This window comes from Canis lupus, chromosome X, assembly GCF_003254725.2.
Source record: "Canis lupus dingo isolate Sandy chromosome X, ASM325472v2, whole genome shotgun sequence".
NCBI lineage: Eukaryota > Metazoa > Chordata > Mammalia > Carnivora > Canidae > Canis > Canis lupus.
This window is the reverse complement of record NC_064281.1, coordinates 102,642,036-102,714,124: the sequence shown is the minus strand read 5'-3', so window position 1 is coordinate 102,714,124 and position 72,089 is coordinate 102,642,036. Positions and strand designations below refer to the sequence as shown.

Below are 72,089 nucleotides of genomic sequence, written 5' to 3'. Positions count from 1 at the left end.
AAACCAGGCTCAAAAATTTTTGAAGTTTGAAATCTTACAATGTGTCTTCTCTGGAAACAAGTTAATAAAGCTAGAAATCAATAACAGATGAATGACTAGAAAATTCACAAATTCATGGAAATGAAATAAAACACTCTTAGCCAGTTGGTCAAAGGACTAATCAAAACAGGAATTAGAAAACATTTTGAGATATATGAATATAGCATACCATATACCGTACAAAACATACCAAAACTTCTAGTAAGCAATCTTAGAAGAGAATGTTTAACTGCAAATGCCATTTAAAAGAAGTAGCTTATCGAAAGATAAATGGATAAAGAAGATGTGGTCTATGTATACAATGGAATATTACTCAGCCATTAGAAACGACAAATATCCACCATTTGCTTCGACGTGGATGGAACTGGAGGGTATCATGCTGAGTGAAATAAATCAATCAGAGAAGGACAAACATTATATGGTCTTGTTCATTTGGGGAATATAAAAAATAGTGAAAGGGAATAAAAGGGAAAGGAGAGAAAATGAGTGGGAAATATCAGAGAAGGAGACAGAACATGAGAGACTCCTAACTCTGGGAAACGAACAAGGGGTGGTGGAAAGGGAGGTAGGCGGGGGGTGAGGGTGACTGGGTGATGGGCACTGAGGGGGGCACTTGATGGGATGGCACTGGGTGTTATGCTATATGTTGGAAAATTGAACTCCAATAAAAAAATAAAAAATAAATAAAAGAAGTAGCTTAAATAATTTAACTTTTCACTTTAAGGGACTAGAAAAATAAGTGAAAATTAAAAAGTTGGTAGGAGATAATAAACATTAAAGAAGAGATAAGTTAAATATAGAATATAAAAAGCAATATGTAACTCAACCAACACCTGGTATTTTGAAAAGATCAACAAAATTAACAAAACTTTAGCTTGACTGAGAAAAAAAGATACAGATGCAATCAGAAATGAAAGTGGGACATTACTAATCATATTATAGAAATAAAAGATTATAAGAAAATATTATGAACAACAGTAAACTAACAAATTAAATAACCTAGATAAAATGAGAAAATTTCTAGGAACACACAAACTACCAAGAGTGATTCAAGAAGATATAGAAAATCTGACCAAAGGAAACAATCAACAAAACTAAAAGGTAACCTTCGGAATGGGAAGAAGATATTTGCAAATTATATGCCTGGTAAAGTATCCAAAGTCTATAAAGAACTTATCAAACTCAACACCCAAAAAAACAAATAATCCAGTTAATAAATGGGCAGAAGACTTAAATAGACATTTTCCAAAGATATCCAGAGGACTAACAGACCATGAAAGGATGCTCAGCATTACTCATCATCAGGGAAATACAAATCAAATATCAAATCAAACGTGTGAGGTATCACCTCACATCTTTCAGAATGGCTAAATTTAACAACACAAGAAATAGGTATTGGTGAGGATGTAGAGAAAGAGGAACATTCTGGCAGTATTGGTGGGAATGCAAACTCATGCAGCCAATGTGGAAAGCAGTATGAAGTTTCCTAGAAAAGTTAAAAATAGAACTACCTTACAATACAGCAATTGCACTACTGGTATTTATCCAAAGGATACAAAAATACAGATTCAAAGGGCTGCATGAACCCTGATGTCTACAGCAGAATTATCAACAATAGCCAAAATATGAAGAGAGCCCAAATGTCCATTGACTGATGAATAGATAAAGAAGATGTTATATATGTTATTGATGTTAATGGAATATTATTTGGCCAACAAAAGAATGAAATCTTGCCATTTGCAATGACATGGGTGGAGCTAGGGTGTATTATGTTGAGCAAACTAAGTCAGATAGAAAAAGACAATTGCCATGTGATTTCAGTCATATGTGGTATTTAACAAACAAAATAGATGAACAGAAGGAAGGGGAATGGGGAAAAGAGAGAGGAAAACAAACCATAAGAGACTCTTAAAGATAGAGAACAAACTGAGGGTTGATAGAAGGAGGTGGGTAGGTGATGGGCTAGATGAATGATGGGTATAAAGGAGGGCACTTGTTGTGATGAGCACTGGGTCCTGTATGTAAGTGATGAATCACTGAATTCTACCCCAGAAACCAATATTGCTTTGTATGTTAACTAACTAGAATTTAAAGAAAACTTTAAAAAGAAAAAAAGTGGGGCACCTGGGTGGCCCAATTGATTAAATGTCTGCCTTCTTTTTTTTTTAATTTTTATTTATTTATGATAGTCACAGAGAGAGAGAGAGAGAGAGAGGCAGAGACACAGGCAGAGGGAGAAGCAGGCTCCATGCACTGGAAGCTTGACGTGGGATTCCATCCCGGATCTCCAGGATCGCGCCCTGGGCCAAAGGCAGGCGCTAAACCGCTGTGCCACCCAGGGATCCCAAATGTCTGCCTTCTGTTCAAGCAATGATCCCAGGGTCCTGGGATCAGACTCCCTCATCGTGCACCCTGCTCAGTGGGGAGTCTGTTTCTCCCTCTGCCTTTCTCCCCACTCATGCACTTTCTCTCTCTCTCCCTCTCTCTCTCCCTCTCTCACTTTCTCTCTCACAAATAAATAAAACCTTTTTGAAAAAGGAAATCTGGGGATCCCTGGGTGGCGCAGCGGTTTGGCGCCTGCCTTTGGCCCAGGGCACGATCCTGGAGACCCGGGATCGATTCCCACGTCGGGCTCCCGGTGCATGGAGCCTGCTTCTCCCTCTGCCTGTGTCTCTGCCTCTCTCTCTCTCTGTGACTATCATAAATGAATAAAAAAATTAAAAAAAAAAAAAGAAAAAGGAAATCTGAACAGACCTACAACAAGTAAAGAGATTGAGTCAATAATCAAATATTTCTCTAAAAAAAGAAAACCCAGGACCAGATGGCTTTACTGATGAACAGTATGGGGGTTCTGCAAATAAAAATAAAAAAATAAAAATATCACCCAGTAATTCCACTACTGAATATTTACCCAAAGGAAACAAAAACACCAATTCAAAAAGACATATGAACCCTTATGTTTATTGCAGCATTATTTATAATAGCCAAGATACAGAAGGAACGTAAGTGTTCACTGATAGATGAATGGATTTAAAAATATGATATATACACACAATGAGATATTACAAAGTTATATTATTTTTATTTATATTTTATTTATATTATAAAAATGCGATCTTGCCATTTGCAACAACATAGATGGATCTAGAGGGCATTATGCTAAGAAAATAAATCAGGCAAAGACAAACACTATATAATTTCACTTATATGTGGAATCTAAAAAACAAACCAAGTGAACAAACAAACTAATAGAGACAGAATCATAAATACAGAGAACAAATTGGTGGTTGCCAGAGGGGAAGGGACTGGGGAATGATCAAAACAGGTGAAGAGGATTAAGAGGTACCAATGTCCAGTTATAAGATAAATAAGTCACGGGGATTAAAAGTACAGCATAGAGAATATGGTCAATGATATTGTAATAACATTGTATGATGATAGATGGTAACAACACTTACTGTGATGAGCACAGCATAATGTATAAAATTGTCAAATCACTGTGTCACACACCTGAAACTAATATAACATTGTACATCAAGTACATTTCAATTAGAAAATAATTCATTTGAAAAAATAAAGGAGAATCATTACCAATTTTTCTCAAACTATTCCAAAATATAGAATAATAAGACACCCTCCTAACTTATTTTGTAAGACCAGCATTAGCCTGCTACCAAATGCAGACAAAGACATCACAATAAAATAAAACCACACACCAATACTCCTGATGAATAAATTTAGATGTAAAACTCCCTCAACAAAACACTGGTAAATTGAATCAGCCACATATTACAAAGATTAACACCATGACAAAGCGGGATATATCTGTAATGCAAGGGTGGTTTAACATATGAAAAACAGCCAATGTAATACACTACATTAATAGAATAAAGGAAGAAAATATATTATTTCAATTGATGCAGAAAAGCAGTTGGCAAAATCCAACATAAAGGTCAGTAGACCCTACACTTAGGATTACAATGTAAAAAAATCACAAAAGACCATTGCTCCCACTCTAAGAATGAGACCAAGCTACATGACATTAAAAAGTATGGTGTTTTCTCAATACCATCAGAAAGTTGAGGCTACAAAATAACAAAAATGAACTATTTTCCAGAAAAAGATAAGCCATTCCTGAGAGACCCATGGCCATTTCATCCCTAGAAGAATGTCATGGATAGAAGTAAGATGAAATCTGCTGAACTTCTTAAGGAAACATTAAATATCTTATATTGATTGATGTGACGTTTCAGATTCCCAAGGAGTTTCATTCAATAAGTTAATTTGTACCCATTCACCAACTACTTCCCAAAGTCTTCCTAAGTGCATGGAGGTAATAGAACAAAATCTGATAACAGGGTTAAAGCTGACAGATATCCCACCCCAAGTTGTGTTGTGCAGGAGAACTGAGCAAAACTGTTACGAGAACTGCAGGTCTTCTATGAGTACAAGTCAGAGGCTGATGAACGCTAATAATAGTTGAAAGACAACTCTCCACAACACTCCAAATCTTGAGCTAGTTAGTACAAGATAGCAGCTAAAGTAGTCCTCTAAAGACTGGGGGCAGAGCATTAATGTGATGTAACATCTTTTGAAGCACAAAGAACTAGAGGCAGGACTGGAGAGCTAAGAAGACATATCAAAGAACTGAGACGTTCTCCAAGCTCTGAAATAAAAAGAAATTCTCCATAGTTTTTAAAGTGGGCAGCACGTTGTAATGCACATAAAAAATATCTTCACAGTTCCATCTGTGCTCAGATCCTCTGCTCTGATATAGGGAAAGCCTGCACACAAATGTTTATAGCAGCTTTGTTCTTAATTGTCAAAACTTGAAAGCAACCAAAATGCCCTTCATGAGGCAAATGAATAAACACACTGTAGTATATCCTTACTATGGAATAATGTTAAACAGTGCTAAAAAGAAATGAGCTGTCAAGCCACAAAAAGACATGGAGGAAACTTAAATGCACATAACTAAGTGAAAGAAGCCAATCTAAAAAAGCTATATACGGTATGATTCCAAGTATGTGATATTCTGAAAGGCAAATTTATGGAGACAATGAAAAGACCAATAGTTGACAGGAGTTCTGTAGGAGGTAGGAAGGGATGAATAAGTGAAGCATTATAATGGGATTTTTAGGGCAATAAAACAATTATGTATGATACTATAATGATGAATACATGTCATTATATATTTGTCAAAATGCACATAATTTATAACAAAGAATAAACTATCATGAATTATGGACTTTATTTAATAATAATGTATCAATATTGGATCATCAATTGTAACAAATGTATCACAGTAATGCAAAATATTAAATATAGGGCAGTGGTGCCTGGGTGGCCCAGTCATTTGGGCCTCCCATTCTTGGTTTCAGCTGGGGTCATGATCTCGAGGTGGTGAGTTCAAGCCCTGAGTCAGGCTCCAAACTCAGCATGGAATTTGCTGAGGTTTCTCTCTCTCTCTCCCTCTGCCCCCCCACCTCATCCTGTGCACTCTCTCTCTCTCTCTCTCTCTCTCATCTATCTCTATCTCTATCTCTATCTCTATCTCCATCTCTCTCTCTCTTTCACGAATAAATAAATCTTAAAAAAAACAAATATAGAGGAAATGGGGAGTGGTTTGTGAGGTAAATGGAATGTCTATTTTTTCCTATTTTTTTTTCTTGTAAACTTAAACTGCTAAAAAGAAGTCATAAAGACTATCAATTAAAAACATTTAAAATGCACTGAAAGTAGTTCTTAGAGGGAAAATTGAGAGGTATAAAATGTACAACGAAAAGAAGAAAAATATCAAATGAACAACCTAAGCTTCCACCTTCAGACACTGAAAAAAGAGGCAAATAAAAGGAAAAGATAAAGATTGGGGCAGAAAGTAATTATTAATAGAAAAACAAAACCAAAGGGTTATATTTTTTGTAAAGATCAACAAAATTGACACACATTTAGGTAGAATGACCAAGATAAAAAGCTAGAAGACTCAAATTACTAAAGAATAAGAGATGGGATTTACTACCTACCTTACAGAAATAAAAGGGTTTATAAGAGAATACCATGAACAGTGGTATGCTAACAAACTAGATAAATAAGATGAACAAATATCTGGAAAAATACAAACTATTGAAAATGACACAATAAGAAATAGAAAATATATATAGACACATAAGAGAAAAGAGATTGAATTAGTGATCAATAACTTCTTATAAATAAAAGCCCAAGACCAAATGGTATCACTGGTGAATGCCATCCAACTACTTTAAAGTTAAAAAATATATATATTTTTAAAGAGTCAACAGCAGTCCTTTTCAAACTCTTCCAAAAAATTGAGAAGCATTTCTTTACAACTAATATTAAGACCAGTAGTATTATCATACCAAAATGATAAAAACAGAGCATAAGAAAAGAAACTACAGACCAATATCCTCTATGAATATGGGTAAAAATTCTTCAACAAAGTGCTAGCAAACTGAATCCAGAAACACATAAAAAAAACACACAACATTCGGTATAAGTTGGATTTATCCTAGAAATGCAAGCTTAGTTCAGATTCCAAAATTGAATCTCTGCAATATACCATATTTACAGAATAAAAGACAAAAACCACACAGTCACCTCAATAGATGAGCAAAAAGCATTTGACAAAATTCCACATTCATTCAATGCTAACAGCATTAAGAAAAAACTAGGAACAGAAAGGAACTTCCTCAGCCTGATAAAGGACATCAACGAAAAACGCCAACTAAAACCTCACTTAATGGTAAAAGACTCTAAGTTTCATCCTAAGATCAGGAACAACACAGAATGTCCATTCTTACACATCTATACAACATTGTACTGAGATACAATCTAGGACAATTAGATAAGGAAATGAAATCAAACTCATCCAGATTAGAAAGTAAGAAGTAAAGCTATATATACTTGTAGATGACATAATATTATACATATGAAGTCCTACAAAATACACAAAAAAACTCTTGAAATGAATAAATTAGTTGTCAGATCACAAGCAAAAGATAAAAAAAATCTATTTCAATTGCTTTTCAATTGTATTGCACACAAATAATGAAAAATCTAATAATTAAGAAATAAGTTCCATCCACAGTAGTGCCAAAAGTAAGAAAATATATAGGAATAAATTTTAACAAAATACATGCAAGACATAAGCTTTTTAAACTAGAAAACATTGCTGAAAAAAAGTAAAAGAAATCTAAATAAATGGAAAGATGCTCCATGTTCACAGATACGAATGCATAATTGTTATCAATATACAAATTCAACACAATCCCCATCAAAATTCAACTGGCTACTTTTTACAATTTTACAATCTCATCATAAAATTTAAATAGAAACGCAAGGAGTCCAATACAGCCAAAACAATTTTGACAGAATAGAATTAAGTTGGACAACCCACAATTCCCACTTTCAAAGCATACTACAAAATTACACTAATTAAAAGAATATGGTTCTTATATAAAGATAGACATATAGATCAATGGAAAAAATTAAAAGTCCAGAAATAAACTCTACACATATGGTCAATTGATTTTGATGAGGATTCCAAGACAAAGTAACAGACCTAGATAGTCTCTTCAACAAATGCTACTGAAACAACCAAATATCCATGTGTAAAAGAATGAAATTAGGGGATCCCTGGGTGGCTCAGCGGTTTAGCGCCTGCCTTCAGCCCAGGGCATGATCCTGGAGTCCCAGGATTGAGTCCCACATCAGGCTCCCTGAGTGGAGCCTGCTTCTCCCTCTGACTGGGTCTCTGCCTCTCTCTCTCTCTCTCTCTCTCTCTCTCTCTCTCTCTCTCTGTATCTAATGAATAAATAAATAAAATATTTAGAAAAAAAGAATGAAATTAGACCACTACCTTACACCATACACAAAAATTAACTCAAATAGATCACATACATAAACATAAGTTAAAACTATGAAATTATTAGAAGAAAATTTAAGATTTAATTTTTATGGTTTTGGTGTTGACAAATGGGTTTTTTTCCTGCTCTCTCATTTTATTATTTTTTCATTTTCATTCCAGTACAGTTAACATACAGTGTTATATTAGTTTCAGGTGTACAATATAGTGGTTCAACAATTCTATACATTACTCAGTGCTCATCATGATAAATGTACTCTTAATCCCCATCAACAAGTGGTTTCTTTAATATGAAAATAAAGTGCAAGTGACAGAAGATAAAACAGACTTCATCAAAAACTAAAACCTTTTGTAGTGTGAAGTACATTATCATAGAAGTGAGAAGATAATTCACAGGTTGGGAAAAGCATATGAAAATTATATTTTTGATAAATTACCTACATCTAGTATTTATAAAGAATAGTTATATGTCAATAATAAAAAGAGAAATAAAATATAAAAATATTCCATTGTATATATACAACATCTTCTTTATCCATTTACGAGTCAATGAACATTTGGGCTCTTTCTATAATTTAGTTATTGTAGATAATGCCATTATAAACATAGGGGTGCATGTATCCTTTTGAATCTCTATTTTTGTATCCTTTGGGTAAATATCTAGTAGTGCAATTGCTGGATTGTAGTGTAGTTCTAGTTTTAACTTTATGAGGAACCTTCATACTGTTTTCCACAGTGGCTGCATTAGCTTGCATTCCCACTAATAGTGCAAGAGGGTTCCCCTTTCTCTGCATCTTAGCCAACATCTGTTGTTTCTTGTGTTGTTAAATTTAGCCATTCTGACAGGTGTGAGGTAACTTACTGTAGTTTTGATTTGTATTTCCCTGATGATAGCTATGTTGAGCATCTTTTCATGGTCTGTTAGCCACATGGATGTCTTCTTTGGATTAATGTCTATTATGTCTTCTGCCCATTTCTTAACTGAACAATTGATTTTTTGAGTGTTTGGTAAGTTTTTTTAATAGATTTTGGATACTAACCCTTTATCAGGCATGTCATTTGCAAATATCTTCTCCCATTCTGAAGGTTGCTTTTTAGTTTTGTTGATTGTTTCTTTTTCTGTGCAAAAGCTTTTTACTATAACGAGGTCTCAATTGTTCATTTTTACTTTTGTTTCCCTTGCCTCTGGCAATTTGTTTAGTAAGAAGTTGCTATAGCCCCATCAAAGAGGTTGCTGCCTGTGTTCTCTAGGATTTTGACATTTTCCTGTCTCATATTTAGGTTTTTCATCCACTTTGTATTCATTTTTGTGTATGGTGGAAGGTGGTCCAGCTTCATTCTTCTACATGTAACTGTCCAGTTTTCCAACACCATTTGAAAGAAACCTTACTATTTGCAACAATGTGGATGGAGCTAGAGTGTATATTACGCTAAATGAAATAAGTCAATCAAAGAAAGACAAATATCATATGATTTCACTCATTTGTGGAATTTAAGAAACAAAACAGATGAACATAGGGAAAAAGGGAAAGAAGAAAGACAAACCATAAAATAGACTCTTAGCTATAGAGAACAAACTCAGGGTTGCCAGGGAGATAGAGAAGAAGTTGGATGGGAAGGTGGACTAAATGGGTGATGGGAATTAAAGAGGGACTTGTGATGAGCACTGGGTATTGTATGTGATGAATCCATAAATTCTACTCTTGAAACTAATATTGCACTGTATGTTGACTGGTTAGAATTTAAATAAAAACTTGAAATAAAAAATATATTTATATATAAATAGGCAGACTTTAAATAGACATTTCTTTAAAGATTATACATAAATAGCAAATGAACACATGAAAAGATGCTCAGTATTGTGAGTCATTAAGGAATCATAAGTCAAAAGCACAATCAAATGTCATTTTGTACCTACCACGATGGTTGTAATTTAAAAAGACGAAAAACTAACAATATTGGCAAAAATATGAAGAAATTGGAAACTTCATACATTGCAGGTGGAATGGGAAAATGATGCAGCTACTTTGGAAAACAGTGTGACATTTCCTCAAAGGATTAAACATAGAGTTTCTATTTGTTTTTTGTTTTTTGTTTTTTTGTTTTTTTTTTTTTTTAGATTTTCTATTTGAATCCCAAATTCCTCTCCTATGTATTTATCCCAGAGAAATAAAAACATATGTGCACGCAAAAATTTGTACTTAAATGTTCATAGTATCATTATTCATAGCAGTCAAAAGTGGAAACAACCCAAATACCTGTTGAAGGGATAGATAAAGTGTGGTATGTTCATGATATAGAATACTTTACTGCCAATAAAAATGAATCTAGTACTTACATATAATCCAATATGGGTCAACCTTGAAAACATTATGTGAAGTAAAAGAATACAGTCACCAAACGACACATATTATGTGGTTCCCTTTATAGAAAATTTTTGCAATATGTAACTTTATAGAGACAGACCTTAAGTTAGTAATTAATTGCCAAGAGCTGAAGGCTAAAGAGAATGGGGAGTGACTGCAAATGTGTATAAGTTTTCTTTGAGCAGGGAGATAAATGTTGCAAATGTGAAGTGCTTACAGATAACTCTGACAGAAAGGCAAGACTATTGAAAACTAAAAATATATCTATAATACATATAAAACTAAAAATATATATAATGCACATAAAACTATAAAATATATTATATGTATATATATATACATAATTCAGCCATAAAAAAGAAGGAAATCCTGCCATTTGCAACAACACGGTTGCACCTTGAAGGCATTAAGCTAAGTGAAATAACTCAGAGAAAGACAAAATACTGTATGATCTCACTTAGACATGGAATCTAAAAACATCAAACTCATAGAAACAGAGAGTAGAATTGTGGTTGCCAGAGCTGAGGGGTGGGAAATAGAGAAGTATTGGTCAAAGGATACAAACTTTCAATTATAAAATGAGTAATTTCCAGGGATCTAATTCACAGCATGATGATGACAGTTTATAATACTGTATTATGTACTTGAAAGTTGCTATGAGAGTAGAGCTTTAATGTTCTCACCACCACCGCCACATAACAATAAAATGGTAAGTATGTGACATACAGGATATGTGAACTAACCTTATTGCAGTAAACACTTTGCACTATATATGTATCAAATTATCACATTGTAAACCTTAAATTTACACAATGTTATATGTCAATTATATCTCAATAAAGCTGGAGGGAAAATTACAGCAATCAAGAGAGATAGTACTGGGACACCTGGGTGGCTCAGCGGTTAAGCATCTGCCTTCGGTTCAGGGCGATCCTGGAATCCAGGGATCAGATGGAGTCCCTCATCCGGCTCCCTGCATGGAGCCTGCTAATCTCTCTGTCTCTCTGTCTCTGTCTCTGTCTCTCTCTCTCCCTCATGATTAAATAAATAAATCTAAAGAGAGAGAGAGAGAGAGAGAGAGAGAGAGATGGTACTGACATAAAAGTAAACAAATAGAGCATCAGAAAGAGTAAAAAATGCAGAAATATACACAAAATGAATGATCAATTGATTTTGGACAAAGTCGTATAGGCAATTAAACAGCAAATTATAGTCTTTTCAATAAATGTTGCTAGAAAATGTGGATACATGTGGAAGAAAAAAATGAACTTCAATTCATACTTCACACTATATACAAAATCAACTCAAAATACATTGTAAACAGAAAAAGAAAAACTAAAAATATAACTTTTATTTTTATTTTCTTAATATGTATCACATTGATTAGCATCACTAGACTTTGGAGAAATGCGAATCTAAACCAGAATGAGAAACGATTCATACCACTAGCAAAGCCGTAATCAAAAAGATGTAATAAAAATGGCTGGCAAGGATGTAAAGAAATGGGAACTTTCATGCATCACTGGTAAGAATGTAAAATAGTACACTCACTTAAAAAAAAAAAAACCTGGCACTTTCTCAAAAATGTTAAAAGTGGAGTTGCCATATGACCCAGAAACTCCATTCCTAGGTACAGTACCTAAGAAATAAAACTGTATCTTCACACAAAAACTTGTACATAAGTTTTATAGCAGCATTATTTATGATAAGAAAAAGGGGAAACAACTCACGTGGCTTTCAACTGATGATTGGATGAATAAAACTAGAAAACTTCTGGAATAAACATACCAGAAAACAGTAGGGGGCCTGGGATGCAAAATTGAAGGACCTCTTTGCTCTCAGGGACCTGCACAACTTTGCAAGTGAGATCCTCCTTAAGTTTTGTGCCCAAGGCTCCTCATCTTCTCACTGTAATGTAGACTTTGGGAGAAATGCTTAGTGATTTGGGGACAGTCAAAAATTCTTACAAAGGACACTAAAAGTAAGATCCTAAGATTTTTTGACATTATGATCAGAACTTTGTTAAAAAAAAAAAAAAAAAAAACTTCTGCTCTTTGAAAGATTCTGTTAAGAGAATGAAAGACAAGTCACAGACTGGAAAAAATAATAATCCAGAATGTATAAAGAACTTTCAGCTGTCTCAAAAATCTGAGCTAAAGCGAGGCAGAAGATTTGGACAGATACATAACCAAAGGATGAGGTAAAGTATGAAAAATGCTCAGTATAATTATTGAGTAAGTACATGCAAGTTAAATATGGTACATCCATATAATAAAATGTTATTTGGTATTAAAAAGGAATGAAGTACTGATGCATGTTATCATATAGATGAAACTTGAAAATGATATGCTACATGAAAGAAGCCACTCACAATATATCACACATTCTATGACTCCATTTCCATGAAATGTCTAGAATAGAAAAACCTGCAGAGATAGAAAGTAATTTAGTGGTTGCCTAAGCTTGGGGAAGGGAAGGATAGTGACTGTTAATTGGTATATGGTTGCTTTTTGGAGTGGTGAATATAGGATTAAATTAGGCTATGGCAATGGTTGCACAACTCTGTGAATACAATTAAAAATATTGAATTGTAAACTCTAAATTATGAATTCTATAATATGGAAATTATATCTAAATAATTTTTTTTAAATATCCAGGAGACTTGTACTCAGGATAAGATCACATAGATCTTTTTTGCTCAAGCTCCTCCCTACTAAATACAACTATAAACCCTGGAAATAACTGCAGAGCAAACCAAAAGAGAATTCTGAAAGATGAAAGAGGAAGATGCACTGACTTGAAATCCCAGGACTGGAGAAACAGCACAATATCAAGACATCCTATGACCTCTCACCCAACAGAAAAAAGTGACCCAGGCCTGCCATTTCCTGAATTCCAGCTTCATTTTAGCAACACAAGGTGGTCCAGGTAGGCTCATTGTTCCTCTAGATCTAGGTGCTCAAGTCCCACCTACAACAGGTGAGCCAGACAGCAGTACAAATCAACAGCAGAAAGATAACAGAAAACTTTCAAAACTTGGAAATGAAACTAACCTTCTAAATAATCCATGGGTCAAAGAGGAAGTCTCAAGGGAAATAAAAATATATTGAGCAGAATGAAAATACAACATATCAACACTTGTGGTACCCTGTGAAAGTACTGAGGCTTACATTAGAAAAGAGAAGACAGTCATGTAAGTTCCTACCTAAAGACTCAAGAGAAGAAGAGAAAATAAAACCAGAATAAAGCAGAAGAAAGGATGTATTTGAGGTGAGTTAGACTCAAAGGGCTGTTATTTGATGGGAATGAGGTAGAAATGGAATATAAATGAGCGGAGAATTAGAGAAGGAGATGACCTGGGGCATGTGAAAGGATTGCTGAGTGGCCTGAAGAACCATCTCAGGTTGGAAATTCTACCTACTAGATACATCAATGTGTGGAGTGCTACTCCTTTCTCTCACATGAGCCATTATTTGATTGCAGAGATCAGATTTACAGAGGATCTCAAACCTGAAAATAACTAGCACAGATGTGGTATTTGGAGGGAAATAGGTTGAAGATGTGGTCAGTTCAAAATCAATATTCCTTGGCATCTGGCTGGATAAGAACAGAAATAAAGAGGAAAGGAAGGGCTTGAGCTACTGGCTATCTCAATGAAGCTAAATAGTAGATCATGTATGTCCTAGCCACTGTTAGGAGATTCCAGTCACAGTGGAGTTGAGTCTTCAGAAGTCCAGTCATTCCCAGTGGTGCCAAGTAGCTTGAAGTACTAAGAATTGAAAGGACAGGGTGGTGAAGTAAGGGTGTGTGGGATGGGTCTTCCATGCAGATATTGTTGAGGTCCACCTAGGGTAAGGAAAGCATTTGGAGTATTGGGGAAGAGTGAGGCTAATGCCCACATCTACTCACCACCTTCAGCTCAAACTTCCTGGTTAGCAGTCAGCATTGAGGAGGAACATAAGGAAAACAATAATTTGGGGGAGGGGGACCTGGTTTCAGGGAAGGCCAGGAAGTAAAAGGATTGTTTTGAAACAATCTACTTTCCTGCTTATTATCTGGCTTGTGTGTGGTTTTTTAAACTGAGTGGGGAAAGCACAGGCAAACTCTTCTGGGGACACATTTTACTATTTTGGTCCTGTAAAGTTTTGGGAATGGCAGTCAGAAGGTTTGTCTGAGTATTAATCCAGATCTCTGACCTCAAACATGTTGTTTCCCAATAGAAGCCCTTGTGTGACCACTTATATAAGGTAAGAGTTGGAATGGATGACCTCTACATTTCCCACTGGCTTTAATATCTATGGGCCCTAGATGCAACCTCTAGGGTCCACCTGAGATAGCAGGTGTCTAACACATTGTCCTATCTACACAGAAAAGACCTATGAGGAAGGAACATGAAACCCTCTTGTTGAAAGTGCAAATCCCATCCAAAAAACTTCCCAAAGATATCACCATGCATCTTCTTGTCTAGAGGAAGAATTCTAAAATGGATGGTCTAGCACGATCTAGTGGTTAAACCTCCAGCTTTGGAGACTGGCTGTTTTCCACTTACCAGATATGTCATTTGGGCAGATTATTTGACCTCTCTGTATTTCATTTTTTTCAAGGAAAAAAAATGAGGATTACAGTAACATGTATCTCATAGAGTTGTGAATATTAAAAAAAATAATGCATGTAAAGCTTCAAATCCAGTGGCAGACACTTTGGAAAAACTCAATATGTGTCAACTATCATTATAATAATGATTATAATTTTAAAAAATAAAAAATAATGATTATAATTATTATAAGAGGGACCCGATATTACATTTCTGCTCTCTGTAAAACTCGATGTGAGGAAATACCCTAAAGCAAAGTGTGCAAAAATAAATAATACACAACATTTCACCTTCTGAGGCCCTGTCCTCGATACGGGAAATTTCCAAGCATGTCATGAAGTCTTAAGGTTGGAAGTGTCATCAATCAAACAGCTACATGTTATTCTCTTACCCCTAAAAATCATAGATTTTTCAGATGCTTTCAAGTTTTCATTTTTCACTAGTTTAAGTGGGGAATTGAGACCATCTAGCGATCTCTCCTTTTATTCCCCTCCTTTCCCCATTGGAGGCCCTCCTCTTAAGCTTCATTCTTTCTTACTTCCCCTTTGTCCCTCCTCAACCATTTATTCTACTTTGTTCCATTCTCTTTATTCAATCACAGCCTTTTCCATCTTCCATTTTACTCCTTTTTACTCCCTCTTCCTCTTTATCCCATATCCCTCCTCTTTATTCCATGTCCCCAGCCCATAACCTCTGCCTCTTTATTCCCCATCAGTCTTGCTTTTTATACCCCATAAACCACCTTTTGTCCCCATCACCTCCAACCTTTCATCTCACAACACTTTCCCCTTTATATTCCATCACTTTCTCTTCCTCATTCCCCACCAACCCTCCCTTTTATCCCATATCCATCCTCCCCTATATTCCCCATTATCCTTCCCTTTTATCTCATGTCCCCCATTTATTCCATGTCCCCCACATCTCTGTTTATTACCCATCACCACCTCTTTATTCCCCATCACCCCTTTTTATTCCCCATACCCCCTTTTGTCCCCAAACATTCACCCCATTATCCCACATCACCTCCTCCCCTTTATCCCACAACACCCTACCCCTCCATACTCCATCAGCTCTGCCCCCTTATTTCCCATTATCTCTCCTTTTTATCCCATTTATTCTAACTCTTCCTTTCTCTGTATTTAATCAAGCCTCTTCCCTTGTCTTCCATTTTACTCCTTTTAACTCATCACCCTCTTCCTCTTTATCTCATGCCCCCTCTTTATTGAATGTCAACCACCCTCCCCTTTATTCCCCATCACTGCCTTATTCCCCACCACCCCTGCTTTTTATTCACCATAAACCCCCTTTTTCCCCATCACTTCCACCCCTTTATCACACATTACCCTTCCCCTTCATACCTCATCACCTCCTCTCCTTTATTTCCCACCACCCCTCCCTTTATGCCATTTATTCTACTTTAACTCTTCCATTCTCTTTATTCAACTACAGGTCTTCCCATCTTCCATTTTATTTTTACACCTCATCACCCTCTTCCTCTTTATTCCATGTCACCCACCCCTCCCACTTATTCATCACCCCTGTTTTTTATCCCCCATAACTTCCCTTTTGTCCTCATCATATCCATCCCTTTATCCCATATCACCCTTCCACTTCCCCCATCACCTCTTCCTCTATTCCCCATCACTCCTCCCCTTTTGTCCCTATTACCTCCACTTCTTTATTCCACATCATTCTTCTCCTTTATTCATTATTCCCTCCCCTTTATTCATGTCATGTCTCCCCATTATTCCCCATAACCCTTCCTCTTTATTCCACATGTCCCCTCTGCTTTTCCCCCCTCTGCTTTATTCCATTCCTTTTCATCCCTTTAATCCATGTCACCCTCTCTCCTTTATTCCTCTTCCCTCTCTTTCCCCTTCAGCTCCAATCAGTTTCCCAACTCATCAGCACAATTTTCAAATTAAAACACACACACACACACACACACACACACACACACACGGTAAGCCATGAATATGCTGTCACAATACAGATGTTTATTAATGATTAAGTGCCAGAGAAGTTTTAACAATCACAAATCTTCGAGCTCTGTGGTTGTTACCCATTGTGTGATCAATTTCTATCCCTCAATACAATACATTCTTCATTCTGTGGACCTTAGCAGTTGTTACCCATCAATATCAGCTATAATTTTGGATGTCATACATAACCCATATCTGTGTGTTACCAGAGCATGTCCCGCAAATTTGTACCGTCCTGCATAGAGGAACTACAGAGACGATAGGTAAGAACATTTTAATCAGGTGACTTTAACTACTTGGAACTATGTGTTTCTACCTAACTAGCTGTTTTGCTGACAACAGGGTGTGAAATCCAGCTGTCTGTAAAACAGATCTAGGTAATAAAATCAGATTTTTCCTCTAACTTTTGATCCCAGAAGGCTAGTTAGGCTTATATTTGAGGTTTCCCTGTTAGCATGACCTGAGCAAAACTGCACAGAATTTTGGGAGTGGCTGTTGGATGAGCCATTGGTCTAAATAATTTGGAGGGGAGAAAATCCTGAGGTGGTGGAGTTGCTGCGGGGACACGGCTATGAGTTGGTGTGACATGGTTTAGCATTAATTGTTTGTCAGCTGTCAGTAGGCTGACCTAACGTCCTAGCATGCGTCTTGAGGGCCTTTCCAATTGAGCTCTCGGGAGGAAGGAAGGAAAGTCAGGAAAAACATGCAATTCCCTTTTGGGGTGAGGGAAAGCACCTCGAGATTTGTGAGCTTCTCTGGGACAAGGTGTTACCACAAATGTCACATCAATTAATTGAAGGGCTGCAGTGTGGGAAAGCCAAGATCAGGGGTAAAAGAGAAAGGCAAGGTAGCACCAGGGAGCCTGGGCATGACACAGAAACATCTCTGCTTTTACTAGCTAAAGGAACCAAACATCCCCAGTGAAGGGGCTGGCTGTGTGTTTGGAATTCTCAGCCTGACCCGAGCATCAGGTGGAAATCCTTCTTACCCTCAGATCTTTACCTTCAACAGTCTCCTCAATGTTTCCTGTGACATCCCAGGTCTACCCCCACCCTTTTCCCCTGTCCGGCACCTTATAGAAGGAAAAACATCTAAGGAAAGAAGTAGCCGATGCCAGTTTTGGCCTCCTTCTCCCGGGGCACACGGAGCAATGGGCGGTCTTGCTCCAGAATGGGAGGGTTACCCGCTCCTTCCTCATCGTCATGGGAACGGGCAGTGCCGGGAGGCACAGCTGGCTCCTCAGAGGAACCTGGAAAATAGCAACAATGTTAACTCCTTATATTTCTAGACTTCATACTTTGCATAGCACCCAAGGGACTAAGACCTAATTTTGCCCTTCAAATGCAATATGAGGCAAGAAGCTAGGATAGGAATGACTATCCCCATTTGACATGTTAAGAAGACTGCGGCCTAACAGTAGAACATAGATCTCTAAATCTAGGCCCACTGTGGAAGGTGGTGGGGATAGGGCTGAGTTAGAGAACAGAAAGAGTGAGACAGATACCCCGTGCTCAGAGCAAAAGGACAATACCACCAGGAAGGTGGGGAAGAGGGAGGCCTCCTAATAACCACCACCACCCTACAACCAGCCTGACTAATTTCACTAAGCAAATGAGTAACAAAGCTGGAGCTGGAAGCTTACAGCACTTCATGGAGGGGAGAAAGCAGGTGTCGGTCATCAATGACTCTGGGGAGGACTTATGGTCCATGACTTGGCCAGGCCAAGATTTGTTTTTAAGGAGGGTGGTATCTACAGGAAATGTAACATCTGCATCTTCTGTATGGAACTGGATTGCCTTGGGATGCCAAGCTTCTTTAGAGTCAAGATCCTTAGGCATTGGGACAACTTCCATATTCATGATTTCTTCAAGACTGACAGCCAGGTCTGGCTGAGGGTCTGGAATTGTGTTGAGAATGGAGACCTCTTCAGGCTCTGGAGCCAAATTGGTAACTTCATCCTCTTCAAAAGTGTTGGCTTGGTCTTTTTGAGAACTGGGAATTTCACTGTGGACTTTAGCATCTCCAGGCTCTGGAACCACATTAAAAACTGAGTTGTTTTCAAGACTGGGGTTTTCTTTAGAGTCTTGGATTCCACTGACATCAGAAGCTTCTTTGTGCCCTGGGATTTCTTCAGCATCTGAGGCTTCTTCATCGTTTGGGATTCCACTCATAGCTGAAGATTCTTCTTGGTCTTGAATTTCATCAATCTCAGTCACATCTTTAGGGCTTGTTACCACATAGAGAACTGGGACCTCCTCAGGGATGGAGTCTTCTTCAGAGCCAGCAATTCCATTGATTTCTGGAGTTTCTTCCTGATCTGGAATTGCATCAGCATTTAAGGATTCATCATCATTTGGGATTTCATCAAGAGCTGGGACCTCTTCAAGATTAGGATCTTCTTCAAAACCTGGGTTTTCATCATTACCTGAAGCATCTACATGGTCTGGGATTTCATGGGTGTCTGGGGCTTCTTCATTGGTTGGGATTACATGGAGATAGGAAATTTCTGCAAGGTCAAGATTTTGGTTGTCTTCACAGTCTGGTCCTTCTTTAGGGTCAGGATTTGGGTTTTCTCCAGGATTTGGGATTTCTTGCACATTGGGGGCTCCTTCAGGGTCTGGGACCATATCAAAATATGGTATTTCTTCAAAGTCTGGGATTTCAATGAGTTCAGGAGCTTCATTATCAGGGTCTAGAATACCTTCAAGGGGAGGAAGATCATCAAAAATCAGGGTATCATCATTGTCGTCGTCATCATCTTCATCTTCTTCATCAAGCTCTGGGATGCCTTTGAAATGTGGGCCTTGAATCTCAAGGTCATTTGGGATCTCAAGACCTTGAACTTCCCCAAAGACTACTCCTTGATTGAGATACTCATATACTAGCTCTTCGTGGACTGACACATCTTCCTCAGAGGACTCAACTTCCTCAAGGGACTCATCTTCAGCAAGGACCTGGCCTTCACCAAAGGATTGACCTTCAGCAAGGGCCTGATCTCCAGCAAGGGCCTGACCTCCAGCAGGGAACTGACCTTCATCAAAGGGCTTGCTCTGACCAAGGACAGCTGCCTGGGCTTCAGCAGAATTTTCCACTGGATCAGAAAGTAAAGCATCCTCTTCCATCTTTATGCGTGCACTCCTGGATGGGAATGAATTTGAAAAAGCGAGTCAGTTTTTATCCTTAGTTTGTCTAACATGATGGTGGTCTGGGATTAGAAGGAAATTCTGCACCAGGCTAAGCTTAAACAAACCAAGAAAACACTCACTGGATCTTCCTCAAATTCCTGCGTCTGATAAAGTCCAGGGCTTCAGGACTGGATTTCCATACACGCTTAGCAACCTGCTTCTGAATATGGGGAGGCACCTGAGAGTAAAATGAGCAATGTTAGCCTTTATTACATGACATTTTTATTTTTTTATTTTTTTGCATGGCATTTTTAAATTTACACTCATCCTTATCAGGACTGAAAGCACCATGACCAGCTAATGTAGGAGGAATTTCTGGGAGATTTGGTGGCTACCTTCTTTGGCTACCCTCAGGGATATATGTACAACTCTCCCTTGCCTTGAGAGTAGGAGAGAGATAGCTGTGAAATAAATTTGCCCAGAAGTTCCATTTACCTGGAAGAGGATATCCCAGTTATCAATCATGGCACGGACCACATTGACAGAAGCAACATAATGGTCAATCCCCAGTCTTGTCTTCCTGGACTCCCTCTTGGCAAATCTCCCTTTCTTCAGGAGAGCAGATCCAAACACCAGAGCCAAATTGGTGGAAGTCATACGGTTGCCTGAAACCTATGAAAAGGAAAGCAGAAAGTGATTGCCTCTGAGGTGCTGATGGAAATAACACCAATATAAATGTTTCATTTTGTTCTTATTTCCCTCTCCCACTGTGTGTCTCTGTCTCTGTCTCTCTCTCTCTCTCATATATTCCCACAATGTCCCCTACTACTCTCTCATTGCCCTTTTCCAGAGTTGGGGTTTTTGTTGTTGTTGTTGTTGTTGTTGTTATTACCAACTGTCCATCAATGCCAATGGAGTCCTCGCAGTTCTCAGTAATTTTATGCAGGGCCTTCAGCAGACGCTCCAGGGTGTCACTATGGCAGGGTGGCATCAGGTAAACCAGCAGTTGCAGTGCAGAAAGCTGATCCTGCGGCTTTAGAGCTAGAAGAAGGAAAATAGGGGCTGGCTCAGGGGGCTAGCCTTGGCAGCAGCCAGATACCAAGAGAGATGTGATTATGCTAGAAAACTGAGGAAATCTATGGAGAAAGTACCCAGGCATCTTGTCTTTGCCTATTCCCAAAGCATTTGAACTCAGGAACTCTAAAAGTAAGAAAGTGCTCCCATCAAAACCAGACCCCTTCTATAGAACCTAGGTTCTTCTTTGCCCTAAGAGGACACGCGCAGCTTCAAGAAACTCTAGAGAAATTTCCAAACAATAGATTTATGATGGAATATTAAGAGATACAGAGAAAGTAATCTGGATATGTGTTTTCATCTTCTGATGTTTCTTCTGTTTTAGTTCCTTGGGGTCCTGCAGCCAGAGCTCTGTCCTGATACCCCTATATCCCCCCTACTACTTCCTTTCCTTGCCTAAGAAAGGAGAGCAGAACACTCACTTGCTGTCAAAAGGAAGGACATGTACAGATCATCTGGCAGCAGCGAGTCCTTCATGTCACGGAAAAACTCCTTGAGGAGTGCAGCCACATCATGCACATTCTGAGTGTCATCCAGCACTACATCCAGACCTTGATCAAATTCTTCACGGAGCTAGAAAGAAGAGAGAGAATACATGGACCCTCTGCCCTGCCCACCTCAGGCCTCCACCAGACATGAACACACCCCCACCCCCCACACACACACCCACACACCTGCTTTTCCTCACTCAAGGAACAGAAGTATAAACATAACCAATTTACCTCCCGCACTCTCTCCTCCGAGTATTCCAGAGTGAAAATCCCCACTGTGCTTAAGCCTGAAAGAAAAAAACAGGGGATGCTAAGTATATCTGGTCCCCCTCTCCCTGGCATTTCCATTCTCCCCAGCTGAATCCCAACCCCAACTGGTGGCAGGGGAAGGTTCCCATCCTCAAACCCATTTCTCTCCCCATTTCTAGAACACCATTCTTCCCCTTTAATTGCCTCCTACCTTGATTTAACCATCATTTTTTTTTCGGTCCCCTTACCATGTTTTTCAATGAAGCTGCAGCAAGCCTCAACAACCTGGGGTATTTGTTTAGCAATCGGATTGAGGCTCATTTTCCTTTTGGATCCCAGAAGTCGCTGGCCAATTGGAAAGGAAATCTTGGAAAGTTGCAGGGTCTGCAGCAGCAGGGCCCCATCCTCCAGTTCAGCCAGGCTGTCCACAGATACTGCACCCTGTAGAGAAACCCAGAGTGTCTTAAAAATGGGCGCGGGGGCTGGAGTGTCCCTTTGGACCTTCCTGAGGATTCGGTCACATTAATAATAGGAGACATTCTCTCTGTGGCAAGCCAGTTACACCCCTCCAATATGTTCCGTTCAGCTCCCCCTCCCTCTGAGGACACAGGCCTTGACCCTCCCATCCCATTCACCCACATTCCTGGATGCCTCAGGAAGGGTCACTGCCTGAACCCTGGAGTGTTTAACTCACTCGACGTCCACGGCGAGTAAACTCCCGGGGCAAGGAGGGCTCATCCCGTCTACGACTGAAAAAGCGCCTGATGCGGCCAAACATCCTTTGCACCACGTTTCCCCGACGACGGCCTGCAGCCTGACCGGTGGATTCTTCAATCTCCATCGCGGCTATTAGTTCAAGATGCTTGCGGCGGGTAAGCTCATTCACCAGCACCTCTTCCAGACGAATGCCAAATGTCTTGAGTGATACAGCTGGGGAGCCAGGGAGAGAAAGAATGAGAAACGTCAACGCTCCGCAGCGCTTAAATCAGGAGGAACTGCAGGGGCTGTGGCACACCTCTCAGCAGCCGCTGGCAGCCAACCCCACCCCTCCAGACCCGCAGCGCCCCTTCCCGGGGAGTGAGCCAAAAAAGACCCTGCAGTGGTTTGGCGAAAAGACTCCTCTCCACTCAAACTACCCCGATGGAGCTCAAGGTCCCTGCCTTAAGTCCTGCCAGGGGATGACAGCCTTGAAGCAGTGAGGGCAGTTTCTTCTGGGCGATCCGTCTGAGGTGGATGCACTGGGAAGGCTTAGGCAGATCAGTTGGGACCGCCCTGTGCCTGTAGCCAGTGGGCCATTTCCTGAAATCATCCCCTACGGTGTTGGGAGGGGGAGTGACCCCAAAATCAGTGGGCATCGCCCAGCCTCCAGTAACCAGGGACACAATGGCGGGGGGGGAGTGGGCAGCGTTCCATTTATTTCCTACCAAAAGTAATAGAGCCCCTCACCCCTCTGCTGTCCTCTCAGAATCAGGAACCACTTCTCAAAGGTGTTTGGACGGTCAATATGTAGAGCTATGGGAAGAGAAAAAAAGACACGCGCACTCACACAAATTGGATTTAATCAATGTCGAAAACATCTCAACGTATTGATCCACAGGGAGGGGTATAGCAAACAACTCAGTCCAGGATGCTGAAAGTGTTGTGTTTGCTCCCAGCCTCAGTTTCCCCGTTTGACAACGGGACCAAGCCTATCTACCACACCTGAGACTCGAAGAATTTAACCAGATCAGATGATCGGAGGCGCGGCGTGAGCACCGCACACCGTGTCAAGCAGGGTAGTAATTCCACTCAAGGCTTCAAGCATCAATTGCTGGCTCCATGGCTCCCGGACAGTGCAACAGGCTAGGGGAGGGGCTCCGCCTGCGGCGGCAAGTAGGGGTCGCCAAGTTCCTATGGATGCGCTCGCGCCTGGGCTGCCGTCCGCTCCCAGCGCCGCAGTCCGAGAAGCGGCGACTCGTACTGTCCTGGCGCTCAGACCCCCGGCAGCCAGGTCTCCACGACCCTCGCGTGGCTACCTCAGGCCACGCCCTCTGAATGCGCCTGGCGAGCCCGCCGCCCCCACACTTCTCACTGCCGCAGGGGGGCCCCTCGGCCCGTGCGCCCCCTCCTTCCCACCTCCCCCTGGGCGGCCGAGTCCGCTCGCACTCCCGGTCCCCGCACTCTCAGACCCCATCCAGGGTTCCGTACAGCCCGCTCACCCGCAGCTGGCTGAGGTGGGCAGCGCTCGCAGCGCACCTCCCGCCAACGCTCCCGCTCCCGCTCCAGAGCCCGCACCGCCCTCCCGCTCTGTGCCGGGATTGGCGTGTGTCTCTCCCAACTGTCTCGCTATCTCCCTGGACTCGCCATCTCTTGAGCATGCCGTCTCTGTGCGTCCCGGTCCTTTCTCGGAGTGTCCCTCTCGCACTGACTTGTTCGCGCACCGCACCTGGTGCGTCTGTCTCTTCACCTGCCCTCTGTCCACCTGTCTGTCCCTGCCATTCGCCTGTCTGTCTGACCGCCCCTCCAGCCCCCAGGTTTTGACCCAACTCAACTAATCTCGACCTCCCCCACATTCAGCAAATACCCTTCAACTCCCGCTTCCTCAGTTGTCCCGGCACCAAGGGACCTGAGAGGGAGCCTCTCCTACCCTCCTGGACCCCCGACTCGGCCCGTCCTGCCCGGGGTCCGCTCGCCCGAAGGAGGGGACGCCACGTTCCGGGCCAGCTCACCTCTGTTAGGTTTGAATTCAGAGAGGAAATGTCTGGCCACGAGTTCGTGGTAAGCAGTCTCTTGCAGCTTCAGACGCTCCAGCTCCGACAGACTGTGTATCGATATCATCTTCGTCCTGCGGTCCGGATTGTGTCCTGGGGCTCCTCCCAGGACGTTTACTAAAAAAATAAAGGCGGACAATAACAGCAAAGGGGGCATGATTCTGGGGCACAGTGTCCTTGCTGCCTTCAGAAAAGGAATGCAGCCACCCATTCTGGAATCGATGATTATCAAGGCTGCATCATCCAATTGTCACTGGACCTGGTGGAAGGAGCTATGGGGGGGAGGGTGGCAAAGGGGGAGGGAAAACTGGGAGGCGGCTTCACCCTCAAGCAGAGCTGCCTCTGGTTGCTTATTTAAAAAAAAAAAAAAGAACTTAAAAAAAATCAGCCCTGAACCGACAGTCCAGAAAACAGAAAGCCCAATTAGGCAAAAGGAAAAAAGGGGAATAAAAAAAAAAAAAGAAAAAAGAAGGAAAAAGGATTAAAAGAAAACCAACCAACCTTACTCATAATTTTGAAATGTACACTGAGACAAGAATAAGGTAATATTGTCCATCAATTAACTAGGACATTGATGGAGTTCATTTTTATTTTTTAATGATACTACTCTATGCTGTCCAGGTTGAATGAAATGGGCACATCCATCTAGGTTAGGAGCACTGAAAATTTGTACAGCTCTTCCAGAAAGCAAACTGGACACATAAGTATGGAGCCAAATATCATCCCCAGGCCCTTTGACCCAGTAATTCCCTTCTAGGAATCTATCCTAATGAAATCTTCCTTCAGACAGGAAAAACTATATGTACATAAGCCATAACAGGAAAGCATTTAAGGAAAAAAGCTAGCCCAGCAACAAGACTAGTTATATAAATTATGGAATGACCACAGTCTGGAAAATTATGTAATCATTAAACTGATGTTTACAAAGAGCTTTTAAATAGCAAATACAAAATATAGAATTGTATTAATCATGATTACAACCATGTGAAGGAAAATATGCACAAAAATAAAAGAAATGCACCCCAATACAAACAGCATCTGTATTAAGTGGTAGGATTTTATTTGCCTTATGCCTTTTCTCTATTTATCAAAAATTGTACAACTTGATTATATTTTTTTCATGAACAGAACATCAATTTGTACCAAAACAAACAAACATCATGTCCAGGCCATTTCTAATGAGACTCCCTACACAGGATTGGTGATCAGAGTGAAGTCTTAGTGTATTGGCAAACCTGTTCTATATGTCCCTTCTCCATGGTACCTATCTCAGGCTCCTCTGGGGCTTCATAGGATCCCCCAGTGGGGATCTCTCTGGACCCCATGCAGTATTCTTTCCTGCACATCCTGGCCTCTGTTACTCATTTGCTCTTTCATTCATTTTTTAAAAAATCGATATGAACTGCCTACTTTGTGCCAGATACTAAAGATTCAAATATGAGCAAGATAATGCTACTCTTTTCATAAAGGATCTAACAGCGAAGTGAAGGAAATACGCAAGGCAGCAACAATTTACAAAACCTTGTGATAAGTCAATGGCCAAGACATAAACAAAGTACTGTGAGAGCAGAACATCTAAGTCAGCCCTGGGGGCAAGGGGTGTGGAGAAATGGATGTCCAGAGAGAGAACAGCTTGTGCAAAGGCAGAGAGATGGGAAAGAGGTTGTTATATTCTTAAAACTGTCCAAAGGGGATGGAAGGAGATAAATCTGCATAGGCAGGGATGAGCTCAGGGATGGCCCTGTAAGCCATGTTATGGAGCTGGACCTTCTCCTGAAGGCAGTAGACAACTACTGCAGGGTTTTCAATAGAGAGTGACAGAGTCAGAGCTGCAGTTGGAAAAAGCACAGGAAGCAGTGAAAACCCGGGTTTGGGTAGAGTCTGAAGCAGGTAGATGAGCCAAGAGGCAACGAGATGCTGATACTAGCCATTGTCACTGGGGCTGGGGCAGGAAATGGATTTTATGGGTAGAACTGATGGAACTCAGAGGAATTGTGATAAAAAGGAAAGAATTTAGGACAGCTCCAAAGGTTATGGTTTGGAGTGAGTGAGTGAGTGGATGCTGGTTCTTGACAGAGAAGATAATTTGGGGAACTAAACCTTTTGATAAGAAGGGAAATGGTCACATGTCATTTTTTTTCTGAGCTCCCCTTTTCCATGGAGTTTTATGGTAACATTCTATATATTATAGTTGAGTGGGGGGAGGGAGCTTAAATCCCAAAGATCAGGTACATATATGGCTTTGACAAAGGAAAAGTAAGTAGGAGTTTATTATTCAATAATCTAATACATGAGCTCTGTCCAAAAACAAACACAAGCAAACCCACAGACCCACAAAAATCCCACCCCTCTTTTGTTTCCAAAATTTTCTTTGCCTACTTTCCTTGATGGCCAAAGTCATGCATATCAGTAATAAATTCTTGCCAGATAACTAAGGTGCAGTATGAGAAAAGACCAGGAGTCTTTCTATGGCTTCAGAACTGAGCTAGCAGGAAAATCCTTAACATGGATTTTTTTAAAGCTATTTTGACTGCAAAGCACCATCCCCTGGACCCAAGGTGAATGCCTAAGCCCAACTACTAAACTGCATCCACAAGACTGATCATTTTAACCAAAGATTATGCACAGCACCCACCTCAGTCCTAGACTAAGTCTCTAGCAAGCCCCCATTCACAATAGCAGGTCCATAACCTATTAGTCCAGGGTCTCATCCTGACACACACAGCCTAGTTCTGGCTGAATTTTTCTGACATTACTCTCCCTTTCCCCCTTTCCTCCCCTTTCCCCTTGCCCCGATCCAGACATTTATGTACCTGTTTTGGAGTTGCAGCTACTTCTTCTTCCAAGGCTTCCCAGATCTGGTCATCCAAAGAGTAGGCTGGTTCTTTTACCCAAAATCAAGATGAAAATCGATCCCTCTCTTCCCCCAAAATAAGGTAAGAACAAACAAGAAAACCTCAAAACAACACCAGCCAAAAGAGAGAGAGAGAGAGAAAGAGAGAGAGAAGCCTTTGAGAGATGAGTCAGCCTCGATGCTTACAATTACGAAGGAAATCAAAGGCCTTAGAATAAACCGTTTGTCATTGCCTCCTGCTCAAAGATAGAGGGCTAAACTTAAGAGCAATCATATGCTGCAGTTGTACCAGTAAAACTGACACTGTCTTGCTTGCCTTCAAGTCTCCCAAGGCACCAGGAGAATACAGGACAGAGCAGAGTTAGGGAGGCCAGTGTGCCCAAACAGGAAGCAGATGGAAAAGGTGTGTAGGGGGGCAAGTAAGCCAACTTCTATGCCACCACGAGACAGAGAGGCAGGTATCAGGTTTGTAAGATCTGAATACTTGTCTTTAGGCCTGGTTTTCCAAGCTCCTCATGGGGAACAAGGTGCCAAGAGACCTCTGGCCCCAAAGTGTCTTCCCCTTCCCCCTTCAGCATGGGGCTGGCCTGAAGTGACCACAACACCAAAAAATACACAAGCAGGAAGGGGAAAAGCAGGACCTATCAAGCAGTACCTATCAGTTTCAGCCTAGAATTGAAGACATTTGCAAAAATAATATCCTAAGACAAATATCTCTGGAGTTACAGCTAGGTAGAACCAAGTGCAAAGCCAAGCTTTACCATTTGTTACCTGTGTGACCTCAGGAAAATCAGTTGAATTCCCTGAGCCTCAGTGACTTCCTCCATAAAATGGGGAATTGATGCAATACCCACTTCAGCAGTTGTGTGAGAATTCAATGAATAATGTATGTGTGATATTTAGCATTGGTTTTTAATAAACACATTGATCTTGAAGGTTCTTTGCAAAGGGTCTGAGTTTACCAGAAAATATCATGTTTCAAAAGTAATTATATAAAATTAGAATTTGTATCAATGCATACAACATCTTACTCTGTTCAAGCTCTGCTAAATTTGAATTAAATTAAAACAGGTAAAGAGGGATCCCTGGGTGGCGCAGCGGTTTGGCGCCTGCCTTTGGCCCAGGGCGCGGTCCTGGAGACCTGGGATCGAATCCCACGTCGGGCTCCCGGTGCATGGAGCCTGCTTCTCCCTCTGCCTGTGTCTCTGCCTCTCTCTCTCTCACTGTGTGCCTATCATAAATAAATAAAAGTTTAAAAAAAAAAAAAAACAGGTAAAGAGGGCAGCCCCGGTGGCTCAGCAGTTTAGCGCCTGCCTTCGGCCCAGGGCGTGGTCCTGGAGACCTGGGATTGAGTCCCACGTCGTCGGGCTCCCTGCATGGAGCCTGCTTCTCCCTCTGCCTGTGTCTGTCTGTCTCTCTCTCTCTCTCTCTCTCTCTGTGTGTGTCTCTCATGAATAGATAAATAAAATCTTAAAAATAAATAAATAAATAAATAAATAAATAAATAAATAAATAAATAAATAAATCAGGTAAAGAGATCTTGGGAGACTGTTGGGAATAGATCTTTCTTCTTCAATCTCCAATGGCATCAGGTCAAGTCTTTAAAAAAATCTTACAAATTTAGGAAAACTAACTATATAGCTTAATTTTTCAAATGCTAGTATTCATGTTAGTAAAATGCCTATATGTCTCAAAATTTGTTTTTCTTTTGAACCATCCAATTTTACATTGTCACTGGCAAAAGAAAGCATAGTTATATCTAGATCAGTCAAGGGGCTAGGATATTAGCAGATGTCGAAAGAGAGAGCTTGAACAATGAGCAGAGGGACACCCAAACCAAGTCTCCAGCAATACAAAAAGGGGAAATACACATAAGTGGCGGCGTCAAGCTTGTTCCTCACGTCCTCCCGAAATGCATGGCACAGATGGAAAAACAAATTAACCAAATTAACGTCAGAAAGGTCACCCGCTTCAACATTGTGAGGACAGAAATGCTTTCATCTGGGCATAAATTCACAGTCCTCACAATTTGGAGGACTCCATTGCTCCCATCAAATAGTTTGGGATAGCAGAGTGCTTACTAGTAACCACCTATGAGAATAAAAGTAGGGGCTGCACTGATTCCATCATTTGAATCCTTATAAACTAGGCACTTTATGGCACCATCAGAATTTTGCTCCAAGCCTCTGATAGCTCCTTGGAGTTTGAGACATTGATAGTGGATGAGGGTGAGTGGCCAGCAAGCATTGTGTCTAGGTTATTCAAATGTCTACAGGCAGCGACAATGGATAAAGACATCCCCAATAATATATCACAACATGGGAAAAAGACACAGGTCTCTAGATGAAAACATTTCGACACTAGTTTGGTCTGCTGGCACAATACCTCACCTATCCCTGAGCATTACTGAGTTAGCCTCTAAGTTGTTATCCTGTAACCGGCATTTAGGCAAAGGCTGCAGTCATGTTGAACAAAATGGCTCATTTTATCCTATGCAGTAATTGTACCCCAAGATAATTAAATTTGGGGACAGTGTTCTTCGATATGTAGAGTCAGCTTATCACACCATAGCCAAAACTCACAAACTGGAGGTAGTGTTGTTAAAATATATTGAGAAAAGTTCTGGCTTCAGGAAAAAAGAATGTTTCAGGAACTGCCTAGTATATTAGAAAAGATCAGAGAGAGAAGAGACCTTAGCCATCACCTAGTCCAAAGCTTCCTTGTTCCACAGTTCAGAAAATTGAGGCTCAGAGAAGGACAGAAGTTTGCCCAAAGGCACACAGCAACTTAACAGCAGAATCTAGAAAAGAACCCAGTTCTTCTCAGTCCTAGGGCTCTTTCCACTGCCCCATACACCTTTACTCTTAATAGCTGCCAAATAACACATAGCTAACTACTGAAATCAAAAGAATGGACACATAATCAAAGTTTGATTCCATAAGCCAGAAGAGGTCGTATCTGAAGGTAGACAACCACCACAAATTACAATCTCTTTGTAAAATAAGAACAATCCTCATCCTATAGAATGTAGGATGCCCTTTTTAAATGTTATTGACTAAAGAAACAACTGGAGCCCAGGATGGTGAAAGGCAATCTTTATGCTACAAACATCCCAAAGGATAGTGCAAACGAGGTGATGTGACACCTAATACAATGAGCTATAGATATTCTCACTATTATCTGCAGGATGTGTCAGAGCGCACAGTAGTATTGGCATCAGCAAGCTGTGTAACAGTTTATCTGTTTTCCCCCTTAGGTTGTTGCTTTTATTATGCCATGGCAGAAAAAGTAAAAACTAAGATGTTCCATCAATAGGAGGGAACGTGTTTTTAAATGTCTACTTTGTCTCATACATCTCATTTTTCTCAAAAGCTTTCAATATGCTCATTATGTCTGGGTCCTAGCACACAATAGGTGTGCAATAAGTGTTCCTTAAGTGAATCATAGGATTATAAACTTTGAAGGTTTTGAAAGAACATAAATGTCTTGTAATTAAAACAGAAACAGCTATTCATGATTCATGGATAAATGAATCATGCTATTTTATTCTCACAACAACGCCTGGGAAGGAGGGAGGTTGGGTATTATGTTTCCCCGTTTTACAGAAAACAACAAACTAGGGCTAGGGAGAGGTTGTGACTTACCTGTAGTTGCACAAAAAAGGCCATGGAGGATCTGATCTGGGAACCAGCTGTCCCTATCTATCCTCAGGCCAGGCCTTTGCCTTTCCCACCAAATCATGGTATGTCTTGGTTGTTCACCTGCTGTCCGGAACTGGAACAGTCTGAATTGTGACTATCTTCTTTCCTAAGAAGGCAGCTGGATTTCTGAAGTCTTATTTATACACACTATTCTTTAGAAATGGGAATAGAGGTAGATTAGATAGATTTATCAATTGATAGATATGATAGGTAAATAAGATGATAATAAGAGAGAGAGCTGGCTCAGAAAAATAAGACTATTATGAAAGATAGAAGACAGGAGGAGATAGAGGAAAAAGGCATCAAAAGGCCTGTGTGTTCCTCCCACCACATCCCTCACCCTGGCCTGCCCCAAGCTGACAGTGTGCCATCCTGAAAAAGTCCTGACATACGGACTGGAACTTGGGTTCAAATCTCAGCCCTGCCACATGTAAGCTCACACACTCACCAACCAAGTGACCTGTAGCAAATTATCTCACACTTCTGAGCCTCAAGTTCCATCACCTTACAAAATAAGAATCATGATACCTGTTAGGTGTGATTGTGGTAAAGATTAAATACAAGGCAGGGCAGAATGAAATAATCCCCCAAAGGGCACAGTGCTGTACCAAAATATCAGAAAGTGAAATCTGAGAGAAAGACTGAACAGAAGTGTTACTATCTGGAATGAGGCATATAGTGTCTCTCTCTGGAGAGGGCCCTTGCACCGTTCTTTGAAAGCAAAAATGGGTACTCACCCCCAGTCAGCTGGAAGCATACTTTTTAGAGGGGATGCATTAAACTGTTTCTTCACTGGGTCTTTCAGTGCGTCTTACCTTGAGATGCAAGGTAACTAACTGTGGGGAGGGGGGCAGGAATGGGCTTTTAACCTAGGCTGTGAAATGTAGACAAAAGGGAACTGGCTCACAAAAGGGACTTAGTCTCTCCCTTTGGCTTCCACAGCACAGTGTGCAAGCCATCCATGTTAGAGATGGGGGAAGAAAGTAGGGAGACATATGGAGTGGAAAGCCCCAGTTTCTGCCCTTGGGCTCTTGCAGCCTAGTTGGAGGTCACACAAATGTCACAAGCCAGAAGGCCTGTCAAGAAAGGCCCATGGGCCTAATATCATTCTTCTCTGCGCTAATTTAAATACATCTCCTCTACTTTTTTTCCTTTAAGAAATACTAAGAACCGACTATTTTCTCAGGTCTGCTAGCACTAGGAAGACCCTTACTCAGCTGTAGGTTTTCAGTAAACTCTGATTCATTGTTCCTATCTTCTCAACAACCCTGTCACCTTAAGCACCCCCCTTTAAGACACACTCCCTTTCAGACACATGCATTGGCTCTCACAGACATCCATGCACACACACACATTCTCAAGCTCTCTCACATATGTATTTTTAGACATACAGAGAGAGAGAGAGAGAGAGAGAGAGAGAGAAAATGAATTCGCTACAACAGAGAAGGAGGGAAATGAGACTCTGCCATCAAGCATTTGTACCTGCAGACCACAGCTGGGGCTTCTACAGAGAGGACATGAGACAGAAAAGACCAATGGAGACACTCCCCCAAACTATTTGGACAGACCCCTAGGAAGGAAACCTTTAGAATAAAGTTGTTCTCAGAAACTGTGGTAAGAGCTTCCTCTTTTCCCTTCTTTGTTTCCCCACCCCCACCTGCTTTTCTTCTCCTTTGATTGTCTCTTCCCCCCAACAGGCATCCAATTTGCTGCCAGTTTTCTTTTTCAAAATCCTGTCTGAGTGGCTGTCATAGAGAATTGGGGCTGTGGGAGATGTTTTCCCAGTCGATGTCATGCTAAGAATGGTATTTTAGAACTACATTAAAATAACCACATTTTTAAAAAAATATCAATGTCTGCCTAACTACCTATCTATCCCCTCTTCAAAATTAGACCACCACCTTGGCTATGATGCAGGGGGAAAAACCCACCAAAAACAAAAACAAAAGAAACCTAGACCAAGAATCAGGAGCCAAGTTACTTAGCAGCTGAGTGGCCTTGGGGAAGTCGGTGAGCATCTCCAAGCCAAAACACAACTGGGGTGTTTTATTATCAGCTTGTTTATCTAAGAGCAGGGCAGAAACACAGCTCTCAAGTCTGCAGAGTCTTTGATACTTCCACAGGACTTTGTCAACTCCATGACATGGGGTCACACTGCCTATGTCCGCATTTGGGACAGAAAGGCGCCCTTCATCCCTCCGCGGGCCTAAGGGCGCCAGAGAGCCAAGGGTCTAAGCACATCTCCCTGTCTCTCGCTCCTGGAGCCCCAGCTCAGGCTGGCTGCCCTTGACCACAGCTAGGTGACAGCGGAAGAGGCGGCAGGGATGAGAACCCTCGTGGCGCGGACATTGCGCCCTCTGCCTGGGGTGCTGGTCCAGGGCCTCCGGCTGCCACCAAGCTGCGAGCACGGACTTCGGGCTGGGGTGTGCCACAGGCGTCCCGCCCCTGTGTGGCTCGAGAGAGCGCAGAAGCTGCAAAGTTCAACAAAGCCCCGCGGCGCGCAAAGACCCCTCTCAGCTCCCACTCCCTGCCGGGAACTCAAAAAATGAAAATTTGCTTGCGAGAGCTAGGGGTTAGAGCATTGAACGCGGAAATCTGGAACTTGTGTAGCACTCGCTGGCTTCCTCTCCCTCCCTCACGTGGGTCCTCCACTTGGAGGGACCCTCACCTCCCACTCTAGCCCCTCAGTGGGCTGCACTCAGGCCCCAGGAGCCCTGCCCCTGCACTACCTCTTGGCGACTCTCCTGGTCCGGCCAGGGAATCAGTGGCTGCGTGACCCGTTGGTCAGTCGTGCGGTTTGGCCGCGGCCTGTCCTGGGACGAGCTGCAGGCTCGGCTAGCGCTTGGCTCTGCCGCTCAGATTCCCCCACTCTGTATAAAGCTTTCCGCGGTGGGGCAGGGGCTGATTCATAGCAATTTTCAACGCAGCAGCCAGCTCAGTGCCTTACGCATACCTGTTTGCTAAATTCCCTGGGCTACTCCCACTGTTTCTCGCTGTACCCCACAATCTTCTCTCCCTTTATTCAAAGCTGATCTCTCCTTGGAGATTCAGCTCAGGAGTCCCTTCCTCTGAGTGCTCCAAATTTCACCTCCCCTGGTCATGCCACACAATCTCACATTACAAGCAAAGGAAAGGCAGAAGTGGAGGTTTAAATGGCTAAGAAACTTACCAAAGGGCACAGAGCTAATTAGTGGCAGAGTTGAGAGGAAGACCCAAAACTCCTGGATAGAAGCTCAGCGCACTTTGCTACCCTTCATTGCTTCCCTTCTTCCCTGATTGGTATGGCATTGGAGGGCAGGGAACATCTCTTGTTGGCCCTTTGCACACAGGGACTGCACCAGCTATAACCTCCTCCCCTCCTTGCCTCACTCTTTCTGCTCCTTGTTTCCTGTTTTGTCCAGGGCCTCTGCTCTTGCAAACTCAGAGACAAAAAGGTCATTTTGTTCAAAGTCCCGTGCAAGAGCAAACAGAAGCTGACTTTGCAAAGTCCTCTACCCACCTGGATGAGGATGGTCTCAGTAACCTCCCTCCTGCAACACACACACACACACACACACACACACACACACAACTATAGCCTTCATCATTCTTTTTGTAGCTTCTTGGCACCTTGTGAAATCAGAAGGCATCCACACCTGCCCAAACCATCTTACCTTCTAATACCTCTTCCCAAAACTGCTGCCCTTCCAATCTGCAGCCCAGCACTGGTATGTACAAATCACTGTTCAGTCAAGCAAAAATATATTATTCACAAGTACTAAATATTCTCATCTGATGCGATGAGGGTAACACGGGGTTATAAATGCAAGCTCTCAAATGGGGAGATTTCAAATATGCAATTACACCCCCTCCCAACTGGATTTTTCTCCTCTCCTGGACAAAGTAAATGGACAAAAGGAGGAGGGTATTGTTGACACAGAGGGACAGGAATAGAAAAGAAAGAAGAGAGTCAAGAATGTCACAGAGACTATGGGTGATCCTGGCAAGAGGGAAAGAGTAGGAGGCAGAGCCTGGGCAAAGTAGAGAAGGAATGAAAGGGAGGGGAGAGGAACGTGGGCTGCTGCTGACTTGAGGTGTACACAGATACTGGGGCAGCCCAGGGAGACATGGACTGCCTCCCCAAAAGCTCAGGGAAGTGGCTCTCAGATCTCCTGGATTGGAAAATTAGATCCAGGAACCCCATGGCAAGTCCCTTTTAACTACCCTAGCAAAAGGAGAGTTTCTGGCTCCAGCAGCCACAGGGGTGGCGCTCTTTGCACTTGAAGTACCACCTCGCCACCATCAGGACCAGGAAGATGCCCTCTTTTCCTCCTCCTTCCTCCCACCCCTCCCCCCCACAGTAATTCAATAAATCTTACCCAACACAGGAATGTAATTTGAATGCTCAGGGCAGTTTTCCTTTCCATTGAAGAAGAGGATCTCTCCCTCTCCTCCTGCTGCAAATGGGCTGGGTGCTGCCCCTTTATACATTCTAGAGCACCAGATCAGGAGAGGGGGAGAAAGGGAGGGAGCAGCAGTTTGAGGCTGGTCCAAATTGTCCCTGGCATCTCTCTCTCTCTCTCTCTCTCTCTCCTGTTGGATTTTTTTCTGTAGCCCCTCCTTCTGGCCCTAGCAGCTCTGCTCCCCTTCCTCACTGCAGCATCCTGCAGCCAATTTCCCCACCTTTGTGATAATGGGACTGATATTGGGGAGCATCCTTCTGGTGATGTTTGCTTTATAATGTAGGATCTTAGACTGATATACCAGGGAAGGATTTTAGTTGGGAGTGGGTGGGTGTCAAGAAGATGAAACAAGAAACCCATTCAGGTAGCCAACTGCCTTGTCAGGAAAGTAACACAAGTTGGTGTTAGGGGCAGTTGGGAGACATGATTTGAACCCCAGTGCACAGAGAGTCAATTTAGGCAGAAGAATGGCAGGTTGTCGGCTTGAGTTATAGTGATCGCCTTGGTAACATAAATACTGCACAATATAATAGTGAAAAGGTAGATCACTGAATATCACTCAGCCTCAGTTTTCTCAACTGCAAAATAGGGGAATAAATGCTCACCCCATAGCACCATGGGGAAGAACATGTGAAATAGCATCAGTATGGTACATATGGCCTGGCACAGAGGCCTTGACCCCTGGACCACCTTCTGGTGTTGGGCACAGGAGGGAAAAGGGCTTCCCCAAGGTCACATAGCAAGTAGCAGAATCAGGATTGGAATCTAGGTACCCCAAACACCCCCCCAAGAAGGGTGCTTTCCACCTCACTTCCTACTCTAAGAAGGCTGCCAGCGCTATCCTTGGGGACCTGGCTGGAGTGGAAGGGGGTGGGTGGGTTAAGAGCCGATTCTCTGAAGTTGTATACAGAGACTCTACCACTTAGCTCCAGCCCAAGGGCTCAGGTTTATGCTTCATCCCCCTGCTCATCATCACTCAGGTAATCTCCCCATGCCATCTTGGACTGATTCACTGCCACTGTAGTGCCACCTCTGCTGCTCAACTCTGAGACAGTGAGTGACTCACCCTCTAGCTGGCCAGGGCCTCTGCCCTCCAGGAAAGAGGCTTTCTTCTTAATTGACTGCAGAAGCCTCAGCCGCAGTGGAACAACGCCCTTCCAGACAGGCTTCAGGATGGAGGGCTTTGAGGAGGAAAGGAATAGCTCCCTACCCCAAAGCTACCACCTGTCTTGCCCACAGCATCTGGGGTGGCACTACTGGAGTCCTCTCTCTAGATTCCTTATGATAACTCCTTAAGTGTCCTCAAGTCTCAGCATTTCCAAAAGATTTTATTCAGGACATCTCTTGGTTGCATGTAATCCAGCCACAGTGTTGGACACAGTGTGTGGCACTGTGCTGGACACCCACAAGACATAAAGTAAGAGGAGATGTCCCTGGTCCCCAATGAGTGTTCATTACAAATTTTAAAAAAATTAACCTGGCAATTTGGTTAGGACACAGGGAGAAATAAATAAATAAATTAGTAAGTACCTGTGAGTAATGGAGGTGATGGACAGAGGCGCCTCACTGGAGTCCCAAGGACTGGGGCTGTAACCTGGAATGTCTTGTAACTATCAAGTGGCATCACTAAAATCACTGGTGCAAGCATTTCCCTTAAACACAGAACATCGCTTAAGGAATTGAATGCTAACTTTTTTTCTGGCATTGCTTAGGGGCATCGTCTGGTGGCCATTTATCCCTCCCCCTGATTCTCCAATTCCCCAAACTTTCAAATCTTTATATCTGATTAGGGTTGGAGAGAGGAGGAAGGGCTAGAAAGGAAGGGAGTTCTTCCAGATCTTAACTGGGATAAACACTTTGCATGTGTTTCCTCCTTCCAACTTCACAACCACCCCGCCAACATACCTCAGTGACTTGCTAAGCTAGTCACCTACAAAGCCACAGAACAGGGATTCGAAGTAGAACGACTCTGAAGCCTTCAGTACGGCGCTTTACACAATGCGCCGCAGGAGACAGATGTCCTCTTCCTCCACCTCTCCTACCCCCGCTGTCCAGTATATTGTCCAGGGAGGAAAGCAGGCGACCGGAGCCAGATAGTCATCTGGATTCAGAGCCTTCTGGAATAACCCCTGTAGCAGGTAGCCTGTACCTCAGAGTTTCCTGTGGGGGCTACCTCGCAGTGCAAAGCACCTTTGGCAACTCTACCGCCCCCTGCCGCCAGTGGCTCCACAGCCTTGGCCGCAGTTCTCGGGAGAGCTTGTGTGCTAAGAAAACAAAAAAACAAAAAACTCACCGGTTGCCCAAGAGCTGTCACAGGCTGGTGCGGGCTGCAGATAGCTCTACCAGATTTGGTGACATAAGCGGGAGGGAGGAACATATATGACGCCCTACTATGTGTCCAGCGCGGGGTCAGTGATTTTTATGCAGAAAATTAGTTGCTTTGCAAAATAGTGAGTTCTCCATGAAGAGAAGTCTTCAAGCTAGGTTAGGACAGGTTTCGCAAAAAGCTTCTCTGCAGATCTAAACTCCTTACTTCTTGAAACCAATAATGCCCTCCACCCTTAAGAGTTGTCCACTCTCCCAAAGATAGGAGGAAAAACACCCCCTGGGGGGCAAAGGTCAAGGCGCTGAAGGATCTGGGGGAGGGTACGGTAGGAGGAGCCTCCCGGGGGGTCGATTATACGAGGAAGCAGGGTCCCCGCGGAGCCCTAGCGCTAGCCACCCGCCGGCGGATTCCCCCAACCTTCCAGCTTTCCTAGGTTGCAACTGGCCCCCCGCCTGGACCCAATTCAATCCCTTTACTTGGGACTGGAGAACAGGCGTTAAGGGGGCAACACCTCAGGTCAAAGGGAAGATAGCGTCTGTGCCTTCACCGCCTCGCCGGCCCATCCCCCTTCCTTCTTTCCCCTCCTCCCCTCCTCGCCCCCTTCTCTTCCGCCCAGAGGGAAGGAGGGGGCGGGCTGTGTGTGTGTGTATGTATGTATGCATGTACGCGTGTGTGCGCGCGCGCGGATGCGGTTCGTCTGTGTGTGCGTTCGGTGTGTGGCTGGGTGTGGGGTGTGGAGTATATTTGGTTTGCGCTCGGACGTGGAGCGTGTGTTTTGCGCAGTGTTTGTGTGTGCATGCTTGTAAGTTGTACATTTCTGCCCGATTATAGTGTGACTATGTGGGTGCGATCTGGATGTGGGTGTGTTCGATGTATGATTTCTGCCGGGTTCGTGGTCGTGTTGTGGTGAGTGTGTATATGTGTGCAGTGTGTATATGTGTTATGCTCATTGAACCTTGTGTGCATAGGTGTGTTTGATGTGTGTTTACCCTTGGATGTGCTATGCCAGTGTGAGTTTATGGGTGGTGTTTGTTGGGGTGTATTGTGTGTGAGTGAGTTCATGAGCAAAATGTCTTTATGTGAGCCTACTTAAGCTGTGTGTGTTAAAAGGTTCATGTGCATGAAGGTATGGAGTGTGTGTGTGTGTGTATTTGGGTGTGATGTGTTCATGTGTGGGGGGAGATGCATGTGGCCAGTGTATGGGCTCAGATGGAGGGCTGGAGACCATGTGTATTTTGGAGTGGAGTGCTGCCTGAGCGGACTGGTATAGTGTGTGAGAGAACTGGGTTGTTAAGAGAATCCAAGTGACTGCGCTTGATGGGTGTTTTTTTTTTAATTGGGGGAGGGGCGTTGCCCAAGGACTGGGAGAAAGGAGGTAGGGACCAGAGACTCTGGCAGGGTCGCCGCTGGCTTGACCTGCTGTGTCTGGGTCCGCCTGCCCTTGGCTGGTGCGTCATCGCAAGGCCTGCTGGGGCAGGGTGTGAGCTTACCTGGCTGCTTAGAGGAAAGAAGAGGAGGGCGCTGCACGTGATTGGCCAGGTAGGGCACCTAGGGGCGCGGTGCAGGGGCTGGTGGGAGCAAACTGGAGAGATTCTTGGTCACTCGCCCAACACCCCTCCCCCCTGGAGATCCCAGTCCTTGCCTAGCTGAGCCCAACTATTTGCTCAGGGCCTTGCTGTTTCACATCTCCTTGGCTTTGTGTGGGCAGATCCAGTTGCCTGGAATCTCTTTTCCCCTGGGCCTCGTGACAAACTCCTACTTATTTTTCTAAGACCTAACTTAAGAGTCACAAAACTTTCTCTGATTTTCTCCCTCCCAGTTGAAGGCTCCCTCCTTTGAGCCACCATAATTACACTCTTCATACTTCTCATGACATGATCATACATAACTGGATACATAACTACAATTATTGGTCTCTCCTTTTAAACTCTGAGCTCCTGTAGAGAACGTCTGGGATATAGTAAGAGTAATGGTAGTGATCATCATAATAACGTTACCATTTATTAAGTACTTGCTGTGCACCAGGCACCAGGCTAAGTGCTCTTACAATCATTACCTCTTCGAGTCCTCACAATGACCCAATGAGATAGGTGGAGCTATGATTATCGCTATTTTATACATCACACATCAAGCTCAGAGTAGTAAAGTAACTACTCCAAGATCACACAGCCAGAGGGAGGTGGAGCTAGTATTTAAATACAGGTTTGCTATGTTCCCTAAACCTTTTTTCTATACCAGGCAGCCTCACCCAGTCTCCTGATTCCTGCTAGGCATTGAAGTCTCTATCAAACAGTATCATTTCTCAACAAATCTTTCTTTTGAGTTTACTGACAGCACCAAGAGTGCTCAGCATAATTACTTTCTTTGTCTCTCAGATAGCTGATACCTTCTCCACCTAATTACCTGCTTTGTTGACACCTCAAAATCTTTAATTACTCTAGGCTCATAAGCACCTCACCAGCTCCTGTTCTGGGAGCTCTCCTTAGGCTGGTGCTGAAAGATCAGAGAATGAGCATTGTCTAGCCATAGGGTCAGGGGAATTGGGTATGGAGAATGATGGAGGCGAGGGGTCAGAATGGAGTGAGGGAATGATTTCACAGTTCCCCCAGGCCTGTTTTTACAGCATTACCACCAGAAGTTGGTATGCAGTAAATTTCTTTTTTTTTTATTTATTTATTTATGATAGTCACAGAGAGAGAGAGAGAGAGAGGCAGAGACACAGGCAGAGGGAGAAGCAGGCTCCATGCACCGGGAGCCCGACGTGGGATTCGATCCCGGGTCTCCAGGATCGCGCCCTGGGCCAAAGGCAGGCGCTAAACCACTGCGCCACCCAGGGATCCCGGTATGCAGTAAATTTCAAGCAGGACAGTCATCTCCATATCAAGCTGCACATTGAAAAACAAGCAGATTCCCCCCCCCCCCAGAAAAAATTCCTGAATGGCCCTATTTTGTATTATTCATGTTTGGTGGGGGAAAGAGGGAGCACTGTGCTTGCCTAATGGGGCTCATGCTGCTCTAATGCCTTCCAAGCAGCCTCATATGAGAAATCCAAATTAAAACAATACATGGGGGGAACACATTTATGGCGGGGTGTCAGGCCAGTCACAGCTTCCAGCTCAGCCCCTAGGGAACCAGCCTAGACTGCTGCAAAGAGGTCAGGGGGTGGAGAGAGAGGGACAATTCAACTGTGGTGAGTCACTTCACCACTTTTCAGGGGGGAAAGCGAGAAGCATGATTTAAATTGCTACAGTTATTATTGTGCCCTCTCAACTGGCACAAATGAGCCTGGTGTGTGGCCGAAAAGCAGCTGGAACATCCATAAAACTTCCCTGAAGCTGGGCCTGGGTCAGCACCTCATCCTGGGTGGGCAGGAAAACCATTGCCTAAACTAATATGTAGCCAGAAAGTCTCCTTTTGAAAAAAAAAATGGAGCGGGGTGATAGAGAGGCCAGTCTCAGTCACTCAGGGCACAGACTAGCTGAAGCCCTTGGTAAGTCCATATGAGGAGTTCATCAGACTTTCATTTCTCCCAGCATCTAGTCTCAGGCATTTGGCTTTCCTGCAGCTGTGGATCAGTCTGACACCTCTTCTGAATATACCAGCTTCTCTTCCACTTCCTCAAAGTCACTCTTGTGAGCCCTCTCCCTCTTCTAAGTTTCTCTTCCTGCCTCCCATCCCAACACACACACACACACACACACACACACACACACACACACACACACTACTTGGAGCTTAAAATCTGCACTATGCCTTTTTCTCTTTGGAGTTTATAACATGAGGATTATAAATTATATGGAGAATTGTAAAGGTGGAAAATGCTTTAATAACTCCCATTACTCTCAACTGTAAACAGAAATTTGCTTGTTTTCATATTAAAAACAACCTGTTAGGGGCAAGGTACAGATGTGAATTTTTTTATTGAGGAGAGAGATCTTGGTTTCGCCATGAGAGTAAAGCCCTTTAAAGATGAGAATCTTTGACTTTTCCGTAGGGGCAGAGGAATTTTGGAGTGAGAAAGCATTGAGTTATATCCCCGGCTCCATCGCTTCCTTGCTGTGTGATCTTGGGAAGGTTACTTCATCTCTCTGAATCTCACTTTTTTTTCTTATGTATATTGGAGATATTAACACCTGCTTTAGAAATGCTCAGAGGACTGAAAGGGGTAGAATATGGAAAGCACCAGCCAAATGCCTAACGTGCATAGAAAACATTCAAGAAAAGGTTAATTCCCTCCCTCACTGTACTCCCCTCCACCTTTACCGTATACCCCAGTGTCTCAACCACTTTGTTCAGCGACTGAAGCCGACTGACTGAGCTGCCAATTTTCCTCATTACTTATGTGTCTGACACTCTTGAAATAACCCCTCTTCTTTTAGGACAATGTTTTGATCAGCCTAATGCAGCCCGGGAAGAACTGGACCCTTAGTCCAATTCTCACTCTGCAGTTTCTCCTGGCAGTGTTAATGAGACCAAGGTTTCAGTGGTAATACTCCATGCAGGAAAGTTTCAAACTACCTGCCCAGTATCTAGACTCCCCCCGCCCAGTTATGAAATGAACTCCCCAACCCTCACTGCCCGCCCATTCCGGACCCTGTCTCCTATATATACATGCTGTGCCATGGTACTCAAGGGAATGACAGCATGACTATTTCCTGGCGAAACTGCCCCCCCCCACTCCTGCTTGGTCTTCCTTATTCACTGCCACCCTAAAAATTAAAAAGGATTTCAAAGGCCACTTCTTCTAGCAGCCACCAAGGTTGGGAGGCAGATAGGGTGACGAGAGAGATGGTGGGTATTTTTCTGATATCTATTTTACAGCACTTAAAATACAGCTCCAGTTAGTTGTTTATCTGTTTGCAGTTAAAGGAAAGTAAAATCTACCCTTAGCCTAAAATCTAAAATGGTCAAGTGAGAGAAGACCCCTCTCTATGCCCTTCCCTCCCTGATGCTGTTGCCTCCCTCTAGAGACAAAAGTAAGTCACTACAAACAAAAGCTGCATTTAAGAAGGAAGTGGTAGGAGGTTAAAAAGTTGAGCATTGGGGTTCTGTAGAATCCCCTAAATTGAGATTTGAGGTCGGAAAAAGCTCTGAGAGGCTGGTATCCAGGTGTTCCAAGTCTTTGGAAGATGCCTTCACCTTCTCCTTTTCCCTCACCCCTCTTATTAATCTTGCATGCTACCCCTCACTGACCCCAGACTCCAGCATGCAACATTATCTCTTCGGGAGTCCTTCTGAGGATTTTGGAATTTAGAAAAACTTCTCCAGCGCCTACCCATCTCTGCTTCTGAGGAGGCCCATAGCCTCTGCTTTGAGGAGGGAAGAAGGAGGGTTAGCAATGAAGGGTCAGCGTACCACACCTCTGGTGAAGCAGGGGTTTAGAATAGGCTCTGGCCATTTAATAAGCTTCCCTGAGTGCAGGGACCTACTAGTGGCTGGGTATTGGGTGCTCATCCTGAGGAAGCTGTGCGGTTTCTCAAGAGGTGTATCTGAGATATAACAGTAGCTGCCAAGGCTCATCAAACATGCCATCTACCTACTTCTGCTGATACATGTGAGAACAAATGATACTGCCAGAAAGAAACAGAAAGCATCTCCTAGTGACTCAGAGGGCCAGCAATGAAGACACAGGTGGTATTTGCACTGCATCTTCCAGTTGAAATGTGCATTTTTTCTCAGAAAGGAATCTACAAGTAATCAAATAGATCAAAGATCAGAATTTGGACTCTGGGCAAGGGAACAGCACTAACATCATATTGACTACCTAGCAACTGTTTGTTGTATATCAGCATAGGGCTAGGAGCTTTGCAAATGTGATCTCTTTTAATATCATTCAAGCTTTGAAATCACACCAAGGCAGGTCAGAATCCTTGCTCAGCCACTGTGTGGCAGTGGACAAGTTACTTAACTTCTCTGAGCTTTTGTGTTTTTGTTTTTGTTTTTGAGCTTTTGTCTTTAAAATAAAGATAAGAATACTTACCTCGGAGACAGTTGTCATGAATGTTAAATGAAATCATTTATGTAAAGTGACTGGTTCATAGTAAATCTTTGGAGAAGGAAAAAAACACATCTTTTGATACCTGAGCCATAGAGTATTTAATGTAATTGATATACCATATGAATATGATTATTCTTATTTATAACCTGGAAATGTAGGCATTATTATATCATTTGAAGAGAGGTTAAATAACTTGCTCCCCGCAACACAGGGCAAAAACAGGCCTAGATCTCAAACCAGTTCTGCCTCTTCCCACCCAGTTTTAGAGGACATTTTATGGTCATTGAGAAGAGGCTGACTTGATCTAGTCATTACATTTAAGCTACAATTTGAAGGGGAAAAAAAGCCCTTAGATTAAACACAGTATAGTGGGATTCTAGATAATCATCTGATTTATTTGCATATCACAGGCCCTGTATTATCCTTTTTAAAACATTTTTAAATTATAAGAGTAATATAAAAACAAACGTGATAAAGGTTTTAATAAACAGAAATAACAATTATGGCACCCACTTAATAGAATCTCTTACTTTACTTTGTTGCTGAATTTTCTTCCAGTCTTTCAAAAATGCATACTTGACACAATTATAATCATACCGTTTCCCACATTGCTACATATTCTTCATGAACACCATCTTTATGGCTGTAGACTAGTCTAACAAGTGGTACAACGTAGAGTCTGTTTAACCATTCCACTAGTGTTGGACGTTTAGGTTGTCCTAGTAGATGAGCATGAATAAAAGAATGATGTTGCTTACAGCATTGCCATAATCACCCTCAGGGACCTGGTGTCCTGTTCTATCAATGCCCAATATGCTTTTCGTCATTCGATATTTAAGTTTGATGAATGTCAGCAATACCACTGGAGCCTGAGGTACGTTCTGCAAGAGTATTATTTTCTGCCAGTTTTCATCGCACAGATTCTGTCTTTAAGCCTCATGGTGGGTAAAGTGGCTAATCTGAGAGCGTCACATTTTTTTTCCTATGGGAAAATGTCTTTTGAGGTGCAAACAAATGATTTACAAAGGAATTTGGGGAAGTCCTACCATTGGTGAATGGGGGTGCTCATCTGATAGCATGACAGGGGGAGTGGGATGTCGCACTGGCAAACTTGCCCCAGCTCTGAAAAAATAATCCTGTTACAGCTGAATCGGGCCTGGTCTCAGCAAATTGATTGGGTCCCATCTCCAAGGAAAGATCAAATTTGTATGTAAAGTGGGCTCCATGGTCCCTTCAGCTTTAGAGTTTTGGCTGCTTTACAGAAGTTCAACTGTCTGAGGCTAAATCCAATGCCAAGAGCAAACTGGAAGAGAGAATTTCAAGTGGGTCAATCGTGCTGTCCCTTTCCCTGGGAAAAAAGACCTTTCTGGGCCACTATTCTTCCCAAATCTCCATGATGCCTCGTCCAGATGTCTTCATATGGTTGTCCATTGTCCACTACCACCATCAAAAGATTACTCTGACATATCAACTATCTTCTGGGAAAATTGGAGGTGGGTGGGTGAGAGACATTTAAAATACTTCTCCCTACTCTATCCAGCCAGTGGCCAGCTACTTCCCTCCACCTCTGACTCCAGAGGATTTCAGGAATATATCTGAAGGGAGGCACCCATGGCAAATTATAGCCCTACAGAATATTAATAGTTATGTTGTACAATCACATGAATAGTTATTATTCATATTGCACAGCATTGGTCAGGGAAGAGAGTAATGAACAGGTTCTTACCTGGTCAAAAAAAAAAAACTGTACCCAAAGACTAATTATTGCAGAGTGCTGTCCTGTGACTTAAATGAGATTATACATGTAAAGGAGTGAGCCCAGGGCCCAGCACCTGGGAAGGGCTTCACATATATTGGCTGCTATTATGAGTAATGGAGCTGGTGTGGGCAGTGGCATGCTACCAGCATATGTGGGGGAACAGGTCTCACTAGAGTAGACATTCAGTAGCAAATCTAAGATCTCACACTTGGGTTCAAACACCAACTAAATACAGAATGCAGACACTGAAAAGAACTTGGCTTGACTGTAAAAAAAAAAAAGTAGCTTCAATTGAAAGTACTTCCAGTATGAATAAACTATTTGTGTGAACTGTGTGGTATGTACGTGAGATTTATGTGTAGGATGTGCACATGTGATATGGGTATATTGTACTGTGTGTGAAAAGCACACGATGAGAGTGAAGCATGTGTGTTTGTGCATCCGTGATTTGAATGTGGGCATGTGTGGGTGTGGGAATGTGTACGTATGTGCTTATTTATGACTAAGTATCTGTGTACCATGAGTGTCATGTAGGCTTCCAAAAGAGGGAAAGTCAGCCATCCAGGACTATATTTACAGGGGCACAGCTGGAAATCCTCTTTTGGCCAGGTCATTAGGCATTCACAACTTGGAACATGTTCAAAGAAGAGCAGCTAGATGCGGGTAGGAGACTTGCAGCCATGTCACATGTCCAACAGATGAAGAAACTGGGGAGGTTTGGCCTGCATAAGAATAGGGGTGAGTGGGGGTGGGGGAATGGGGAGGGCTGGCACTCTTCCATTGTGAAAGGATCATGAAGGTCAGTGCCAGGGCCAGAAGGACATAGATTTGGGTTCCATTTAAGGAAAAGTCTTCAAATGTAAATAGACATGGATGTCTTTAGATAGGGATGGGCTTTCTTGTGTGATATTAACCCAGTCCTAATGGGGTTATTCCTAAAGGAAACTTCCTATTCGTGATCTCATTAGAGTCACAGACAACCTTGTAGGCCAGGTGGGGGTGGAACAGTTCCCCTCCCTCCTTTTCTCCAACAGGGTGCCTGGGCCATTAAGGCCTTAAAAGGCATTCATAAAACTCCCTCCCCCCTTTTTTCCAATTTACTAAGCTCACATAAACTTGAACAAATGTACAGAACAAAAAATTAAACTCTCTGTGTGTATGCAGATATCTTTCCTTCTCGGAGATCTTGTGGCTTGCCAGAGACTATACTTGAATTTGCTAACCACGCTGCAATCCCTGAGCAGTAGTCAGACTCCTGGGATGGTTCTCAGCAGGGTGCTGAGGCTGACAAGAACTGAAAACAAGTTTTTGCTGAAATAAGTTGTTGAGGCCCACCCTCTCCCTGCCTCTCCTCCCCCGCCTGTGAGGGGGCAGAGGAAAGAGGAGACAGCCCCAGGTTTTGTCTATGGCTGGTGACCAATGACGCACTCTCACCAATATAGATTTTGGAGGTGGAGACTATGGAAAAACAGGTGGCAGTGGGGGCAGGTGGCAGCCTGGAAGGGGTGGGGCCTCCCAAGGGGGAGTGAAGGACAGTGTGGGTAGGGGTCCTGGGAAATCTCAAAAAGAAACAAACAGTCTTCTGAAACTTTAAGAAGGAAAAAAAATCGGTTTTCAAAAATGTGCTTTATAGAAGCAGTTCCAGGAAAGGGGTGAAATGCCACCCACATATTTTGATCCGTGCTGTGATCTTTGCACATCTATGGCCTCAACTCCACAGGGAAAGGGGAACAAAGCATTGATTTCAAGCACCCAAGTAAAGACCCAGGCTAAAGACCCCAAGCCTCCGCCCCTGGGCAGTTTGGGGCAGTGGGCAGTTGGCAGGGCAACAGAACCAGATTTGCTGCCGACTCCTTGTATGACCTTGAGCAGGCCTTTTGCCATCTCTGGGCTTCAGTGTCGCCATGTCTTAAATGAAGGGGTTGAATTCGACGACTCTAAGAGGCCCACGGTGATATTCCGTAGTTAAGGTTGGGATGCTAGGGACAAGATTCGGCCAAAAGGACCTCCCTCCCCCCTCATCTTCATCGTCCCTGGGCCCTGCCCGCGCAGCCTGGAACATTCCCCCTCGGGGCTTTAGGGCCCTTGGGTTGCGGGGTGGCGCGTCGGGCCCCAAGGCTCCGCGGTCTCCCCGCGCGGTGAGCCAGCGGCTCCGCCCCCGCGCTCACCCCGCGTCCTGCCCGGCCATTAGCGCGATTGCTCGCGGTTCCCGGCAAAGCTGGTGATTTATGCGGGGCCTCGACGGGGCAGTCCCTGGAGCCAGGAACAATTAGCTAAAAGCCAGCGGGAAGGGAGACGAGGGGGCGGCGAGCCAAGCCCCAGGGCGCCCAACCGGGGCTGTGGCCCGCCGGCTGCCCCGGGCCCGAGCGCCCCAGCCCCCAGACTCGGTGGGCCCAACTCACCACGGCGGGGGCGGGGCTCAAAGGCCGAGGCGAAAAGGCAGTCCAGGATCCACGCCATGACCCGCGCCGAGTGCCGGCCGCCTTGCAGCTGGCTTCCGCGCCGTCCCCGCACAGGGCCGCCCTAAGTAGCCCCCGGTGACCACGCCCTGAGCCGCACCCTGCACCCAGCTCGGAGTGTCTTGGTCACCGGACACCTCGGGCTTGTCACGAAGGGGGCAGGGCCTCAGGGGAGCGCCCCCCCTCCCTCCGGAGGAGAGGCCGCTGGTCCGGTAGCCCCTTCCCCCACCAGGAGGGAGACCAAGATGCAGCTCCTGTCCCCGGGAGCTCACTCTGAAGGCGAGACCCTGCCCCTACCCCGGGGAGCCCCGAGTCTGAGGGGAGACGCCACCCCAGCCCCGGTGAGCCCCGAATCTGAGTGGGAGGGGAGGTCTCTGCCTCCAGGAGCTTTTGATCAGGTGCGTAAAAGCGGGCCTGTCCCCAGGAGCTGGAATTTGTAGGCGAGTTGGTGCACCTGTCCCAGGGAGCCTCAGATCTGAGAGGGAGGCTGTATACCAGCCCTACAAATCCCCGCGATTGCGAGGACACATCATCTCAGCCCTGGGGAGACCCAGTCTACTGGGGAAGCGGTGTCTGCCCCAGGAGCCCTGAATCAGAAGGGAAGGAACCGTCTCAGCCCTTGAGAACCTTCTGTCCTAGGAGAGGCATCACCTCAGTCCTGAGTAGCTCCAAATCTGATTTTAAATCACTGTTCCATTCTACAGAACCAAGAATGTGAGTAGGAGAAAAGAGCTTTGCCCCCTCGCCCACCCAAGGAGCCCCAAAGCTGAGACTAATTTTACTGCCCTTGCCTTTGCAGCTCCCTCAGAGAAGAGGGAGATGCTATGCTTCCTGAGAACCTTCGTTTTTAGGGGATTAAACTCCAAGTGAGATGAAAGAACGCAGTGTCAAGTATATGTAAGTATGGAGTGCCCCCCAGGTGCCACTGACTTACAGATTCCGCCGCCTATACTTTTTGCTCAGGGCCCTGGCATAGGAGGGGCACCAACATTTATTTTTAGAAAGAATTTGATATCTGATATTTCAATGGGGGTGGTGGTACTATGTTGGATTTTATTATACTTCTTCTATGACTTTGTATTTTTAAATTTTAAATACATATGGGGGCACGTACCATAATGGGTTCAGTGTTTAGGGGCATCTGGTAGTAGTAAACCAGCCCTGAGCTGCTTAAGTCCAGAGGCCCAAAATAATTTCTCCCCCAATCCTCCATTGGCAGTCGTGGAGACGTGACTCTGTGCCTTGTTTTTCTCCACTGGGAGAAGGCGCTCTGTAGATCAAAATTCTAGTGAGGAAGTAGCAAGAAATATGAAAAATCCTCTTCCAACAGCTCGATTGCAGGCCTAAGGAGAGGAAACTGCAATCACAAGTCCTTTGGGGAGAGCAGTTCTTACATTTGCTTTGTTAACCACTGATATTAGCATTAAGGCAGCAGAAGGGGTGCATAAAGTGGAAGAATCACCTGTACTTTGTCATGCAATTCTTAGCAAAGTTGAGGTCTAGTCAGAGTTTAAAGGGTTTCCTTCCACTCATTTTCCTTCCTTTCTGGGAAACATGGTACCTCCCTGCCTTTGCACCAATTTTAAAATCATTTCCAATTTTCTCTGTATTCTAAAAGCAATCAAAGACAACAAACATTCACCATACCTGCTCTTTTACCAATTTCTGCTGTACAAATACCCAGTCATCCAAGCCAAACAAGTCTGACATCTAGAAATGTCCAGTTTCAGGCCTTGGATATTGAAATCTCAGCCTTACCTCTTCCCATGAGCTTATCCACCACCAGCTTTTGTCATGGCATCAATGGGTTTCTTGTTTTTTTTTTCCAAGATGAAGGAGGTGTTTTTTTTTTTATTGTTGTTGTTGTTTTGTTTTGTTTTGTTTTGTGTTTTTTTTTGTCTCCCTCCTGGGGCGGCTGCCTGCCCAGTCCAATCCAATGGGCCTCAATAATTAAAGTTTCTCTGCTTCCAGGATAGCTCTACTAGAGGTACAAACTCCTGACAGCTGGCCTTTGTTGCCTTTTTCTGAAAGATATGATGTGGTAAAGGAACAAAGCTAAGGATCCTTACAAACCTAGATTGAAAGCCCAATTCTGCTATGTACTAGCTATGTAATTGCAGGAAAACTAGAAAGCCTCTCTGAGGCTTGGTTTTCGTCATCTGTCAAATGGGGATATTAATGGCTGTGAACAGGTTCCAGCCAAACTAAGGCTAACTCTTTGGGGAAAAAAAGAGGGAGAAATATAAGTTCAGAATTCTCAAGAAAATGTACTTAACCATTCGAGTTAGCAATTTCTCCTCTCCATTTTTTTTGACCCACCTCCTCTGCCACTTAATTACTTAGTGTTCAGTTTCCTTTGAAAATCTTTACCCTTAACTAAATGTCACATAAAAGGGGAATGCATTCATCTATCAATCCATTCACTCATCTGACAAATATTTATCAAATGTTCTTTGTATGCAAGATATTGAACTATGTATATAATGTTGGTTCACTGAGTGAATGATTGCACAACTGTTTTTAAGTGTATAATTTGAAAACCTATACAATAACCTGAAAATATACTTATGATTATTTTAAATGAAAAATAATCAACATGCAAAATGTATGCACATTATTATATAAACAGTACTAATAAGCTTATACATAGGGGGAAAAAGGCTAACAGGAAATTCACCAGAATCTTAATATTGATCATATTTAAGCAATGCAATTATGGGTAATTTTTAACTGTTTTATTATTTCCATATTTTAGTATTTTCCAAACTTTCTTTAATAAACATATATCATTTCTGGAGTTAAAATACACTACTTATAGAAAAACAAATCTGTAACCTTGTCTGTGCTGAAGAAAGGCTAGGGGAGTGACTGGTGCCTTGAGGCTGGGGTCATGCAGAGCACTGGGGCTGACTTTGGAGACCCAGAAAAAGCTGAAAGTTGCGCCGTGAGTAAAATGCAGGACTTCTTTCCTGTGCAGAGGCACATAACCAGTTATTACTGCTTCTTCCCAAGAATGCAGAGCCTCTTAGCACCCTCCTCCACCAGTCAGAAGCCTGCTAGCCTGAACCTGCAACCTCTTACCTAAGGTATGTACTCACAAGGGGCCTGTTGGGTATATCTGCCCTCACCCTAACAGTGCAAGGCATAGAGCTTGACAGCTTGTGGCCTCTGCAGGGTCTTTCATTGCAATTCCAATTAAAAGCCAAGCACCATGCTCCTTACTTCTACTAGGTCATTGTCTACCATGAGGTCTTTCACAGAAAGAAAATATATTTTAACTGGGATATTTTAACGATGATGAAATCAAGCTGGGGGCTTGTTGACTGTGAGAAGGAAGACTTCAAACCTTCCTATTTTTTTTTCCTGAAGCTCAAAAGCACTTGTCACCCAGGCGAACAGTTGTTAATTAAATGAGATTTCAAGAATGAAAGCTGGTCATAAGTTGGAGTTTCACAAAATATGGCCCATTGGACCAGATGTAGCAGAATCACTTTGGATGTGCTGTAAGGATGCAGATTCCCTGCCCTCATTCGAGACCTAGTGAATGAGAATTTCTGGGCATGGGGATCAGAAAACTGCATTTTTAGCAAGCTCCCCACAGGGGCTCTTATATCCAATACAATTAAAGAAACTCTGGTACAGTGGAAAGACATCTTTCCCTGAGAACCCTTGAACATGGTGTCTCCTCATTGCACTCCAGCGACAAGGAGCACTGGGGCAGCCTTCTGGGGAATGTGATCCCTTTCACCCTACTCTACTTCCCTTTGGTGTGTGGGTAAATATATAACAGGAGAAATTGAGCAAACCTTAAAACTCAGTGGGGACTAGTGGCAAAAAAAGCATACTCCATAAAAGTTATCCATTTGGATTTTCTGAGAACCCTGGTATATGCCTATATAGCATTTTTCAGTCTGGCTACCTCATTTGGACTCCCTACTTGTTGGGTTCCTTGTGTCACACAAAGACAGCTGAAGTACAGTGGAAAGAGCGTGGCATTTAAAGTTCAAATATCATGGGAAGGGAAAGGCTGGGCATCCTGACCTACTGGCTGGATGAGCCCAAGTAGGTCAGCTACCCAACCTGAGCACCAGGCTCCTCTTTATCTAATGGAGATCCCCAACCCCTGCTCACCTCCCTCAACAGATTGTTATGAAGGGCTCCGCAATTTCAGGAGGGAGATGACAAGGGACTCTGCCTCCAGGCCTGTGGATGGAATTAGCAGATTGGCAACCCTGTCTCCCAGCACCTCCTTTAGAGGAGTCCCATTAGAAGGTTTACGTGGTGTACATAGGGATCATATGTGCTCTTGCAAAGGGGCTATTAACCTTAGGACCTCAGGACTTTGCCTCTCTGCTTTTCTGTTTGGGAAAGATTTATCTGGGTTCTTGGTAAACATAGCGAAATTCTGGCACGGGGGGTTGGGGGGTAGAGCTTCCTCATTTTTCAAATGAGATTATACAAAGAAAACTGGAAAAAAAAAAGAAAGAAAACTGGAAGTTCCTTTCTAGCTACTTAGCACTCCTAGAATACATTGCTTCCATAGCACATCTTTTCCTGCCAGAACTCGATTGCTTCCAAACTTTTCATATAACCAAAGCCTGACAAGGTCCTGGCACTATCGTCATGAGGTAGAAATAGGAGAGAATTCTTCCCACTTTTAGTTAGAAAAGCTGAGGCAAAAAACAGTAAGTGACTAGCCCAAAGCACCGAGAGGATGAGAGATGAGCCAGGACCAGCTTCCAGATCTTGTTCCCCACCCCCATCACCACCCCGTTCTTTTCCAGTACCCCTCACTAGATCCCAGGAGCTGTCTGTCACAGTGTGCTGACACCACTCAGGGAAATGCAAGTTTCATCTTGACACCAGAAAGACGGAGCTACGATTACGCTTCAGTCCCCAGGGAGGCAGAGAAATTGCTTTTAGTTGACAAGTGCATCTCCCACACACATACCCCCTCTGGTTGAATAAAAAGATAAAATCAAGTTTAAAATCCCAAATGCTCACTTAATTTTGTAAAGCATTTTGCTCTTTGAGCTAGGGGTGGGCAGGATGAGACAATTTTCCAACTCGAGAAGTTTTAACAAGGTTGGGAAGAATAGTAGAAAATAAGGGGGAGCACAGAAACACCAGGAAGAAGAAAAAAGTATAAAAGTGATCTTTCACTTTTGTGCCATAATCAATATGAGAAAATGGAATTGTCTGAAAAAACAACCAGAAAAACTGGGGTGTGTGTTTATGTCTTTTAAAAACAGCAAGAGATGTGAGCCACTGAGATTTCCATTAGAGATGAAAATTCTGGGGCTTCCAGTAACAAGAGATTGGGGGCTGAACAGGAGGACTGTCCACTTCCATGTTAACAGAGATTTCCAACCTGAGCTTCACTTGCTCAGAAGGTCATCTCTGCAAATCACTTGCCTTTACGTGTTTAAGTGTGGCAGCTACCAGTGTGCTCTCATAATCTATTTTCACATCTAAACCTCATACAGCTTGGAAGGTTGGCAGGACAGAGACTAGCACAATTCCCATTTTATAGATGAAGGGACCGAAGCTCAAGGAAAGGTAGTGACTCACCCATGGTCATTCTTTTTCTTTCTTCTTTCTTTCTTTCTTTCTTTCTTTCTTTCTTTCTTTCTTTCTTTCTTTCTCTCTCTCTCTCTCTCTCTCTCTCTCTCTCTCTCTCTTTAGATTTGGATACTGTACTTGAACCATTGTCTGTGCCTCCTTTTTTGTGCTTGGCTATTTCTTGCACTACCCATATCCATACTGAAATCTGGTCTTTAGACCTCATTTGCTTTCTGTCCCCCTTTGCACATCAGAGACTAGAGACATCCTCCTAGCTGAGAATTACAGAGCCCTTAAAAAAGCTTCCCGGTTAAAAACGTCCTTATTCTTAGGAGATATATGCTGAAGTGTTAAAGAAAGAAGTATTATGGTATTTGCAATATACTTTCAGAGGGAGACCATGAGCAAGAGCAAGGGGAGGGAGAGGAAGCGGGGGGGGGGGGAGAACATGGCAAATTGTTAATGAGGATATGTACAAGTATTTATGTGCCATTCTTTCAATTTTACTATCTGTTAAAAAGTTTGAAAATGTAAACGGGGGGGGGGCAATCTCTCCATCTAGGTAGCCACTCTATCTGCTTATGCTAAAATCTGGGTGTCAAAAATAAATAAATAAAATAATAAAAAATAAAATCTGGGTGTCAATGGCACATCCCCTCCTACAGGATCCCACCTCAAGAATGCATTAAAAGGGCCCAGCATCAAGCACAGAACTAGCTCAGCAAGAGAGATAGGCAGGACCCATGAGTGGTCTTGATGTCTTAGATGGAGCTTGGGTGCTGGGAAATGGCCATGTGTGCTGAGTGGGAGTTTAGGGTGATGCATTTCGTGGCAAAGCAGCTGAATGGATGCCCTAGAAAAGGAATCCCCCAAAAATTTGAGATGGAATTTTTCCAAAAATAGATTTAAAAAAAATTTCAGGGTTTGCTTATCAGGACTGGAAGTGTCATTAGAAATAATCTGGTCCAACCTCCTCAGATTGGGGCAGGGGTCACTGAGATTCAGGGAAGGAGAGTGACTTACCCAACATTCATTGCCCAGCAAGTTAGTAGCTGAAATGGGACTAGAAACCAAGTGTCCAGCCTTCTAGTCCAGGGCTCTGTCCATTATATCACTCTGTCATCCCACCTTGGGTTCGTGGGCTCTTGAAATGTCATCTGCTCATCCTAGGGCTTGCTCTCTTCAGACCAGCATGGCACTCGGGGGATTTGCAGTCAGTGCCAGTCCCTGCCGCTGGGAGCAGAGCCAGACGCCTGAAGATGGCACCTGTCACATCCTATTGGAATGAATGACCTCCCTCTGAAATTGAGATGAGCCGGATGGAATCCGGGAGTGGTACCTTGAAAGCAGAGTCAGTCCAGGCCTGTGTGGCTCATGCACCATGAACATTTGAGGCTGAGGAGTTTCCCATCTTTCTTGGACCCCAAGTGATTTATTGATCATTCGCAGGGCAGCCACTCTGGTTCATTGGCTTAGCTGCCATTACCCCTTAAGGGGCGGGGTAGGGGGGTCTGCCTGCCACTTCCCCTAGTCTGTCTGCTCACAGGATTGGTTCATGGGACAGCTTAGCGGACCCTCGTGAGCCTGTCGGGATTAATGGCACTTGACTGTAGATCATGAGAAATCACATCAGTAGCTGTGGGTGGGGGTGGATGGAGAAAGCAGGAGGAGGGCAGAGGAGAGGAAGGGAGAAGAGCAAAAGGGGAAAGAGAAAAAGAAGAGGGAGAAGGGGAGAGGAAAATGCAAGAAGGAATTGTCTGACATTTCTCAGCCTGTAGCTGCTCTCACTTTTAATCATCTCCTTTGTTAATTGCCATTTGTCAATCCGATAAGTCTTTCTCACTATAACTCAATCCTAAACAACTCAAGTCTTAAAAAGGGACTCAGCTTTAGACCCAGAGCCCCAGTTTACCCTGTCTAGTGATTGTCTTTCTCCCCTGCATTCCTACCTCCTGGGCACTGTGGATGCATATCTGAGCACTAGAACTGGCCCCAGGACAGAAGGTGCTGAGGGCTGGCTATATTTGCAAAGCTGCTTTGGGTCTGGCACCAGCCCAAGGCTCCCCTCTCCTGCCTTCTGGGGCCCAGAACCCTCTTCTACTTTCAACCACCCACGGCTTGTAACTGCCCTGCTGTTCCACTCTCCAAATCCCAAGACAGTTGTCAGACTATAAGCTAAGGGGCAAGGCAAGGAGAAGTCACAAGAACCGTATCTGCCTAAGACCAGGGAGCAGCCATGCCTGAGAAGAAGGGCCGTAGCTGAGGCCAGATTAAATGGCAGTAAAGCCAATATGACACATTCAACAGGCTGTGTGTGCATGTCTGAAAGCTGAAGACCAGGCTATACTCAGAAAGTGCTTTTCTTGTCCTCAAAGAAAGAAACATCTGGCTGGTATTAGGGGTCTTAGAGTCTACAAACATTCCCTGTATATTTACCTGGCTTCCTCCTTATAATAGCCCAGTAAGGGTGATTCTTTATTATTCCCATTTTTATAGAAAAGAGCAGGGGAATGGAGCTAACGTTATTTTTCTACCTGTTTTGTACAAACGCCTTCTACACATTTTCATTTAATTTCCACGACAACCCTGTGAAGTAGCTGTTCTTAGCCACATTTTACAGATGGGAAAACTGAAGCTCAGAGAGATGCCTAAGATCTCAAGGAGTGCATAATTTACCTCCTCTGCTATTTCATTGTTCTGTAAATTTGATCATATCAAATTTAGTGAGCAATACTGGGGAGGCATATAAAAGGTATCACAGCGATATCATAATTATTGTTTACATATAAGTTTTTTTGAGTTTGCATTCCTATGAAACGTAATGTCAGGCATATAAAGAGCTGAAAAGGAAAATAAAACCCTTCTGTTTCCAAACATTCCCTGCCTTTCCCCCTGCATATTGTAATAATAGGAACTGATTATTCTGTGATTACCATGTGCCAGGCATTATGCTCAGTGCTTTCCATGTGTGCCTTCAATTAGTACTCACTACCACTCTGTGTGGTAGGAACTACTTTATAGCCCAATTTATACATAAGGGAGTCGTGTCCCATGGGAGTAAAGTAACTGGCTTAAGGGCCCCTAGTTAGTTTGTAAAGTAATTGAAATTTTAAGTCAGATTGGTCTGATTCCAAAGTTAATGTTCTTTCAATGCCAGTAGGCTGCCTTTCCAAGAGGATAGGGAAACTAAGGCTCCAAGGAATTAAGTGATGTCAAGTCTCCTGACTCTGGATCCTATATTTTTTCACTTCACTCCAGATGCTTGTATCTCTTTGTTAAAGGGATGGCTCTGTATTGTCAGTCAACAATCTTTATATGTCTGTGGTCTATCTCCTCAACCACATAGTCAGCTCTGCCAAACCTCTTTAGATCCCCCACACACGGTTCTCACTAAATACTTGTCAATTGATAAGCACGGGGCTCTCTTCGGTTGAGAGAATTATTAATAAACCAACAACAGGCTTTGACAAAGCCCTTCTCATCTCCCAAGGAATTGAGCCCTTGGTGCTTAGGAGATGTATCAATTCCTCACCTTCCCGCAGCTTGAAGTCGGAAGCCCACACTCCCCGCCCCCACATAGCATCCATTCTCCAGGGAGCCTCACTAGCGTCAGAGTCATTCCACTGAATGCTGAATTATGTGTGTGACTCTGGGAGGATGAGGCCTCGGTAAAGCGGGAGAAGAATGCAGGCTGTGATTCTGTGTGCAGGTGGCCCCTGGGGATGTTTCTCACCATCTGAGATGATGTGTCAACCTCTAGCAGCCACACTCCATAGAATAAGCTCTAAAGATTGATTGTTACTGTTATTATTGAGAATATTAATAATCATTCTTACATTTATTCGTACAGAGAACTTCCATTTCTGCAAAAGGCTTCTGTGCAAGATTTCATTAGTTTTAGTTTGTGCTGGCCTTCTGCAAAATCTTTTTGGCTTCAGTACTCCCAGACAAGGAAAAAAGTCCTCTGTCCAGCTTTTGAGGAAGGGAATCACCCCAAGGAAACTGACAGCTGAGACCAGAGAAGGGAAACACTGGTTGGGGGAATTGAAGGCCAGCAACAGATTCTGCTGAGCTACATGATGCTGAGACAGGTCTAGGGCCTGAACACAGATCCCCAACCTTCTTCCCTTTTTTTTTTTTTTTTCTGGCCTGCTCCCAGTATCCCAGAACCGGCACAATCCTCCTAGCCCAAGCAGATCCCTTAGCTCCTTCTCCCATTTGAATTCCCCCTTCCAGGTCCCTTCCCCCATCAGTGGCCTCAGGGACACCTCTGTGGAAGCTGGCTCATCAATTATCTATTCCCCTCCCCCAGACCAATTTTCTCATGCATTTGTATGAGTATGCTCAGCATCCTACAAAGAGACAGGCAGTAGTAATTATCATAGCTAACACTCGTGGAGCTTTTACTATGAGCCAGGCACTATATTAAGCAGTTTACATGCATAATCTCTCTTCATTTTTATAACAGTCCTATGGGAAAGCCTTATTAGGATTCCCATTTTATAGAGGAGGAAATTGAGGTTGTAAGTGAGTAAGCAACCTGCCCAAGGCCACAAAGCTGGCTAATGCATAACCAGAATTCAAGCTCAGGATTCAAATTCTCTGACAACAAACCTCTTCAGTAGACTGTCTCTCAGTATTGGCTTCCACTTTCCAGATAAGAACAGTGAGACTCAGACATCAGCTAGCATTCAGAGGAAATAGTCGCAGGAAGCCAGAAAAAATAGTTTCCTTCCCATTTCTGCCAGTAACAGGCTAGATGACTCTGGGTGAGTCACTGAAAAGCCCCTACTTCTGAATTTGCAAGCAGGGTCCACAGTGTGTGGGATTCAAAAGTGATGAGCCAAGGAAGGTTAATCTCCTCCAAATTTATAAGGTTTAAAAGCACCATACAAATGCAAAGTGTTCCTGATCATAATCCTTAACATTATTATTCCAACCTATTCATCTACCAATGAACCTGGGATAGAGTTCTGGCTCTGCCCCTGGATTCTGATGCCATTTCAGTGCCAAGACAAATGGTCTCAGGGCATCGGGGTGATCCATTATCCGGATATGGATTATTTCTCAGGAGTAAATCGTTAGCCCTGTAGAGCGGCTGATGAATTCTCCCACCACACCTGGGGGCTCATTGCTCTGCATGGGACGTGCAGGGAATGCAAGCAGCGGCTGGAGTCACAGTGTGACTCTGCAGACAGGGGCGGGGGCCAGGGAACAATGATGTTTGGGTTAGATTGCAGGGAGCAGCCATGACCACACTCACCCATAAGTGAGAAGACATATAATGAACCTCACCCACCCACAGTCCAGCCCAGGGCAGAAAAGGACAACTTCTCTCTCCTGAGGCTTTCAGCCTCCTTGGGAAAAAGAAAGCACAAAAGATGAACAGAGAAAAAAGGAAAAGTTTTTTTTTTAAAGGAAAATATATGGGGAAGGGTAAAACTAGAGAGAAAACAAACAGAAACAGAAGAGAAAGGAGAGAAATGAAATAGAGAAATCAGAAAGGACTCTAAAGAAATAGAAAAATGAAACAGTAAGATTAAGAGAGTGAAAGAAAAAGTAAAAAAAAAAAAGAGAAAGGCAAATGGCGGCATGGGGGGGGATAGGTGAAGAAAGTAGAGAAACATGAAAAATGAGACTGAGGTCTTTAGGGCACCAGAAATGTTTTTTTGTTTTGTTTTGTTTTGTTTTGTTTTTCTTTTTTCTATTTGCGTCTTTTTGCTTTTGCTGTGTGGTAAACACGATTTCAATGTGATGCCTCAGGGCTGGTCTTAAAAATGATCAGAGTCACTGGGCTTTCCTCCTCACTCCGAAAGCTCCCTTCCTTCACTTGTGCTGTTCACCATTCTTGTGGGGTAAAGCACTGAAGGCAGAACCAGAGACGCCAAGACAATTATCCACTGAAATAAAAGCCACAGATACAGAGTGCTTAGCACATAGAAGAACACATGCCTACATGCACGCACACACGTGCATGCATGCATGCAGGCAAAATCAGACAGAGAGAGACACATTCTGAGGAGACAAATAGGCATGCAGTTGCTAAAAGATTTGTAACACAGGCAGGTATCGGCAGAGCCAACCTGAACATGAGGATGGGTATAGGCAGAAATTGATAAGGAACAAGATAACCCTCTGCAGAAGATGACACAGAGACAAAGGAAAAGATGGACGCAGGACCAGACAGGTGCAAAAGCAGACAATAGCCAGGGTGGGAGGAGGAGGTTCCACCTTTACTCCACTCTTCCTCTCACTCCTCTTTGCCTTCCTGAAGTACCTAATAAGGGAATTTACCTCCCTGTGTCTCCTGCCCTCAGGATTTCCCTCTGGGCTTTGTGACAGTTGGTAGCAATGTGTTTTATTTAAATAAAATCACTTCTGCTAAGGAGTCTGTTAGTTACTGTGTCATCCTTCCCAGGGAACAGATGTCCCTAACCATTTTAAATGGCCATATCCGAAAGGCCCCTTCAGGCATGAGTTTCGATGGTAGATTATCAAGTCCTGTGGCTAGGACATACTTGAGGCCTGCCTTAATTCTTTCCCCGAGACTAGGATGTCTCCCCGCCCCCAAGTATTCCATGATCATTTGTAACTTTATTAGACTTTCCTTTTCTTCTCTGCAGTATGAACCAGGTGAGAGGTGGAGGCCAGGCAGGAGGATCTAATACCTGCATCCCCCATTTTATTTATTTATTTATTTATTTATTTATTTATTTATTTATTTATTTATTATAGTCACACAGAGAGAGAGAGAGAGGCAGAGACACAGGCAGAGGGAGAAGCAGGCTCCATGCACCAGGAGCCCGACGTGGGATTCGATCCCGGGTCTTCAGGATCGCGCCCTGGGCCAAAGGCAGGCGCTAAACCACTGCGCCACCCAGGGATTGCATCCCCCATTGAATGAGAAGAGCACCATAAGATTTCACTGGATAAAGGTGTTTCTTGCAAAAGAAAAGTTTGAAAGCCTCAGAGTTACACAGGGCCAGATGAGATCTAAGGGTCCTTCCAACTCTGACATTCTAGGATTCTATGACTAAGAGCTAATTCGTTCAAATCTAAACCCTCAGTAATTGGACAAACCTTGATTGAATTTGCCGAGCAAACATGGCATCACTGTCTGCTCCAATAAATATTTAGCTGTGGCCCCAGGTTATTGATTTTATGCTGTATCAATATTTCTTGGCACAGTTTCTGACACTGACTTGTAGTCCCATGATGATGTGAAACACACAGGCTCAAGATGCTCTCCTGGGAAAGCCACAGATGGTTGTTGGTGTGTTCATCTGGCTTGGGCTAACACACAGACTGCATCCACCCCCTAGCCTGTGCTGGATACATGGATGGGTCATATAGCTGCCTTTGAAAGGGGCATAATGCTTGGGTGGGTGGGTGAGGTTGGCTTAGAAGCTCAGGGATTGGGAAGCGCCAGCCTGGCTCAGTTGGTGGAGCATGGAACTCTTAATCTTGGGGTTGTGCGTTCTAGCCCCACATGGGGTGTAGACTACTTTAAAAAAAATATTTAAAGAAAGGCGTTCAGGGATACTGTTGCCAACTGATCACAAAGATAACCTAAGTGAATGGGGCTTGCTTTGTGCAGCTCTACTTTGGTGATGGGAACATCTCTTAAAGTTTCTGTCTCGCTTTACTATTCATTCATTCTACAGTGAGTGCTTTCTCTTTGTTAATCTCTGTGCTACACCTAGGGATACAGAAGTGAATAAGGTACGGTCAAATATCTCTCAAATACAGACATACCTCATTTTACTGCACTTTAATTGTGCTTCAGAGATATTATATTCTTTTACAAAGTGAAGGTTTGTGTCAACTCTGTTGAGCTAGTTCATCAAAACCATTGCTTTTTCAAACAACAGCGTTTCCTCACTTTATGGCTCTGTGTCATATTTTGGTAATTCTCACAATATTTCAAATTTTTCATTATTATTTTATTTGTTATGGTGGTCTGTGATCGGTGATCTTTGATATTACTGCTGTAATTATTTTGGCTAGCAGTTTTTAGCAATAAAGTATTTTTAAATTAAGATATGTACATTGTTTTTTAGGCATGATGCTGTTGCAGACTTAATAGACTACAGTATAGTGTAAATATAACTTTTATATGCACTGGGAAACTCAAAACTCCATTTGACTTGTTTTACTGTGATATTCGCCTTATTGCTGAAACCCACTGTATCTCTGAGGTATGCCTGTATGTGAGCTGTAGTTGAAAAATATTGATGCTGCTCGACATCGACAAACTTATTTATTCATGAGAGACACACAGAGAGAGAGAGGCAGAGACATAGGCAGGGAGAGAAGCAGGTTCCATGCCCGGAGCCCCAGGTGGAACTTGATCCCAGGACTCCAGGATCACGCCCTGAGCCAAAGGCGGACTCTCAACCGCTAAGCTACTCAGGCATCCCGACATCAGCAAACTTAAACTATAGATAAATATTTATGAAAAGAAATAATTTGGTAAGAATATTAGAGTATATGCATGCTTTTAATTATTCCCACTGGCAAAACTGATGAATCAGAAACCTTTTTTGTGTGTTGTATTCAAGATACACAAAAGTCTTGTAGTTCAGGTAAAATAACTTGGCTGTCTTCTAAGCACAACTTCAAAAAGTACAAATTAACTTAATGCTTTTTGTTAATCTTTTAATTACACGTTCTTGGTGATGGGATTTCATTTGTTGGTGATTGTTGAGAGCATTGTTTTTTTTTTGGAGAGAATTGAGGTATTTACTAGAAAGAAAGATTTATACATCTCTTTGATGATGTCATAACACTAACCCTATAATTCCCAAACAGAAATACATTTGGGTTTGTATCTTTGGTCATTCATTTCTTTATTTGGTCTTTCATCCATACATCAACAACACACCAAGCACCTTGCCTGAAGCTTGTACTGGGTAAGTGTGGGGTCACTGACGAGATTCAGATATAGCCCCTTTCCTTTAGGGACATACATTTGAGGAGGGAAACTAACAAATAACTTGAGGACTTTATAATAAGTGCTGTATAGTTGAAATGTGGACAAAAGGAAGCTGTGAAGAACAAGGATTAAGAGATGATGGTAGTTGGAGAAGCTTTAAGAGATGAGGTGACCCATGAGTGGAGAGAGATCTGAAAGTCATCCCTATTTATTACTATGGGGTTACATGGAGCCCTCTTTGTTTCCCAAGCTCTTTTTTTTTAAATCAGTAGCATGTATTTGGGGTTTTTTTTGAGATTTTATTTATTTATTCATGAGAGACACACAGAGACAGAGGCAGAGACACAGGCAGAGGGAGAAGCAGGCTTCATGCAGGGAGCCCAGGGACTCGATCCCGGAACTCGATCCCGAGACTCCAGAATCATGCCCTGGGCTGAAGGCAGGCGCCAAACCGCTGAGCTACCCAGGGATCCCCCAGGAGCATGTATTTGTAAGAGCCACAGAGCTACACAGCAAGATCAGTCTGTAGTTAGGGTTATCCCAATAGCTGCATCAGTTTAAGTGCTTCAATTTAAGATAAAATATATCCATTTCTTTTGAAAAAAAAAAAACAAAACAATACAATGTACGGGTTGGTCAGAGACTGTCTCCCATCCCCTAACTCCAGCTTCTTAAAATCAGACTTTCCTTGCCTACCCTACACCCCTTTCTAGCAGAATTCTCCCATGGAGCAAAGGGGTTTAGGAGTACTGGGTACCATGGTGGCTTGCAAATTATTCACATTCCAAAGGAGCCCTAATGATTTCCAAGATAATTGGTTGTAGAAATAAGTCCTTCTAAAAACCCAGCAATAGAATATTCGTGATGCCACAGGATGATTCAGAGCATTTGGCCTTAATTACTTTGATTGTCCGCCAGGATTTAATATATGAATATTACATTGCGATCTTCAATTTAATTTCTTGTGTAAATGGATTGTGGCAGAATCCTGTAGTCCTGGAACTGGCACATAATTCAGCGTGGGAGACACTATCTTAACTCATCTCATTACTCAAGCCATTTGTTGTCCTTCAGGCTTTGACAGCCAGGAGATGGGAAAGTAGCAGAGGTGATGTGATCTCTCAACCTGGGTCCAGACAGACATGAGCCATAGTCTCTACTGATTACGTTGTTACACAGACAGCATTTATTTTCAGAAGAAAAAAAACATTCTTGTCAATTTGCAGCTGTGTGCCCTGGTCTTTCTTAGCATAGTGGAGTGGAAAAGGCTGGGACATGGATAAAAGAGACCTGGGTTCTAGTTCTAATTTGCAGTATGACCTTGGGCAATCCCTTAATTTCTCACCTTGGGAAAGTCTTCAAATTTCTCTGAGATTTCAATTCCTCATTATTAAAGAGAGGACTACATGATCTCCAAGTGTTTTCTAGAGTGAAGATTTTCTGGCCTATGAGTACCACATGGCAAATCTGGCAGTCTTGGTACCATGACTGATATAAGGTTGCTTCTATTCATCTTGTAAATAAAAAGCAAACCCCTAAGAATGGGCAAAGTCAGAGGGAAAGAAGGGAGAAAGACATAGGGAAGATCAGTGGGAGAGAGAGAGGAAGAAATGTAGGGAATATGAAGAAGCAGCTCTGCAGCATTAGTGAGGTATCCCCCAGGGCCTGGGTGAGCTTTTTAAGATCTTAGCAAAATGGAGGTCATGTGGGCCTGGGGAGCCTGTTAGAAATTAGAGGGAAAAATGAGGCTTGAGAAGTATTGAATGGAAATCCATGGTGCTGGATAATTTATTTGTAGCTCATTTAACAGACAAAGAGCTTGCAGCTAGAATGTATAAAGGACCCCCACAAATGGAAAACAAAAAGAACCCCTAGAAAAGGCAGAGGAAAAGTAGACAACATACTTCAGTGGAAATTGTATGAAAGAGTATATCCAGAAGGCCAATAGAACATATGATAAGTTCTCAACCATATTAGTCACCAGAAAAACGCAAATTAAACCACAATGAGATATCATTGCACACCCATCAGAATGATTACAGTTTTAAAGGTTAATAATAATAAGTGTTGGTAATCATTTGGAGCAATAGAAGAATGTGAATTGGTGTATAATAATTTGTTTTGTAGCTTTAAAAAAGATTTTACTTATTTTGAGAGAGAGAGTGTGTGCATGCACGTGCACATGAGGGAGAGGGGCAGAAGGAGAGGGAGAAGCAGACTCCCCTCTGAACAGGGAACTGGATGCAAGAGTTCCATCCCAGGACTCAGAGATCATGACCTGAGTCAAAGGCAGATGCTTAACCAACTGAGCCACCCAGGCACCCCACTATAACTCTTTGGAAAGCTATTTAGGATCATTTACCAAAGTAGAATATACACAGCCCCTATGACTCAGCAATTCCACTGCTAATGCATGCACATGTGCACCAAAGTCAAACAAAAAAATATCCTCAGTAATATTAGTAACAATAATTCCAACAGAAAATGGTCCATATGCCCATTAACAGTAGAATAGATATATAAGTTATGGCATATTCACAAAAGGGAATATTATACAACAATCAGAAGGAACAAAATAAGCTTCATGTAACAGCATGGATGAAACTCACAAACATAATATTGAATGAAAGAAACCAGACATAAGGGTACATATATATATATAAGTATCTAAAATTTAATAACTCATAAAACTATAGTGTTTAGAGATGCATGCCAAAAAGCACAAGAATAAATAAAAACATAGAGTTATTATGTAAAAGTCAGAGTAGTTGTAACCTTTGGGAGAGAGGATAGGGGTTGCGATTGTGATTATGTTATGGAACAGGCACAAATCAGTCATTGGAATGCTGATAATATTCTATTTGTTGACTGGGTGATAAGTAACAGGGGCATTTCATTGACTAAACTGTACACTTAGGATTTGTGCACTTTTCTTTATGTGTGATTTATTTCACAAACACAAGAAAAAACTTTAAAAATACAAAGGTAGGAAAAAGCCAAAGACTAATCTTTATCTCAGACTCTGATCCCAAGTTGTATGTATCCTTTCAGTGTCTTGCTTCCAGCAATAGGATCCTATATTTTAGACGACAGATGATAGAAATTGTGGCTCATTCTTCTCTGTATCCATCTACTACAACTCTCCATCTTTATACCTAGCCTGACCCACGCTTGAACCTAAACAGCTGTCAACCAATTGGACTCAGAGATACTATCCCTGTTGCTATCTAGGCTCCTTCTCATTCCTCCCACTTTTAAACTATTCTTGTTCCATTTCAATTCTTTCTCCTGAGTTTCTATTTTGTCTTTTATTTCCAGCCTTGTTCATGTTCTTTGGGCCAATGACTGAGTGACCCAACTGGATTTCCTTGGCTTAAACTTGAGCAAACCCTGCTTCTTCAAATACTTGAATATCTACTTCCTTCACTGTACAGCTTCCTCTGCTCTTGGATGAGTCAGGTAGGGTATCCAGCCCCATTCTGCCCCCAGAGCTTACAGGGCTAAAGTGCCTTATCCAAAATTGTTGGGGCCAGATGTCTTTTAGAATTCAGAATTTGGGACATTTATCAAGGTAATCCTGTGTCTTTGCCTATATTGCATAATACCTCTAGCATTTTGTAGCATAGCTCCCCATGATCAAATTAATATTTCTGTCATGAAATACATGAATATTCATACTAAGTGGGACAAATAGACTATCAATATCTTAATGTAAGTTAAAATGAATTTTAGCATTAAACTTGTGAGAAAGTTTTTAGTTTTCAGTTATGTCATTTTAGAAGTACAAATAAGGATTGATGATCTATAGTAGGAAACCAATGTTTATTTGGTGACGGATAGAAGCATGGTTGGAGGGATGCAATACATTACATATGTTTATCCTCTCAAGTAAGTGACAAATGTGCATATGACAATAGTCTTCATAACTTTAACCAAGAGTGCCCAATTTGGGGCAATTTAGATTCCACTGCTGGCAAGAGGAACACTATTAGAAAAATCTACCACATAGGCCTGCTACCACATCATGAGTGGCCTGCCTTGAGTCAAGTGGTCCTATGCATAAGACAGCAAGCCTTTTTCTGGACTTTGAGGCTATGGGCAAAGTAAGCCTAACTAGAAAGGAAAAATGGGCAAGGCAAGTACCCAGGGCTATTCTGTTGCGTCTGATATGAAAGGAAAAAATGGCCTATGTGTATCTTGAGGTGATCCTCCTTAAATAGTATGGCTCCCAACCACACATTGAAACTTATTGGGTGGCAGTGAGTTTGAAGTCACCCTCCCTAGCAAGTACTCAGAGTGCAGTTAATTTAGATTGCTACTTAAAGGTAGAGCTTGGTGTTTTTATTTCCAGTCATCTGGGGGCAGGGTTGCTATATCCTGTTGTGTTGGGGTGCTCCAGAAATAAGGCAGGGAGTTCTAGAAAAGGCTAGCAAAGGATTAGAGTATGAATTAAAGTCAAACCTTCAGGTTCCCCTACCCAGGAGATGCCATGGAATCATGAGAAAATTCAGCAGGAGAAAACCACACAGCCACTTCTGGGACCAATGCCTAGAGGGAAAAACCTAATGGAGAAGAGGGATTGAGGAAAGGTAAGAAGGCTCAGCCTCAGAGCTCCAAGGCACTGGGCTATTTACTTCTAGAAAGTGGAGACTATGAGTGACTATCTCACTGTTGCCCATAGAAATGCCTCCAGTCTTTCAACCTTAAAACAAGGAGATGGAACTTACATGATCTTTAAGATCTCTCCCTGCTATACTTTTCAGCACCCACAAATCTATAATTTTCTTCTAAAAAATGTTTATTGTTTCTCATGAAGGTAATACAACGTCCTTATTGAAAATTTTGAAAATTAGGTAAATGCATGAAAGTTTACATTCTCTTGTCATCACACCTACACACATATGAATGTATTTCCTTTTGCTTGCTTGCTTTTATTTTCCATCTATTTGTAAAGTTGTGATCATAGAATTTTGTATTTTGAGTAATACACTTAACTATATTGTGAGCATTTCTAAGTCATCACAAAAACTATGATTCTAGTCTAATTTGCATGTCCACTGGACATTGTGGGGCACACTAAAAAGTATAAGATGTGTGCCGTGCCCTTATGGAACTTAAAATCTGGTTGAGAAGATGAGACTTATATAAATCAAATCAATAGTGAAAAGCAAAGAAAGATATATAATTAAATGTCATTTTTTGAGACAGACTGGAAAGACAGTATGAATCCAAAGGAGGGAAAAATTGATATGGACAACACTAGTAAAGGAAGGCTGCCAGAGAAAGCAGGACTTAAGCTGGTCTTTAAAGGATAAGAAAAGGAGAATGAAGAAAGCATAAGTATCAGGGAAACAGAAGCAATTGGGGGAGGCTGGACTGAGCAATAAAAATCCCTTTATGCTTTGTTGTTGATTCTGATACACAGCTACCCATGGCCAGGATTTCCAGACTCCAGGGGCTCACCTTACATATGAACAAATAAACCCAGGTTTCTAACCTAAAGGGGATTGGGAGGATAAATGCATGAAAAAATGAAGCACTCATATTAGTGTGGCAGTAGCTTAGGCTCAGACCTTTTTCATTTTAGTAATATACCTGTTTCTTTGCTGCGTCTTGAGCAGTGATGGCTCAAATGTCATGGTGCTAGTGGTTAGAGTCCCCAGTTGGGCAACTTCCTATGTAAAAGCTGATTACATGACTCCAGAGCCCTGGTAACAGTCGATTCACTACTACTGTGGGTTGGTAATCACAAGAAGAGAGAAATGAAAAAAATGCTTATGACACAAGCCTCCTTCTCCATCCACTGAAGACACAGCTAAAAAACTCATTGAGAAAGTCAATTAAGCCACATCTGGATCTGAAGGGCTCCCCAGTGGGACTAGAAGTTTCTTAGGGGCAGGAAACCTATGGTTTGAAAAACAATAGAAAGTTACCCTTACTTAAATACCACACTTCAAAATTCATTTGTAGTGCATCAGAAAGTACCCTTGCCTGTGGTCAAGAGACTTGCCACTAACTAGTTGTATGATTTTGACCAAATAATTGCATTACCTCTTTAAGTTCAACTCAGTTTTCTTCCTCATATGTAAAATGGGAATTATTCCAAAGTTCCCTTTTGGCACATAGACTCTGAGTCTACGATTCCTTTGGACCATCATAGCTTTTCAAATTTCAGGAATCCCCTATGACAATGCAAATAACTCTGAGAAAAGACTACTTCTTACCCTTGTGTTGCCAGTCACCACCATACCAGGGGATCGAAGTCCTTTGGGGAATGGGACCAGGAGAGCAAGCAGGCCCAGCCTGCAGGGGGAGGCACAGAATGAAGTGGGTATGCCTCCAAGACGTCACCAGTTAAGCAGAAGGAGTATCTTGATACCTCCTCCTCTATCTGCCTTTCCCCTGAGTACTCAGCAGCAGGCTGTGCCTGACTGGGTGCCTACGTAGGTGCCTGCTCACCACAGGGTGCCCTGGATGCCAGCATGCTGTTCCAAGCCAATGGGAGAACCCAAAGGGGAAGTACCCTGGGGCCAATCATAGATGGCAGTATCTCTTTAATGGCCAGAGAGACTGCATCTTTGGCTCCTTTTCATTGGTTCAGGCCAAGTAAAGGCTATCTGGACTCTCAGCCAATGCTGAGCTATCAGCCAACAGGAGTGGGCTCGGCTTCTGGATCCTGTTTTCCTCTGAGGCTGATGGGTAGCCCTGCCTTAAGGGCTGCCCTGTCTCCCCACTGTCATTCCTCACTGAAAATTTTTATCATGAAGCACAGAAGGCATAAACAGTGGGACCTAATCGAGGCAGCCTGATCAAAGGTAGGCATCCTGGAGGCCAGGAGCCTTGCCCAGCCCAGCCCTTACAGGTGAGTGCAGGTGAATCAACACAGGGAAAGAACAAACAGGTTGAACTGGTGTGAGTGGGCACTGCAGGATTGAAGCTAAAGGCAGATATTGACAGGTAAAATTCTTATTACTTTCTTCCCATAAGCCATTAGTATCCAAATGGCTTGTCCACAACCCTATGGTGCCCTTTCTATTCTTCCTCTATAGTCCAGATCACAGCTAGGGAAGAGTTCCTCCCAAGAGAGTGAGAGAAGTTTGCTGGTGAAGGTGTTCTGGCTCCCTGGATTTCCTGATTTAGGATGCCCACAATGCCCACACAATGTCTTGGTAGCTCTAGACTCCAAGGACACATGGATCCTATGATCTATGTTTCTTACATCTGAGACTGCAGTCTTCCCAGTTGCTTGTATGCTTTAAGAAATGCTAAGTTTGTGGGTTAAGCCCTTACTAGTCTGGGTAGCTGTCTCTTTGCACCCTGACCACTGCCACTATTATTAGTGCCATCCAAGGGCAAAGCCCAAACCTGTGCAGCCACTTAAGCAATTTGTATACGGGAGGCAGAGTGAGACAGTATGGAAGGTTTAGAGCAAAGCCTACCCCATTTATGTAGATGTTCAGTCATTTATCAAACACTTACTGAAAGCCTTTTATGTGACAAGTCCTCTGCTAGGTGCTAAAGGGACAAAGAAAAATAAGACACGTGGGCTTTTGATGAATACCAACAGGTCAGGACCAAGGGAAGAATGTGTCTTGAACATTGGTTACAGACTATGATTTATGTCCTTTAGTGACTGACCTGATGTTATAGTTGGCTTTGGCATGCTTCAGAAATGGCTCTTGGTAAAACCAATCAGAAATGTCTATCTTCAATACCCTTAAGGTTCTCCCCTATTAAAACATTTTTTTTCAGAAAAGAATATGCTACAAAGATTACTGTAAGGCCTTAAGCAAGTCAATTCCATCCTCAAAATAAGAAGTTTGGGGTAGGGGCCCTGAAGTACTTTTCAAATCTGAGAGACCATGTAGGGGTCTATAGTAGCAGTCATTTACTCCTTAGTATAAATTAAGTATCTGTGTTCCTTCTCCCTGGGCTTAGCTACATTTTAAGCTAAAAATTTTAAGCTTATTTTCCCCTTCAATTATTGAATGAAAAACTTTGTCAGGTGGTAAAGAAATTTCAGAGATCTGCCTACAAAAGGAGAAGTATTTGGGGAAACAAAATGAGGAGGAAAGGGGATAAATAAGCATCCCTAATATCCTAACATCCTCTTTCATCAGGCTGTGGGGCCCAGTATTTTGTTGAAGCTAATCTTAAACCATAGTTGCTGATAAAAATAATCATTAAAAAAATAAAGCCCTCTTTGGGGCTTACAATGCTTTAACATCAAGGGGCTCTTGTAACAGTGAATATAGAGGGCTTGGTGGGAAGCTCTGAGTACATGTTCCACAGGTTAAGGATGCAGGGATCATCATAGTGTCTTTGCCCACTACTCTTCCCTCCTGCCTATTTCAGCTTCCTTTGGAGCCTACATCTCACTCCCACTGGCCATGAATATTTTGAATGATAAAAGGTCAGGAAAAAGGACAGTGATTCAGAAATGCACATCATTCCTTAAGTACATTTAATTGTAAAAGACATCTAATCGATCCAATCCTCTGTCTGAACATGGCAGCTAGAAGAGGCAAAGCAAAGTTTTTGCATTTTGCTCCAAACCAAAATAAGATGCCAAAGGGGGTGGGATCAATGAATCTAAATCAATGTTCTATATTTATGCTTCTTATATGGTAGTGCTGATTTGCAGCTCTCCAGGTGCCAAATGGCATCTGGGAAACATTACTCCATCCCCCAATTGATGTAATAATTAGATTGCATAAATGGCTCCTCTGCGCTCACTGCCAACCCAAGAGACAAGTGCTATTGGTGAGCCAATCAATCTTTTCCCCTGTTAAAGTTTGAACCTGCGTCAGCAATTATGTTGTGGAGGTCGAAAGCCATCCAAATGAGTGAAAACTGGCAAAGATGAATTTTGGGAGTGGATTATACTGCATCATTTCCCAGCAGTGTGTACATTGTTGAGACCTGGGCAGGTACATGAACATCCATAAGTAGACATACCACCAGCGGTCAAAAAAGAGAAAGATAGCTAGTGACATCTTCTGCAAGATTTTACTTTTTTCTATTCCTGTTACCTGCTTCATACTTAGATAAACTGAGGGACTGGGAAAGTTATGTCAGGGGAAAGCACCAGTCATTTGATGTTAGTCTTTGTGGTAGGCTGAATATTGATCCTCTCCCACCAAATATATCCATATTCTGGTCCCTAGTACATGTGAATATTACTTCAAATGGGATTTTGCAGATGTGATCTAGATATAGATTATTTTGGATGATCTGGCAGATATCTTGAATATCTTGAATGCAAGCATGTGTTCTTGTAATAGTGAGTCAGAGGGAGTTTATAGACAGACGAAGAGGAGAAGGCAATATGACTAGAGATGCAGAGATGTGAGGTGATGTGGCACGGCCACAAGCCTAGGCATGCCAGCAACCACCATGAACTGGAAGAAGCAAAGAACATAATCTCTCTTAGATAGAGCCTCTGGAGGAAGCATGGCCTTGTCAACACTTTGATTTTGGCCCAGTGAAACTGATATCAGA

General features: G+C 42.9%; 1 protein-coding gene across 3 annotated transcripts; it reads right to left on the bottom strand.

The window, feature by feature from the left end:
- Positions 1-16,865: 16,865 nt before the first annotated feature.
- On the bottom strand, positions 16,866-48,221 carry ARHGAP36 (Rho GTPase activating protein 36). Of its 3 annotated transcripts, XM_025431608.3 has the most exons (12): positions 48,035-48,221; positions 24,511-24,669; positions 23,249-23,314; positions 22,497-22,732; positions 22,051-22,243; positions 21,785-21,840; positions 21,485-21,635; positions 20,881-21,029; positions 20,484-20,660; positions 20,129-20,226; positions 19,895-20,001; positions 16,866-18,112 (listed from the first exon to the last, which is right to left on the bottom strand). In XM_025431608.3, exons 1-12 carry the CDS (start codon positions 48,090-48,092, stop codon positions 17,955-17,957), a joined length of 1,608 nt encoding a protein of 535 aa, XP_025287393.1. In that variant the 5' UTR covers positions 48,093-48,221; the 3' UTR covers positions 16,866-17,954. The 3 variants fall into 3 exon arrangements, with proteins under 3 accessions (XP_025287393.1, XP_025287392.1, XP_035567212.1); XM_025431607.3 differs by lacking the exon at positions 48,035-48,221 and having other exon boundaries at positions 24,511-24,819; XM_035711319.2 differs by lacking the exons at positions 24,511-24,669; positions 48,035-48,221 and adding an exon at positions 23,504-23,772.
- Positions 48,222-72,089: the final 23,868 nt, after the last annotated feature.

Excerpts from the sequence above, each read along its gene's own strand:
- ARHGAP36 (XM_025431607.3), bottom strand. The coding sequence starts at position 24,763 with ATGGGTGGCTGCATTCCTTTTCTGAAGGCAGCAAGGACACTGTGCCCC. Across the intron at positions 22,733-23,248 it reads TCTGAGAGGACAGCAGAGGG|CTGTATCACTCAAGACATTT; the intron begins GTGAGGGGCTCT and ends CTGGCTCCCCAG. Across the intron at positions 21,030-21,484 it reads GTCCTTCCTTTTGACAGCAA|CTCTAAAGCCGCAGGATCAG; the intron begins GTGAGTGTTCTG and ends TCCTTCTTCTAG.